The sequence below is a fragment of the Zingiber officinale genome, chromosome 11A (assembly GCF_018446385.1).
Source record: "Zingiber officinale cultivar Zhangliang chromosome 11A, Zo_v1.1, whole genome shotgun sequence".
Lineage (NCBI taxonomy): Eukaryota > Viridiplantae > Streptophyta > Magnoliopsida > Zingiberales > Zingiberaceae > Zingiber > Zingiber officinale.
The window spans coordinates 43,519,128-43,591,216 of NC_056006.1; the positions used below are offsets into that span (position 1 = coordinate 43,519,128).

A 72,089-nucleotide genomic window follows, 5' to 3' on the forward strand; every position below is an offset into this window, starting at 1 on the left:
TTTGACCTATCTACCAACCATTGGAAAATGTCTATAGTTAAACTCGATCCAATTGAGTTTAACTAGTTTTACTCAATTTAATTGAGTTTGTACTCACCCATGATTTGATAGGCGGGACCAAGATTGTCCCTCCGCACCCTACCAAGATAATATGCGTTGCTCTGCTTTGATAGATTCAACAACAACATGTTATCGAGGTAGTGATGGGTATCAAAATGTGGTAGACATTTCAAGTTGACGTGATTTAGATCTAATCTAATTGTTAATGTGTGTCATATACGTGATTTAGATCTAATCTAATCGTGGTGCATCATATACACGATTTAGATCTAATATAATCGTTAAGGCACTAATTAATTACTCTACTCTATCATGCATCACATACACACACACAAGTAATTAATTAAATTGTGATTAGTCATGACCCTACTACGATCTTCTCAAGCCAATGAGAAGATCGGATGGTCAACCTAGGGTCAACAGCTTCTCCAAGCTCCTCCCTTTGACCGCCATGTGTTGCTCGCACCCTCCTCGTAACCCCTCCTCGAGTGGACCTTCCACCGCTCCAATTTTGTACATTACAAATTTGAAACTCGAGTTACATTCGAGTCTAAAACTATTTTACAACTGGAATATTAAAATAGAGAAAGGCACGACGCGCAGGTCGCATAGCAAATACAACACACACATCACACAAAATGGCGCGCAGACCATAATATGAATTACAACACATTTTGTCCAATCTTATTGGGTATTTGGGTCATGACCATCATAATATCATACATAATTATAAATTATATATTTTATATAAATTTCTATGATTTTACTGCTAATTTTACAATTTTATGAGTAACAATTTCCCGGTGATCCCGTTTAGCGATTTTTAGGCGCGATCGCGGGACAATGCCCCTTGCGGGGTTAGGGGCAGCATCCCTTATCATGAAATTAGTCTCACAAGTGTCCCACGACGATCTTACAGCACCCTAAGCCGTTGTGCCCAAATATTTTTGGCGAGAACTTGCCGTTTCAGAAAATTTTTCTCGGTAGTCGAAGCCTATAAGTATCCTAGTACTCGTTGCTTCGCTTCTACGGGAAAAATACTCATAAAAATCATAAAAATCATAAAATCACAGAAACTTACAGAACATTAATATTTCATAAAAATTAAAATAAAAACAAGTACATGTTCGCACGTGGCTCTGATACCACTGTTGGGACTTTCGAGCCGCAAAAATCGCTTCTTGCGTTGCGGAAACCCCGAAGTCCCATGCCACCGGATCCGTGCGAAGATAAAAATTTCATAATTTCGTGTACAAGTTTCTCTAATCCTATATCTGTTGATACAGTCTGACCTGGCTGTTGTTTTGATGTTGACACTGATTTAAGTTTGTATCAGATATTAATTAAACTCACACTGATTGATGATCAAGGTTGATCATGAGGAGAGGAAAAGTCCAAGTACGGATACTTGGCACGCAAAGTCGGAGAGGGCTCGGCAGCTCGTTCTCCGGACTAGGTCAGAGAGGGCTCGGTAGCTCGTTCTCTAGACCGGACGAAGTCGGAGAGGGCTCGACAGCTCATTCTCCGGACTAGGTCAGAGAGGGCTCGGTAGCTCGTTCTCTGGACCGGACGAAGTCGGAGAGGGCTCGGCAGCTCGTTCTCCGGACTAGGTCAGAGAGGGCTCGGTAGCTCGTTCTCTGGACCGGACGAAGTCGGAGAAGGCTCGGCAGCTCGTTCTTCGGACTAGGTCAGAGAGGGCTTGGTAGCTCGTTCTCTGGACCGACGAAGTTGGAGAGGGCTCGGCAGCTCGTTCTCCGGACTAGGTCAGAGAGGGCTTGGTAGCTCGTTCTCTGGACCATGAAGACGTTAGGGTTTAGGGCTGGGAGGCTCTAAAACTAACACAAGACATTGGATCGGTCTGTTGACCGATCCAGTGATACTCTGGTTGTCTGGATCGGTCGGCAGACCGATCCAGTGATACATGAGTCACCTGATCGGTCTCGTGACCGATCAGTGACCACACAGAAAGTCTCTGTGGGTTATCTGATCGGTCTGGGGACCGATCAGTAACCACACAGAAGCATTCTGTGGGTTATCTGATCGGTCTACAGACCGATCAGAAAGAAGCGATCAGAAAGACGCTGGGACTCAAAGCGATAGGGGGATCGGTCTGTGGACCGATCCACCCATAGGCTGATCGGTCCACAGACCGATCAGACTCTTCCCAGACCGATCAGGATGAGTCCTGATCGGTCCAGAGAGCTATGGATCGGTCTGTTGACCGATCCACAACTTGTCGTTTGTTTCTGCTGCTTCTCTGATTTTTCTGATTCACTTCTGATTCACCTGATCAAATCATCTGCTGTGAGATTTTTAAGTTACAGGTTGCAGGTATCGTGCCATTGGTTAATTTCAAATGAAGCTCCATCAGAAGAATAAGAACAAGTGCCCTTTATGCTGTATTTCACTGCAAGTGATGCAATTCGGGCTTCAACGTTTACTGCCGCGATCAGTTGGACTCTTGCTCATTGGTTCAAGCTCAGAGACACCAGTGAAGACCATGGATGGTATTGGTGTGAGTTTAGAGAACCAGATGAGAAGCAAGAGTGATTGGCGATGCCTGAGTTGGTTGCAGCGATTCGACACAGGTGATAGTGATTCGGGACAGTGAGAAAGCAGAATAAGAAGAAGGAAGAAGAGAGGTTTGCTAAGGTTCTGGAAAAACTCTCTGTCGATCAAGAGGCTGTGTGTGTTGTTGAGCTCTTGGCTGATTCCTTCTGTCTTTGCATTTTTGCTTCGTGGCTGTAAGTTCATCTGTTCAATCCTTTAGCCACACTCTGTAAGTCATTGTGCTTTACTTTCAAATCTATTCTGTGATCTGTGTGGAGAGGTTACTCCACCGAGAAGGAGAAACATTTAGCCGGAATTTGTCCGGGGTGTGATCTACCGAACGATCAAGGGATCGTCCACCTTATGGACACGCCGAGGAGTAGGGACAAGTTATCCCCGAACCTCATACATACTTGTGTAAGCTGTGGGTTGTGCTTCTTTCCTTGCATCAGTTTTATTTTTGTTTATTTCCGTTGTGCTAACAAGCTTTTGTGAGGAATTGATTGAGTTTTTAGTGGAGGCTATTCACACCCCCCCTCTCTAGCCATCCGAAGATCCTAACAAGTGGTATCAGAGCCAGGCGCTCTTCATCTGGATTAACACCCTAAAGAGCAAGAAGATGGCTATGAAGGAAGGTTTTAGTACCAATCGCCCACCCTACTTCGATGGAGCGGATTTCCAATATTGGAAGAGTCGTATGGAGTATTATCTCAAGACCGACATCTCCATGTGGTTCTCGGTCAAGGAAGGTTTCACACCTCCGAAGGATGAAGAAGGTAAGGAACTAGAGTCATCGAGGTGGTCCGCCAAGCAAACTCGTAAAGGACAAGCCGATGCCAAGGCGGTGGTCACACTACAATGTGGAATAGCCAAAGATTAGCTTGTCAAGGTAGGTCCATTCGTGAGTGCAAAGGATTTGTGGAACAAGCTCATCGAGCACCAAGAAGGAACTCGAGACTCTCGGATCGCCAAGAGAGACTTGTTCCTAAACCAACTCTAAAATCTCACCATGAAGGAGAACGAAACGGTAAGTGAACTACACGGAAGGTTCAAGGAGATCATCAATGGTCTTCATTCTGTGGATGAACGCGTAGAAAATCGTGATCTCGTAAGGTACGCTCTCAAAGCTTTTCCAAGGAATGCCTTGTGGTCATCTATGGTAGATGCCTACAAGGTCTCCAAGGACCTCTCAATTGTTAAGTTAGATGAATTCTTTTGTGAAATGGAACTTCATGAGCTTGCTAACAAGGGTCAAAAAGAGAAAGGTATTGCTTTAGTTGCAGGAGAAAAGAGCAAGGATGGAAGGAGGAAGAAAGAAAAGAAGAAGGAGAAGGAAATTCCTACATCCTCATCCTCCTCCGAGTCCGATGATGAAGGAGGATCATCATCAAGCGAGATGGCCAACTTCGTGAGAAGAATCATGAGAAGGAGCCGGAGATACAAAGGGAAGGGTAATTCTATTGATCAAAATATTGATAAGACTAACGTTACTTGTTATGAGTGTAGCAAGAAAGGACACTATCGGAGCGAGTGTCCGAAACTCAAGAAGAAGGAAGAAAGGGCCAAGAAGAAGAAAGCTCTCAAAGCTTCTTGGGATGAATCCTCCTCAAGCTCATCGGAGGAAGAGAAGGAGAAAAGCACTCGTCAGTTAGCACTCATGGCAAGGGAGGAATCGGACTCCGGAAGTGATACATCAGTCGCGGCTTCATCATCTTCGGATGATGAAGAGGTAACCTCTCCACATTTAGAAAAATGTTATAAGACTATTGCTCATTTATCTACACTGCTTAAGAAATCAAAAACTGAAATCAAATTATTAAAAGAAGAAGTAGACACTTGAAGACTCTTAGGGAAGATAAGGTTGATGACCTTCATCAAGAGCTTCTTGAGGATGAAAATAATGCCCTAAAGAGTGAAGTTGAGAAACTCAAGAAAATGCTTGAGAAATTCTCAACTAGCTCTAAGACCTTATATATGATTCTAAATGCCCAAAGGGCGGTCTACAACAAGGCTGGATTAGGATACCAACCTAAGGAGTCTAGTTTCGTTTCCTTAGTGTCTAGAACCCAATTTCATAGATCACATGCTTCTAGAGTTCATGAGACTAGGAAGGGTGTGACCAAGGCATGAGTTCCTAGGTCTTTCATTGTAGATGCATTAGGTCCCAAGATTTGGGTACCTAAAACATCTATCTTTCGTGTCTTGTAGGCATTTGTCAAGGGGGAGCATCTATCAACTTGGTTTATTGATAGTGGATGCTCCAAGCACATGACCGGGGACAAGTCACTCTTTACCACCCTTCAAAACAAAAATAGAGGTAATGTGTCTTTTGGTAATAATGGTAGCCTTAAGGTTATAGGAGTTGGAGATATTCAAATATCCGAATGTCTCCAAATCAAAAATGTCCTTCTAGTTAAGGGGATGACTTTTAATCTCCTAAGTGTCAGTCAATTGTGTGATACGGGTTACACAATTGAGTTTCATTCAAGTCAATGTCTGGTCAAACACATTGACACACTTGACACGGTACTAGTAGGCACAAGGGTAGATAACATTTACCAAGTATCCTTTAAAAGTGCTACTAATGCCTCTGCTAAGTGTTTCATGTCAAAAGAAGAAGAATCATGGTTGTGGCATAGAAGATTGGCCCACGTAAACATGAAGAATATTCGAAAGCTGGCCAACAAAGGATTAGTGCGAGACTTACCAAGCATCAAGTATCAAAAGACAAAACTATGTGATGCATGTCAAAAGGGTAAGCAAACAAAAGCGGCTCATAAAGGTAAAAGCACTGTAAGTACATCTACTGCTTTAGATTTATTGCATATGGATTTGTTTGATTGCAGTAATGTTATTTCATTGAATGGGAGTAGATACTGTTTAGTGATCATTGATGATTTCACTAGATATACATGGACTTTCTTTTTGAAAAATAAGGATCAAACCATAGATGTTTTCGTTTCTTTTTGTAGAAGAACTGAAAATGAAAAATCAACAACGATTAAAACAATTAGAAGTGATCATGGTGGAGAATTTCAAAACCATAGATTTTTAGAGTTTTGCCAAGAAAAAGGATATAGGCATGAGTTCTCTACTCCAAGGACCCCACAACAAAATGGGGTTGTGGAGACAAAAAATCGAGTCTTGCAAGAGGCTGCACGAAGCATGCTCAATGAGTACTCATTACCGAGCTACTTATGGGCTGAAGCGGTAAATACCGCTTGCTATGTGCAAAACCGAGTCTTGATACATAGGTTTTTAGGAAAGACCCCCCATGAACTTTGGTTTGGGAAGCCCCCTACAATTAAACATCTTAGGGTGTTTGGTTGTAAGGTGTTTATCTTGAACACCAAGGATCATCTTGGAAAGTTCACAGCTAAGGCTGACGAAGGGATACTAGTTGGGTACTCTCTCACCAGCAAAGTCTATCGAGTCTACAACAGTAGGACTAAATTGATTGAAGAGTCCTCGGATGTAGCATTTGAAGAAATCCCTAAATCGAATGATCAATCAAAGGATGTAGGAGAAATTCAATTTGAACTTAGAAATCTAAGTTTAAATGATCAAAACATAGAAAGAGTCGAAGTTGACTCCGATGACGATGAGCAAAGGCAAGAGAGGACTCAGTCTGATCCTTTACCTGATACTGAGCCCTTGCCTGTGTCTAGTGAGACCATTCATGAGGCACCGCCAACACCAAGGCAATTTAGGATAGCCTCTAGTCATCCCCAAGACCAGATTGTGGGAGACATTCAACAAGGGGTTAGGACTAGGTCATTCTTTAGAAATGAGTCTAATGAGGTCGCCTTGATCTCTGAAATCGAGCCAAAATTAGTTGATGAGGCATTGCACTATCCTGATTGGATCATAGCTATGCAAGATGAGTTAGGTCAATTTGAAAGGAGCCAAGTGCGGGACTTAGTTCCTAAACCTAAGAAGACCACCATTATTGGAGCCAAATGGGTCTTCAAAAATAAGTTAAACCTAAAGGGAGAAGTAGTAAGAAACAAGGCAAGACTTGTAGCCAAGGGCTACAATCAAGTCGAAGGCCTCGATTATGATGAGACTTATGCTCCCGTGGCTCGATTAGAATCCATCCGCTTAATGCTAGCTTTTTGCTGCACATAGAGGCTTCAAGCTCTATCAAATGGACGTCAAATCAGCCTTCTTAAATGGTTTCATTAAAGAAGAGGTCTATGTTGAACAACCACCGGGGTTTGTGAATACCGAAGCTCCAAACCACGTGTACAAGCTCAAGAAAGCTCTTTATGGGCTTAAACAAGCACCTCGAGCTTGGTACGAAAGGTTGTCAACTTACCTATTAGAAAAGGGTTTTGTGAGAGGTCAAATAGACCCAACACTATTTCTGCCTAGAGATGGTGAAAACATATTTGTAGCCCAGATGTATGTCGATGACATAATTTGTGGCTCAAATAACAAGGGTTATTTGAATGAATTTATCACTCACATGGAAAGTGAGTTTGAAATGAGTCTGGTGGGAGAATTGACATTCTTCCTTGGACTTGAAATCAAACAAACTCGAGATGGCATTTATGTCCATCAAACAAAATACACTCAAGAGATGCTCAAGAAATTCAAGATGAGTGACTCTAAGGAAGTATCCACTCCAATGGCGACAAACACTCGCCTTGACAATGATGAGAGTGGAAAACCAGTTGATCTAACGTAATATAGAAGCATGATTGGTAGTCTTCTATATCTCACAGCTAGTAGGCCGGACATACTTTTTGCTGTGGGCATGTGTGCTATAGATATCAAGTTTGTGCCAAGGAATCTCATTTAATTGCAGTTAAGAGAATTCTGAGATACCTTAAAGGCACAATTCGAGTAGGTCTATGGTACCCTCGCACGGAGTCTTTTGACTTGATAGGTTATACCGACTCCGATTACGCTGGGTGCAAATTGGATCGGAAAAGCACTAGTGGGGGTTGCCAATTTTTAGGTTCATCGTTAGTTAGTTGGTCAAGTCGGAAGCAACATTGTGTTGCTCTCTCCACGACCGAGGCTGAATACATTGCCATGGGAGAGAGTGTATCACAATTGTTGTGGATGATCCACACTCTAGAAGATTATGGACTTTCGTATAAGGGAGTGCAAGTGTTGTGTGACAACATCAGCACAATAAACCTAACAAAAAACCCAGTCCATCATTCAAGGACCAAACATATTGAAGTGCGTCACCACTTCATTAGAGATCATGTAGCTAGGGGAGACATTGCACTCACCTATGTTGAGTCAAAGTCAAACCTAGCCGATATTTTCACCAAACCTCTTCCGAAAAATGAATTTAGTCATTTGAGGAGAGAATTGGGAATGTGTTTGGCTCAATAGGCCATTAGGACTTCATCATGATCAATAAGGACAATTAAAACAACAAGAGAAATAGGGAAATTAATTTGGGCAACTTGGGAACATCTCACACAAACTATAAGGTTTAACAAATGATTTTTGGTTGCTAGAAATGGGGTGAGATGCTAGGATCAGCCGAATTATTCAAAATGTATCATGCATCCCTTGAATAATTAGGTTGAAGAGACAAAAATTGAGTATGGGGAAGACCATTACATAATTCATGTGTATTTGGTTCCTAGATCTTACTCATATATTCCAACCAAGGAAACTTGGTTGGACCTTTACCTAGAAATTATGAAACTTTGGTTGATGGACTGTTTGATACACATGAACGATGCTTTTCATGATTTTGATTGATACTAGGACAAGTCCTTGAAAGAATGATAGCAAGTTGGTTATATTTTGACAAACTTGAAACTGAACATAACAAAGGTCAAAATTTCAGTTTTCAGGCCTTAAGTTGTTTGTTGTCTAAATGTCTACAACTTTAGGGCTATAAACAAGTTCAGACCATAATTTTTAGGTAATCGTTATGCTTGTAGATCCTCCAGGTTCTAGGTTCTGAACTTGGAAGTTTTCCTAGAGAAACTTCCACGAACTATCGAACATCTCTATGAATTTCAGTTACTGAAATTACTAATTTCAGTTACTGAAATTACTGGAGAAATCTAAGTATCAGACACTGATCGGTCTACGGACCGATCAGGTCAGCCTGGCACGCTACTGATCACTTTCTGATCGGTCTACAGACCGATCAAGGAGTTCCCTGATCGGTCCGGAGACCGATCAAATCAATCCGTTACGCAAGGCCACTGATCATTCTCTGATCGGTCTACCGACTGATCAGGAAGTTCTCTGATCAGTCCAGGGACCGATCAGCGAGTACTGATCGTCTCCTGATCGGTCTACAGACTGATCAGGATGTTCCTGGATCGGTCCATGGACCGATCAGGAGGCTCCTGATACCTCCTGATCGGACAGCCGTCCGATCATTTCATCAACTGTACACCCATCAGAAAACCCTTAAAACTTCCCGATCCTTTCTTTTCCCTCTTCACGCGGAAGCCCTAGCCGACTCTTCCCTACACTTCACCTCTTCTCTTCTCTTTGCACACCGGAACCCTAGCGAAAGCTCTAGCCAAAACTTCAATGGCACCAAGGTAACTCCTTACTTCTCTAGAACTTGGCATTTCAGTCTCATTTCTCACCATATCTGTGGTTTTTGTTTCGGGTGGCTCCGGTGCTCACTTACTTGCCCCATTATATCATTTTGTTAACTCTTTAGAAAGAAACCAGTGGGTGAGGGGACCTCTAAGTCACCTGAGAAGTCGAAGTCTAAGGCTCCTTCCCGACCTCAACCATCTGTTTCTGGGAGATTCCCGAATCACAATTTTGAGGAAGCCTTTAGACAAAGGACCTTTAAATTACTCCCTTGTAGGTCTGTAGATCGTAGATTCATGGACGAATTTTGTCCAACTGTGTCTGAAATCATTGCCTACTACAAACTTGACTCACTTGTCTACTTAGAACGGGATATCAACTATGACTTGGTCTCTGAGTTTTATAACAACCTTCATCAGACTAATGATGCAGGTTATAAAACAAGAGTTGCTAAGCGGACTCTTGATTTCGGTTTCTCATCCTTCTTTGACTACCTCAGTTGTCGGAGGTGTTCCGGTAATGTCTTTTCGATATTTCCTGATCTACCAGATCCTTTACCTCCACCCTTTGATATCTCATCTGATGATATTTATGAGTACTTCTTCAGATATCCTAGACCAGGTGGCCTTGATGAGCTAGATGTAGACTTTCCTACTTTTGCAGCCTTGAGATTATCTCCTCAAGACTACATTCTTTTTAAAATTGTCACAAACTGCCTTCGACCTATCACATCTAAACCATTGTCTGAGATCCGACCATATCATTACCTGATGCTCTATGGATTGCGTCGGCGTCTCAACTTTGACATCATATCTAGCATCTACTCTTCGATCATCTCCTATAATGAGCCGAGCGGCTACACTGTTTATATGCCTTATGGGCATATAATTACAGATTAGCTCGAGACCCTTCAGATTGATGTCTCTAAGGGTAGAATAGTCAAGATGGTCAGACAGGATTGCAGACTTGGGAAGCGGGCATTTTCCAAGTCTGGAATCATAGGACAAAATGGGGATGTTTGGTGGAAGGATGGGAGGGCTCTAGGTGAGTTACCACGGGGACCTCCACGACAGGTTGCAGCTGCTCCTCCTGCTGCTGACGATGGAGAGGCCGATCCTGATCTGCGCTGGCAGATCGCCGAGCTGGAGAGTCGCTTTGATCGACACGATGAGCTGCTGGTTGCTGAGCTTCACGGGCTGCGCGTCCGGATTGACCAGCGCTACGATGATTTACGCAGTCAGCAGCTAGTAACACATCAGGTGATTATGGATTGGATGGCCAGATACCCACCTCCGCAGGATTTCCCGGGCTATCCATCCTCGAGCAGCGGCATGCCACCTCAGGGACCCATTCCTCCCGTTGATGATCCTGATGCTCCTCATGATGAGGAGGCTGATTGATATACATTGTTCTATGATGACATTTTGACTGTCTATGTTTTGGATGTTGGTTGTTGGTTATGTATGTCTGTCCTGGATACTTACTGATTTCTTCTATTTATGCTGTTTATTTTATTTCTTTATGTTTCACTCCTTATTGGTTTTTAATATGCTGTTCATATGCCATATCTTGTATGTCTCTTATTTCTTTATCACTGTCTTATAATACATTTAGAGGGTGTTCTAGGTGAATTAAGAAAAAGACAGTTTGGGTTAAGGGGGAGTCCTTACCGTTCTCTTACCTAATTCGCACCTTTTCGGTGTTTGACAAAGGGGGAGAGAATAACTAAGTTTAGAGATAAATGAAAGTTTGGCTTTAGGGGGAGGACCTTGATTCCCCTATCCTTACATGGTGTTATATCTGTCTTAGGGGGAGGATCTTGATTCCCCTAAAATTAGGGAAATATGAAAATATGAACATTTCTGATCTAAACTTAAATCGTGTTGTCAAACAACAAAAAGGGGGAGATTGTTGATACAGTCTGACCTGGCTGTTGTTTTGATGTTGACACTGATTTAAGTTTGTATCAGATATTAATTAAACTCAGACTGATTGATAATCAAGGTTGATCATGAGGAGAGGAAAAGTCCAAGTACGGATACTTGGCACGCAAAGTTGGAGAGGGCTCGGCAGCTCGTTCTCCGGACTAGGTCAGAGAGGGCTCAGTAGCTCGTTCTCTGGACCGGATGAAGTCGGAGAGGGCTCGGCAGCTCGTTCTCCGGACTAGGTCAGTGAGTGCTCGGTAGCTCGTTCTCTGGACCGGACGAAGTCGGAGAGGGCTCGGCAGCTCGTTCTCCGGACTAGGTCAGAGAGGGCTCGGTAGCTCGTTCTCGGACCAATCCGAGTCGGCAGCTCGTTCTCCGGACTAGGTCAGAGAGGGCTCGGTAGCTCATTCTCTGGATCGGACGAAGTCGGAGAGGGCTCGGCAACTCGTTCTCCGGACTAGGTCAGAGAGGGCTTGGTAGCTCATTTTCTGGACCATGAAGACGTTAGGGTTTAGGGCTGGGAGGCTCTAAAACTAACACAAGACATTGGATCGGTCTGTTGACCGATCCAGTGATACTCTGGTTGTCTGGATCGGTCGGCAGACCGATCCAGTGATACATGAGTCACCTGATCGGTCTCGTTACCGATCAGTGACCACACAGAAAGTCTCTGTGGGTTATCTGATCGGTCTGGGGACCGATCAGTAACCACACAGAAACATTCTGTGGGTTATCTGATCGGTCTACAGACCGATCAGAAAGAAGCGATCAGAAACGCTGGGACTTAAAGCGAGAGGAGGGATCGGTCTGTGGACCGATCCACCCATAGGCTGATCGGTCCACATACCGATCAGACTCTTCCCGAACCGATCAGGACGAGTCCTGATCGGTCCAGAGAGCTATGGATCGGTCTGTTGACCGATCCACAACTTGTCGTTTGTTTCTGCTGCTTCTCTGATTTTTCTGATTCACTTCTGATTCACCTGATCAAATCATCTGCTGTGAGATTTTTAAGTTATAGGTTGCAGGTATCGTGCCATTGGTTAATTTCAAATGAAGCTCCATCAGAAGAATAAGAACAAGTGCCCTTTATGTTGTATTTCACTGCAAGTGATGCAATTCGGGCTTCAACGTTCACTGGCCGCGATCAGTTGGACTCTTGCTCATTGGTTCGAGCTCAGAGACACCAGTGAAGACCATGGATGGTATTGGTGTGAGTTCAGAGAACCAGATGAGAAGCAAGAGTGATTGGCGACGCCTGAGTTGGTTGCAGCGATTCGACACAGGTGACAGTGATTCGGGACAGTGAGAAAACAGAATAAGAAGAAGGAAGAAGAGAGGTTTGCTAAGGTTCTGGAAAAACTCTCTGTCGATCAAGAGGCTGTGTGTTTTGTTGAGCTCTTGGCTGATTCCTTCTGTCTTTGCATTTTTGCTTCGTGGCTGTAAGTTCATCTGTTCAATCCTTTAGCCACACTCTGTAAGTCATTGTGCTTTACTTTCAAATCTATTCTGTGATCTGTGTGGAGAGGTTACTCCACCGAGAAGGAGAAACATTTAGCTGGAATTTGTCCGGGGTGTGATCTACCGAACGATCAAGGGATCGTCCACCTTACGGATACGCCGAGGAGTAGGGGCGAGTTATCCCCGAACCTCGTACATACTTGTGTAAGCTGTGGGTTGTGCTTCTTTCCTTGCATCAGTTTTATTTTTGTTTATTTCCGCTGTGCTAACAAGCTTTTGTGAGGAATTGATTGAGTTTTTAGTGGAGGCTATTCACACCCCCCCTCTCTAGCCATCCGAAGATCCTAACAATATCTACCTTAGATCTACATGGAAGAAAGATATACCTTTGTAGCGAAGCCCTTCGCTTATCTCGCTCGTCGAAGAAGATGTTGGATCTCAAGGGTATCAAGTGAACACCCCTTTATGTGTATCCACATGAACGATTAGGTGGAGAAAAACCTCTTAAGTGTGCTAGCACTCAAGGAGGTTTCGGCCAAGGTGGAGGAGAGGGAGAGAAGAAGAAAGCAAGGAGGGAGAAGATGCCTTGAATGAGTTTACACAATTGTAACTCATGGAATTTAAGTGGCCGACCACCTTAGAAAGAGGTTATATACCTCCATGGGATATCAAGAGTCACAACTCTTGATCTCCCTCATGAGGTGGCACACACATGTGCTAACCTTGATGATGTGGAACATCATCATTGGCCCACTCTATGATAACTCACAAATGAGGTGGCATTGGTCAAGTCAAACTTGACCTTTCATCTTCCCTTCTCAAGTCAAGTCAAACTTGACCTCTTCTCTCCCATGGTTGATCAAATCTAACCATTTGATTCAAGTCAATTTTAATTTAATGAATATCTATCCATTAAATTAAATTGATTCAATGAGTCATAATCTAAATTAGACCCATTAGACACATGAATCAAATTGAGTCCAACTCAATTAGTCTAATTTGGATTACTCTTAATCCAATTTGGTTCATCACATGAACATAATCCTCTTGGTTCATCATATGAACCTAATCTCCATCTAATTGTCCTTTGTGTGTGACCCTATAGGTTCTTGTAACGTTGGCAATGTTTCTAAATCTTATTTAGAAACATAAACAATGAGCGGCATCTAGCAATACAACATTGCTACCCAAGTTACAAGAATGTTGAGATCCAACATCACCTTGTGACTACTAATTGTGACTCTTCACAATATATGACAAGTATCCTTCTATCCTTGGCATCTAGGTTGATCAATTTGAGACATAGACAGTGTCATCCTCTGATCAATCTAAATCTTGAACTCCAAGTAGACTCACTATAATCAAATGAGTTCAATATCTCATATTGACTCATTTGACAATGGTCATGCACTTAGTGGTCTCACTCTATCAAGAATAACGATGTCACTCCCGTTATATAGGAGGGATAGATCCCATCTACATCACTCACATCCCTTTGCATAATTTGTTACATACCCAGTAATCGCCTTTATAGTCCACCCAGTTACGGGTGACGTTTGACGAAGCCAAAGTAAGCAACTCCTTATGTAGGGAACCATGGTGACTTCAGGTCCAAGAACTAATAGTCATACTAATAGCCACATGAGAAAGTATATGACACTCATATAACGATCCATGATACTTTCTCATGGAGAGTCATTCAGTATACATTCTCCAATGCATACCCATGCGTCAACTTGATATCTCTATATCCATGACTTGTGAAATCAAGTCATCGAGTTGACCTACATGCTAGTCTCATCGCATTAACATTGTCTCTGAATGTTAATACTTGACTAGGAATGATTAAGAGTAGTGTTCTCTATATCATCTCACTATCGATTCAACCAATCGATTGATATATATAAGAACCTTCTACTCAAGGACGCTATTATACTTAGTTATTTGGTACCAATACAAGTAAGTATAATAACCAAAACAAAATTTCTTTATATATATAGGAATATAATACAATAACTCCATACAACAATCATCATATGATTGGCTCTAGGGCTCTAACTAACAGAGAACCCCATCTATAACATAAATACCAAAAGGTTCAAATCAAATGAAATGAACCAAACATATCTCTGACACTGTCGCTTAGGTCATATAAATGATAAACGCTTATCCCAACTCTATAAAGATGGTTTGCTGGACTCATTTGATTTCAAATCATATGAGACGTGCGAATCATGCCTACTGGGCAAGATGACCCAGACTCCCTTTAGTGGACATAGCGAAAGAGCGACTGAATTGTTAGGACTTATACATAGTGATGTATGTGGCCCTTTCAATGTCGCTGCCAGAGGTGGTTATAGGTACTTCATTACATTTACTGATGACTTCAGTAGATATGGTTATGTGTATCTGATTACACATAAGTTAAAATCCTTTGAAAAGTTCAAAGAATTCAAGAATGAAGTACAAACTCAGCTTAGCAAGAGTATTAAGATACTTCGATCAGATCGACGTGGAGAATCTAGGTTAGAAAACATGTAGATCTAGAGTAAATTTAGGTTAGAAAACATGTACACGAAAATTTTATCTTCGCACGGATCCGGTGGCATGAGACTTCGGGGTTTCCGCAACGCAAAAGCGATTTTTGCGGCTCGAAAGTCCCAACAAATGGAGCTACTGGACTGGCCGAAGATAGAAAAGATTAAGTGTGCCTCCTTCTGCCTCACAGGTGATGTAAGAATGTGGTGGGAACGGGTAAAGGAAAAACGGAAAGCAGATCAAATGACCTAGTCTGACTTCGAGATGGAGTTCTTTGAAGAGTTCTTCCATATGTGAGTCACGAACAAACATTACGATGAGTTCATGAAATTCCTACAAGGAAGTTTATCAGTAGATGAAGTCGTGAAGAAATTCAATAGGTTGCCTCGCCTATGTCCAGAGTTCGTCAGCACAGAAAGAGAAAGGGTAAGATTAATGCTCAAGATGCTGAGGCCAGAGATAGCTCTAAATGTAGCTGACGGAATTAATAGACCTCAGACTGCCGAAGAGCTGATTAGTAGTGCTCTGATCACGGAGCACTACCTGAACAGTATTAAGCAGCAAAAGCCAATACTGATGGAGAATAAAAGTCAAGGAAGTTCTGGCACTTAGAAGCCCTAGAGTCATGGGTCAACTTGGAAGGGGAGCTCCAAGAGGAAGTAGTGGAGTAATAAGAAGGGAGGATCTGTAAGCAAGCAGCCTAAGTATTCTACATGTTCCACGTGTGGAAAGATGCATCCTGGAATCTATCACAAGGGAACTAGTGGATGTTATACATGTGGTCAAGAGGGGCATATGGCCAAGAATTGCCCGACCAAGATCAACCTATCTCCCGCACAACCTGTGCAATATAGAGGCAAGCAGGCACAGCTACACCAGTTGCAGGCTACGTTGGAGGGTCCTCATATTAGCCAAGGCAGACTGGAGGCTCCACCAAATTCTACAAATGCTCGAGTCTTCTCCCTTACCATAGAGGAGGTAGCAAACGCCTCCACCATTGTCACAGGTCAGATAGACATTTTTAAACAATATGCAACTGTGCTATTTGATATTGGGGCAACCCATTCATTTGTCTCCATAGCATTTGCTGAAAGAATAGGTATACCTCCGGAGGTCCTAAGCGAACAATTCTTGACAACACTACCCTCAGGAGAGATAATGGCATCTACACACTGGCTACGAGCTATGCAGTCAAAATTTCAGACAGAGAACTATATAGCAATCTGATAATGCTGAACATGTCTGATTATAATGTTATTTTTGGGATGGACTTTTTGAGCAAGTATGGTGCTTCCATCGAGTGTCGTAAGCGAAGAGTCCTATTTCAACTCGAGGCAGAGTCTAAGTTTGAGTTCATCGGAGAATCAAAGAAGAGAACCCAGAAACTTTTACTGGCCCTGAAAGTTCAGAAACTGTTAGCCGATGGATGTGTTGAGTTTCTCGCGCATGTGGTTAATATCCAACAGGAAAGATCCCAAAAGCTAGAGGAAGTCAGAGACGTATGTGATTACCCGGAAGTGTTTTCGGATGAATTACAGGCTTAGCTCCGGATAGGGAACTTGACTTTGAGATTGAACTCATCCCTGGTATGCATCCAATCTCCAAAGCACCCTACTGCATAGCTCTGGTAGAATTGAAAGAGCTTCAGGGACAGTTACAGGAGCTACTTGACAAGGGCTTCATTCGCCCTAGTCACTCACCATGGGGAGCTCCAGTGTTGTTCGTAAAGAAGAAGGACGGGTCCATGCGAATGTGTGTGGATGACCAAGCGCTAAATAAAGTAATAATCAAGAACCAGTATCCCTTGCCGAGAAGTGATGATTTATTTGATTAGTTAAAGGGACCCACAGTCTTTTCCAAGATAGACTTGTGGTCCGGATATCATCAAGTGAAAGTGAAGGCTGATGATGTACTGAAGACTGCATTCCGAATGAGGTATGGCCACTACGAGTTCGTAGTCATGCCTTTTGCAGTGACGAATGCTCCTGCTATGTTTATGGAGCTGATGAACAAAGTGTTCAAGGAGTATTTGGATAAGTTTTTGATCATCTTCATAGACGATATTCTTATATACTCCAGAACTCAGGAAGAACATGTTGAACATCTGAAGACAGTATTACAGATTCTTCAACAGAGACAGTTGTACGCGAAGTTCTCCAAGTGCAAGTTTTGGCTCGATCAAGTGTCCTTTCTGGGTCACATTATTTCCAAAGATGGCGTTTTGGTAGACCCGACAAAAATAGAAGCTGTGAGTAACTGGAATAGATCCAAGAATGCCAGTGAAATCAGGAGTTTGTTGGATCGAGAAGCGCTAGAGGGGGAGTGAATAGCGCTCGTGGCTATTTCGTTCGATTATCGGAAAACTATCGGAGTTAAAACGTGCAGCGGAATAAGCGGAAATAAAATAAAGAGGCAACACAAAGAGACAGGTCGATTTTACTTCGTTCGGAGCCTAAGTCGACAACTACTCGAAGGCCCGCGATCCTTGATCGCTTCCGGTGGGCAACAACTATAAGCTCGTTAAAAGATTACAATTATGAGTACAAATAAAAGCTATCAAAAATTATACCGACAACAAGAAATGCTAATTCTGAAGCTTCGGGTCGTCGGGCACTTGTAGTAGCACTTCGGAACGTCTTTTGGAGCAGCATGTAGATGAAAGATCACTTAGAATTCGTTGTATTTTGAAGCTGCACCTCAACCCTCCTTTTATATGCGGTTCCGGGCGCCTGGATCCCTTCCGGGCGCCTGGAGTGTGACGTGGCCAACCAACCAGGATGCTCCACGTGGCGAAGCCGCGCAGGGGATAGAATTTGGTCCCGGGCGCCCGGACAGCCTTTTTCCAGCAGGTTCCTCACCTGCAAGCAAAGGTTAGTCCGAGCAAAATACCCTGCAAGACAATGTTAGAATCTAATAAAACACAATAAGTAATAATTGACAGTCTTTGGACTGTCCGAGTCTAACTTTGGATTTCCCCCCGGAAGCCCTAGGTCGACCCGACGCCTACTGTTCCCTCTTCGGGGAACGCGTCCTCACCTACTCCACTCAGGAGATTTACCTGTTGCCAGTCGATCCTCCAGATCGACTGGACTTTTGCTCAGCACTCGATGCTTCCGGACTTTCTGCTGGACATCCGCTTCCTCGGCTAGTCCAGTCTTTCACCTGGTTCGCGACACCAGGACATTTTACCTAGGGTTACCACTCACTAGGACTTTTTCCTGAAGCCATCGACCTGCCAAGACTTTACGCATAGGGTTACCACCCCCTATGACCTAGGGTTACCGCCCCCTAGGGTTTTCCCTTTGCCTAACCGCAGCTAGGACTTTCCTGAAATCCTCATGTAGACTTGTTAGACTAAAAAACATCTTAACTTTGAATTATTTGCCGTTATCAAAACACGAGTTCGATCGTCGGATGCTTCCCGCACCAACAATCTCCCCCTTTTTGATTATGGCAACACAAATTCGAAGTTAAGTAAACAAGCGAATAGATAGTCATTTTAAACACAGGCAAAATTTGCTAAACCCAACTTTTGAAAGTCTAGTAATATTGGAGTTTTGAAAACTGTTTTGCCTAGAAGTTATATATAAAAAAAATGGGACTAAAAGGCTAATTTATTAGATTAAGGTATAGTCAATCAAGCCTGAAGTGAAACCATCCATTAGACTAAAAAGTCGAAAAAGAGTCATAATAGAGCTGCTACAAGCTGTACTAGAGTCATAATAAAGCAACAGTGGGAGCTACTGAGATGATGAGGGAGGTGGTCCGGAACCCAGTGACCGGAGTAGTGTCAGGATCTCAGTGTGACGAGCCCGATCGTCCTCTCGTAGATCTCGGCGCAAGTCGGAGAGCTCCTGTCGTACGTCTCGTCGTAAGTCGGAGACCTCCTGTCGAACCTCTCGTCGAAGATCGGAGACCTCTCGTCGCATGGACTGATGAAACTCGGAGTTCTAGTGCTGGAGACTCGACATAGCCCTCTCTAGTCCGGAAACTTGATCAGCTAGAGTGCGGGGAGCTGGATGTGGTGCTCGAGGTGGTGGTGGGGCAGGAGCAGCCTCCTCAGGAAATAGTGCCAACATGAACTCATCATGCTCTGCCTCCTCTGCCTGCTGGTGCTGTGCCCCCCTACGCCAGGACATGGTACCCTCATCGTCTATATGGATATTTGCTAGGGAAAAGTTCCTAGCTCCTATGATGTCAAACTCGGTCATGTAGCGGATGTCACCTCTGGTGACATCAATGTGTAATGAGGACATGTAAGCTGTCAGAATATGACAATAAGGCATATGTACTCGTCTGCTGGTCACGTATCCAGCTGCATAAATAATAGTGGAAAAGATGTGAAGACTGATGTCTATGTCTAACCTCTGACACAGAGCATAGAGCAGGAAGGAGTGAAATGGACGCATCACCGCAATGTCATGAGTGGTTAGCGGTAGAATACAAAGTACTAGAACCCTATAAAGGGCGTAGTCCTGAATTCTAAGGTTAAGTGACCTAAACTGGGTCTCAGTGGGATCACGCTGGTCCTCAAAGAAGAACGAATAGATCGTATCGAGGGTAATATGTGAGTAGGGATCTCCAAAAGGTAGCTCCCTAGGAGGATAGCATAAAAAGGTGCATGGTGACTCTCGTAATCCTAGAAACTCACGAATGGTTGTGGGAGATAATGTGATATCCGTGCCAGCTGCCCTAGTGGTATAGGAGTAGTCGTCTACTTTCACTAGGTTGTTGTAAAATTCGGCACATAAACTTATGTTTACTGCGCTGGTACACTCAACTAGGTTTCGCAGCCTATAGTGGTTTATAGTCTCGGAGACTGGAATGCAAGAGCGTAAAAAGAACGATCTGTCTATACATTTGGTTCTAATGGCCATGTAATTTGTTGACATAAACTTAATCCTAAGTTCGTCGGTGGGAAACCTAGGGTCAATGCTAGGGGTAGAGGGCCCAGCACCAGATTTAGTACGCTTCCTAAATTTGAAACTAACATTATACTAAGGAAGAAGAAAAGACAGAAAAAAAATTATAAAAATGAATTTTAGGAGGGGATAGAAATTTCACCGAGGAGCCATTGTTAGAAATTTTAGAACTGACGACCTCGGTTGAGTCACGAATCCGTATCAACCACGAAAAAAAAATTTTAATTTTGAAAGTCTTCGCAGGGAAGCTAAGAAGAAGCTTAAGGAAGACTTGGGTGCAAGGGTAGGGGGCGCCTCCTGCCCCCTATATATAAGGGAGTCCGGGCGCCCGGACGTGTTCCGGGCGCCCGGGATCGCTGCGGGCGCCCGGGGTCTGAATACCGGGGGCTCCTGCCCCCGGTTTTTTACCTTGGTATATATATAATTATTATTTTTATTATTAATGTTTTAATTTTAATTTTTTAATTTAATTTCGAATTTTAAATTTTGAAATAATTTTGAAAAAATTTTGAAATTTAAGTTTAAAATAATTTTGAAATAATTTTGAAATAATCTTTAAGTTTAAAAATTTTGAAATTTAAGTTTGAAATAATTTTGAAATTTAAGTTAAAATAATTTTGAAATTAAAGTTTAAAATAATTTTGAAATTTAAGTTTAAAATAATTTTGAAATTTAAGTTTAAAATAATTTTGAACTTTAAGTTTGAAATAATTTTGAAATTTAAGTTTTAAATAATTTTGAAATTTAAGTTTTAAAATAATTTTGAAATTTAAGTTTGAAATAATTTTGAAATTTATATTTTAAAATAATTTTGAAATTTAAGTTTAAAATAATTTTGAAATTTAAGTTTGAAATAATTTTGAACTTTAAGTTTGAAATAATTTTGAAATTTAAGTTTAAAATGATTTTTAAAATAATTTTGAAAGTTTTGTCAAATAATTTTGAGATGAAGTTTTAAAAGATTTTTTAAAGTGATTTTTGAAAAGAATTTTTTAAAAGATTTTGAAATGATTTTGAAAATGAAGTTTTAAAAGATATTTTTTTAAAAAAAAAATATTTTTCAAATTGATTAATTGATTATAGAATTATAGTTATGAGTTTAATTTGAATTTTAAATTCCTTAGTCATCTCACCCGATCTAAGTTTTCAATCAGGTAATCTTATAATTTTTGTGAGATGAATTGAGGTTCAATTTAAGGGTTTGGTTTAACTTTGTGTTAGATTTAGATTTAATTTTGGGTTCAACAAGTAAGCATTCTTTGGATAAACTTCTGGACTATGGTGAGTCACAAGGAACTCATTAAAGTAACCATGCCTTCGAGGTTTTCCAAATAGTCCTACCCACTGAACTTAATACTAAACCTTGGTCTAACTAGTTAGGATCCATTTAATGGTAGCTTCGGTCAGTTCCACTTGGCCAAATGCACCAGGTCGAAGTCATATCTTCCTAGACATGCGATGCCCAAGTTTCCCTAACGTACTATCATCAAAAAACTTCACCAGTACTGTGATTCAAGTTAAACTTATCTCGTTTTAATCTAACCTTAACTACCCTGCCGGGTAATCTATTCTTGTTTTACCCATTCCGGGTAAATTAGGTTCAGTTACCCTGTCGGGTAGTTCAGTTGGAGGTGCCAGCTAGTTTGGACCCTCCATCTATTTATAATTTTGAAATTTTGAATTTGATTTTTAAGTTTTAAATTTTTAATTTAATTTCGAATTTTAAATTACGATCGTTTTCATTTTAGCTTTCCCTGGATCATGGCCTCGATATGGTCTGTCGAGGTAGTATATTTGATCCTTCGGAACCCAGTATTGGCCAAGTCCAATTTGATTTATCAATTTGGACTTGGGGACCCATGCTTGGACTGATTTGCTACTTTGTTTATTTATTAAGGATAAATAAGATTTATATTTCTTTTTACTTTTATATCCTAGCCCAGTTCTATTGTAGACGGCTCTTTGTGTCCCAAGAATTAGATCCAAATTCTTGGAGCCCAGAGAGAACTTTTCTAAAGTAATTTTTAAATCATTTAACTGATTTTTCAGATTTGAATTTTCTTTCTCAAGTTGTTGTACTTGAGTTGAATCTTCAGTTAAAGATTTTGAGTTAGTTACTCCTTTAAGAATGGTTACTTCTTTTAAAAGTGACTTAATTTTCAAATTTGACTTGGCTAATTTGCGAAGTAAATAATTGACTAAATTATTAAGCCTAGGAATACTTACAGCGGAGTCTGGCCCTTCGGAAACGGATGCGGATCCGTGGCTTTGCTCGGAGTCGGCTTCTGACTCGCTCTCGGATTCGCTGATCTGGTCCCGGGCCATCAATGCGAGTAAACTCGTTTGGTCGAGTTCGTCGTCTTCGTCCTCCGAAGAAGATTCGTCCCAGGTTGCCTTTAGGACTTTCCTTCTTCTTTGCTTCTTGGCTTCCTTTTGATTGGGGCAGTTGGCTTTTATATGCCCCTTTTGGTTGCACCCGTAGCAAGTGACTTCGAACTTTGTCTTTGAGTTCTGTTGAGCCTCCTTGGATTGAACTGCCTTCTTCAGATCTTTCTTGTTAAAGCCCTTCTTCTTCTTGTAGAGTTTCTTTACAAGATTCACAAATTCGCTGGCCAGTTCATCTTCTGAATCGGGTTCGTCTTCTGATTCCGATTCAACTTTTCGCCGTCCTCTTGATTCCCGTATTCGATTCGTTCCTGCAACCAAAGCAATCCCTTTCTCGGATGGCTGTGCATTAGTTTGTTCATGGAGTTCGAATTCACTAAATAATTCGTCTAATTTCAAGGAGGACAAATCCTTAGAGACTTTATAGGCATCTACCATTGATGCCCATAGTGTACTCCTAGGGAATGAGTTAAGGGCATACCTTATTATATCTCTGTTTTCTACCTTCTGCCCGATTCCATGTAGAGAATTCAGGATATCTTGAATTCGGGCGTGCAAAGAGCTTGCCGTCTCACCTTCCTGCATTTTCAAATTGTATAGTTTATTTAGTAACAAATCACGCTTACTTACCTTGGTTTCCGAGGTGCCCTCGTGTAGTTCGATCAGCTTCTCCCATAGTTCCTTTGCGGAGGAAAATGGACCGACTCTGTTGAGCTCTTCTTTGGTAAGACCACACTGGATTGTGCAGGTGGCTTTGGCGTCGGCTTCCACCTTTTTGATAAATGCTGGCTCCCAGTTCTCACAGGATGTATGCTTACCGTCTGTACCAGTTGGTAGTTGCAGTCCTGTTTTGACGATCATCCAGGTGTCGAACTAGATCTTTAGATAAATTTCCATTCGCCCCTTCCAATATCCGAAGTCTTCTCCGGAAAATAATGGGGGACGAACGGTTCTAAATCCTTCTTGTTGGGCCATTTAGATCTAAAAAACAGAAACAACAAGATCTATTCCAAGATTAAGTCTTGGATTAGTAGTGCGGGAGGAAAAAAAATAACAGGCTTAAGTGGTATTGACCAGCTTTGAGCAGAAAATCGATTCGTAAAAAGAAATTAGAATATAGCTATGAGGCTAAATTCTAATCGACTCCGAACAAAACCACGAAAAAATTGTCTCGAATAGTGGTTGCACTGATTCAAGATGACCCCGCTCTGATACCAATTGTTGGATCGAGAAGCGCTAGAGGGGGGGTGAATAGCGCTCGTGGCTATTTCGTTCGATTATCGAAAAACTATCGGAGTTAAAACGTGCAGCGGAATAAGCGGAAATAAAATAAAGAGCCAACACAAAGAGACAGGTCGATTTTACTTCGTTCGGAGCCTAAGTCGACTCCTACTCGAAGGCCCGCGATCCTTGATCGCTTCCGGTGGGCAACAACTATGAGCTCGTTAAAAGATTACAATTATGAGTACAAATAAAAGCTATCAAAAATTATACCGACAGCAAGAAATGCTAATTCTGAAGCTTCGCGTCGTCGGGCACTTGTAGTAGCACTTCGGAACGTCTTTTGGAGCAGCGTGTAGATGAAAGATCACTTAGAATTCATTGTATTTTGAAGCTGCACCTCAACCCTCCTTTTATATGCGGTTCCGGGCGCCTGGATCCCTTCCGGGCACCTGGAGTGTGACGTGGCCAACCAACCAGGATGCTCCACGTGGCGAAGTCGCGCAGGGGATAGAATTTGGTCCCGGGCGCCCGGACAGCCTTTTTCTAGCAGGTTCCTCACCTGTAAGCAAAGGTTAGTCCGAGAAAAATACCCTGCAAGACAATGTTAGAATCTGATAAAACACAATAAGTAATAATTGACAGTCTTTGGACTGTCCGAGTCTGACTTTGGATTTCCCCCCGGAAGCCCTAGGTCGACCCGACGCCTACTGTTCCCTCTTCGGGGAACGCGTCCTCACCTACTCCACTCAGGAGATTTACCTGTTGCCAGTCGATCCTCCAGATCGACTGGACTTTTGCTCAGCACTCGATGCTTCCGGACTTTCTGCTGGACATCCGCTTCCTCGGCTAGTCCAGTCTTTCACCTGGTTCATGACACCAGGACTTTTTACCTAGGGTTACCACTCTCTAGGACTTTTGCCTGAAGCCATCGACCTGCCAAGACTTTACGCATAGGGTTACCACCCCCTATGACCTAGGGTTACCGCCCCCTAGGGTTTTCCCTTTGCCTAATCGCAGCTAGGACTTTCCTGAAATCCTCAAGTAGACTTGTTAGACTAAAAAACATCTTAACTTTAAATTCTTTGCCGTTATCAAAACACGAGTTCAATCGTCGGATGCTTCCCGCACCAACAGAGTTTCCTTGGGCTAGCAGGCTACTATACGAAATTTGTAGAGAACTTCCCAAGGATTGCCTCTCCGTTGACAGTACTTACCAGAAAGAATAAAAAATTTGAGTGTACTGAGGATTGTGAGAAAAGTTTCATTGAACTAAAAAGGAGACTAACTAGTGCTCCAATCCTAACTCTTCCAGAAAATAGTGAGAGCTTTGATGTTTACAGCGACGATTCTAAATTGGGACTCAGAGTTGTGTTGATGCAGAATGGTAGAGTTATTGACTATGCCTCGAGACAACTCAAAGATTATGAAAAGAACCATCCTACTCGTGACCTTGAGTTAGCAGCAGTAGTCTTCGCTCTCAAAGTCTGGAGGCATTATTTATACGGAGCTCAGTGCAAGATTTACACAGATCACCAGAGTCTGAAGTATTTCTTCACTCAGAAAGAGCTCAACATGAGATAGCGGAGATGGCTTGAGGTAGTCAAAGACTACGACTGTGAAATCCTCTACCACCCAGGGAAGGCAAACAAGGTGGCAGATGCGCTAAGTAGAAAATCTTATGCAACCTTATTGTCCTTGTTTTCTATGTCCCAACCCCTACAGAAGGAAGTAGTAAACTTTGGGCTAGAAATTATTACCGGACAGCTCTCCACCTTGACATTAGTGTCAACCCTGATTGAAGATATATAGAAAGGGCAGGATGAAGATTCTAATATTCAGAAGATCAAGCAGGGAATACAGGAAGGAGAAAATGTAGAGTTCCAAGTATCAGACCGAGGGATACTATATTATGGTAATCGTCTCTGTGTCCCTAATCAAGAAGAACTGCGAAGGAAAATTCTAGAAGAAGCCCATAGAACACCCTACGCGATGCATCCTGGTTCACCAAGATGTACCAAGATATAAAGGGACGCTTCTGGTGGTCTGGAATGAAAAGAGATGTTACGAGATATGTCTACCTGTCTAACGTGTCATCGGGTTAAAGCAGAACATCAGAGACCAGGCAGAGTTCTACAGCCTATCCAGATTCCGAAGTAGAAGTGGGAAGATATATCTATGAACTTTATAGTAGGACTACCCAGAACCACAAATAGTTGTGATACTATCTGGGTAATAGTGGACAGATTAACTAAGTCTGCTCATTTCCTAGCTATCAGAATATCCTACTCTATTGAGCAGTTAGCACATTTGTATGTGAAAGAGGTTATCATATTGCATGGAGTTCCCAAAACCATAATTTCTGATAGAGATGGTTGTTTTACTTCACACTTCTGGGAGTGTGTTCAGAGAGCTCTTAGCACTAAGCTGCGGTTTAGCACTGCATTTCATCCTCAAAATGACGGGCAAACAGAACGAGTGAACCAAGTTTTGGAGGATATGCTACGGGCTTGTGCCTTAGATTTCAAAGGAAGCTGGTGTCGATACCTATGCCTAGCAGAGTTCGCATACAATAATAGCTATCAAGCTACTATCGGAATGGCACCTTACGAGGCTTCATATGGGAGGAGATATAGATCTCCTGTCTATTGGTATGAAGGTGGTGAAAAGAAAGAAATGGGATTCCAGATGGACCTTATCGAGGACACCACCAAAGCTATTCAGAACATTCACTAGAGAATAGAAATTGCTCAGAGCCGGCAGAAGAGCTATGCGGATGTGCGCCGAAGACCGCTGGAATTTAAGGTTGGGGACTCAGTGTTCCTCAAAGTAGCTCCTATGAAAGGAGTGATGTGGTTTGAAAAGAAAGAAAAGTTGAGTCCACGTTATATGGGGCCATACCGGATCACAAGAAGGGTTGGCAAGGTAGCCTATGAGTTGGAACTACCGCAGGAAATGTCAGTCATTCATAATGTCTTTCATGTCTCAATGCTGAAGAAGTATGTTCCCGATGCAAACCAAATGATTGAACCAAAGACGGTACAAGTTCGAGAGGATCTTAGTTATGAAAGTCGACATATTCAGATAATAGATCGAGAAGTTAAGAAGCCGAGGAACAAAGAGATACCGTAAGTCAAAGTGATGTAGCAAAGTCAACAGTATGAAGAGGCAACATGGGAACGCGAGGACGATATGAGACAGAAGTATCCACAATTGTTCTAAGTTCGATGACAAACTTTTTATAAGGTATAGGGAATTGTAACATCCCTAAATTTTCCTCTATTTAAATAGAGCAAAAGAAGTAGAAGAAGAGAAAAGAAATAAAAAATAAAAAAATATTATCATAAATGGCCCGGGCTAGGATTAAACCCTAGACCTCTTACTTGAGTTTGGTTTAAGTAGTCATTAGGGTGGTGGTAAAGCATCACATGAGTAGTATGAAACAATTCATTATATGTATATTCGGAGTGAAGAGATGCTTCAACTTCCTCTTAGTATAAAAGGGAAAAGAAGGGATGAAAACCTAATTTTCATCTTCCCTTCTCCTACACCTAGCCGAAATCCTTTCTTCTCCTTACAAGTTTTCGGCCAAGAACCTTAGGGTTCCATCCTTTGAAGTTTTTCAAGAGGAGAATCTAAGAGGAGGATTTTTCTTCCGAGGATTGGTACGCGGGTGAAGAGAAATCCGGGGGGCCAAGGCATACAAGGGAGGCATATTCTCCCCAAAGCCCTAGTGAAATAATTGTAAGAAATGGCGAAAGGATGTAAGTATCTCTCACTTGCAGTATAATTTTCTTCGATGTTACATATATTGATACGTTTTAAGCATGTAAAGGAAGATGCATGTTATAAGATGTATATTGCATGTTAAGAAAAGATAGATGCTATGATATATAAGATGCCCTCCAAGTTTGGGATTAAGAGCAATGTTAGAGTATCTTGATTTACTTCCCATAAAGTTTTGGGACTAAGAAGCATAATCAAGTGCCCTTAAGTGCTTCCCTATAAAGGTGAGGGATTAAGCGCACATAAGGTGCTTGTTTAAATGACAAGTAAGTGCAAGTATAAGAAAGCAGTATTTAAAAGAAAGTATTTTACTTTTAATTGGCATGTACTGGACACAAGGTCCATGGGTGTGCTCCTAGATCGCCCCTAGGCCCCTAGATTGCCTAGTCGTACCCTAATAGGTTCAGGATTAGCTACCTCGGATCTTATTAATGATGCGCGCAAAGTAGTACAATGTCGGGCCCAAAGCAAGTTGATTATTATTTTCACTAGTATGTAATGTAAAGTTTTCAAAATTCATTGGTTGCTTAAGTGAAAGCATCCCTAATTCAAAGATTTAGTTATAAGGTGCAACCTTGATGAACTCTATAGTATGGTAAGACTTCTGTTTCGTTATATGTTTTTTTTCCATTACCTGTTTACATTACTAGCATAGTTTTTAAGTGGTGTTTTACATGATCAACTATTTAAAAATGCATGTCATGTACAGATGTTCAGATTATGTGTTTTAGCATGAGGATTGTCAAATGCATGTTTGGTGTTTTCTTTCAAGCAGTTTTGAAAAGCATGTTTCCCCTTTTAATGCATTGTTTTGTGAGTAGATGGTACTTACTAAGCATTCGCTTACAGATTTGCATTCCTTATACTGCAGATAAAGGTAAAGGAAAGCTTGAGTAAGAGGGGGCAGCAGGGGCAGTGCTTGGTGGGATTGTGTGTGTGACGGAACCGTGGAAGAAGATCTCGGAATGTGTTAAGACTTGGTGTTAATGTGTTTCCTACTGTTTGGTTATGCATGAAACTTATGTAAAATTTACAGGTTAGTAGTAATTAGTGTGACAAAGACTCTTCCTCAAGTAAAGGGGTAGAATGGTAGTCCAAAGATGAGTATAAAGGGGAGAAGAACCTCTTTTGTAAGGCTGGCTGTGACCCCCATACGGCCCGTGACACGGTCGTGTGGATTCATACGGCCACGCCCCTCCCCCTATCGGCCATGGTGACACGACCGTGTAGATTTACACGGCCGCACACCTCTTGCTCTCGGCCAAGGTGACACGGTCGTGTGGTTTCACACGGTAGTGTACCTCTTCCTGTCGGCCAGAGTGACACAATCGTATGGATTCACACGACTGTGCACCCTTTTTGTCTCGCCCCAGGTGACACGGCCGTGTGAAGACACACGACCATGCACCTCTCCTTCTCTGGCAAGAATACACACCCGTGTGGATTCACACGGTCGTGCCCTGCTCCAGCAGGGAGGGCCTTACACGGTCGTGTGGCACACACGGCCGTGCCCAGATTCTGGTCTGGTAAGGTTACACGACCGGTCCTCACCACACGGTCACGACTAGCTCCTTCTCGGGTAAAACTACACGGGCGGTCAGGGCCATAAGGCCCAGGTCCTCTAGTAGTACTAGACTTCATCTCAAGCTCCACATTGCTCCAAAACACGACTCAACAGTCGAAACAAGTTCAGAGTAGATTTCTGGACCGAGTTGTGTGCAGATAACAATGTTTTAGTAGGTATAAAAAGTAGTAACGTCCGTGGCTTTGGTCAGGGTTAAGAAGTGCGGTCGTTACAATACTAATCTTGTAACTCTTTTCACGAACTATTAGTGGATTGTCCAACGAAAGCACTCGATGAGTGCGGACCTTGGAGTAGGGAGTCGATGAAGGCTCCGAACCAAGTAAAAACTTGGTGTGTTACCATTGTTCTTATTTTTCTGTTTCCACTGCTTACTCGATTAAGTTTCAACGTTCACTATTCACCCCCCACCACATAGCGTTCTTTATGATCTAACAGTTTCTACAGTGCCCAATTGGTTAGAAGGCGGAAAAAAATCCTCCTATTTTAATTATTTGATGATCAATCATAAATTAATCCCATGATATACATTCTTTTATATAATATAAAGATAGATGAGTATAATCACTTTTACCAGTAATTGTATAATCACTTTTACTACCATTGTGAAATCTACTGTACAATAAACAAAGTTCTTTTAATGATTAAAAAAAATTGCAACCTTTTAAATTTTGTTTTACTACCATTGTGACATATAGTGTACAATAAACAAAGTTCTTTTAATGATTAAAAAAAATTGCATCCTTTTAAATTTTGGCCATATTTTTTTCTACACTTGCAGTAAAAAAACAAACAAAAGAATATGCAGTTTCAACCGAAGTTTATCCTATAATAAGAATAAGGAGTCCAATGCATATTACATCTCGATAAATTGCTCCAATTGTTTCTGCATCTTATCACCAGCCATTATCTCAAGGACTTGGCTAACATTTTGCAGTTAGAGTGGAGATATAGCAAGAAATGAGAGACTCCTACATTCACAGGCTTCACCATAAAGCACAACAACCCTCGAGGGTTTATAAGAATAAGTTAGAATAGTTGATAAGGAATAACTTACAAAGACAGATACATTTACTTTAGAAGATGATGAACATCAAATGATAACAAAATTAAATATAATGAAGCTGCAGCAGGATAACTTGGGTCACACACAGTTCACCAACTCACTGAAAAGAAACTCGAAGGCACATGGAGTGGCAGCAGACTAATACACAATTTCCAGCTTGACATCACACTCACTACTAGACTGGCAAAGGTAGTAGTAGCAACTAGCAAAGCAAACAGTTTGGAAAGGGAAGCAAAGTTTGGCCTAGCAATTATTGTCACTGTTATTGCTGTTGCTGCTAGTGTTGTTGGTGTTATTGTGCTGGTGGTGGTTGCTGCTACCTCCATGATTCATCTTTCTTTTCCTACTGCTTCCATGGTGGTGCCTCTTGAGCTGTGAAAGCTCCATCTGTGTCTTCATCAGGAACTCCATCCGCTGCAGCTCCATCTCCCTCGTGAACTCCATCCGCTGCTTCTCGATTTCCATCGACTGCCGTAGCTTGGAGCTCTCCACTTTCTCGTACACCTCTGCGAACCGCAGGATGACTCGCGTCAGTTCCTTTAGCTCCTCTGTCCTCCCTCCCTCTTCCTCCCTAACCTCCTCCGCTTCCTGGTGGTGCTCGTGCTGTCTCTTTCCGTTGGACGCCCTTGGCGGCGGGAACCCCTCGGAGGAATCGGCGGATGAGACCGACACGGACGCCGGCGACGACTTCCTTGCTTTTTTAACGGTCGGATAGCCGCTTCTCTGCCGCTTCGGGATCGGCTGCGGGCGGCGGGACGAGGAGCGGGTGCCGGCGGGGATAATTTCGCTAGGAGCCGTGGGTTTGTGGCTGGGGCCGAGAAGGAGGTCGAGGCGGTGGAAGAAGGGCCATGAGGAGAAGCTGCCGCCGGAAGCGGAGATCTTGGACTTCTCGGCCTTGTACTTCTTCTTGAGGGTATCGATCCGGTTCTTGCACTGGACATCGGTCTTTGGGGCCTTGGTGTAGCCGTCGCGGCTGGTGACGGCGTCGGCTACCTCCTGCCAGTGCTTCTGCTTGAGGTTTCCCCGGCTGAGCTCCAGATAGCGTTCCCCCCAAGCGTCGATCAAGGTGGAGGTGGCGCCCTCGCTCCAACAGTCGTCCCGGCCACCTCCTCCACCAGCAGGGGAGGAGCGAGTCTGCTGGATGGGGACGGCGAGGGCGAGGGCGAGGGGTAGGGCGTGATGCTCCGGAGCTGGGGCAGCGACGGTGACGGGCTCGGCGGTTCGGCCGTTGGCCTGGTGGGGCGAGGATGAAGGAGCCACGACGGAGATGGGAACGGCGTCCGGTGACGACTCAGGCGATGCAGATCCGGAGACGGATTGTGGCGGAGAGCGCGACGGCGACTGGGCGTCCTCGTCGTCTTCCATGGGGGAGGGTGCGTGGAGATCCACAATCAGCCGGCAGTTAAGGAGAAGAGGCCGGAGACGAGGTCAGCAGTGGATCCGTAAAGAGAAAACGGCAGCGGCGGCAGCCGAGAAGGCGAAGAGAGAAAAAACAAAAGGCGAGGGCAGATGGGTTCGTCCGCCGACCGGCGTTCCGATATGATATATTTATATATATCGTTGCCGTGAAACTTTTTCCGTTATGAAGAGGTGATAGATTGTAACGGTACCGGTTTAGAAGGGTTGGTTGACGCGGGCAGCGCATCGCAGGTGTGACCGTGTGAGATTGACCAAAGGAGCGTAGATCCGGAAGCGGGAATCGCTCACGTGCGAACTGTGATATGACTCGGGCTGAAACGGCAGGGTTGATCACAAAATCCAGGTTTCCTCGGCTGGATTTAGTGTTTTTTTTTTTTACTTTTCTATTTACAAAATAAAGATTATATTAGGACTCTGAAAATGAAAAACTTATGACATTTTATTAAACCGCACAAATAACTTTCATAAATATTTAAATTATATCCATACTTCTAGATTTATTAAATTTTGTCTTTGTTTTTAAAAATATTCTCGTTTGAACTATTTACTCCATACTATCTATACCACCAAGTTTCACTTATATTACTGAGATAAAAATTACATAAATTCAAAAAATATTTCATTTCACATGCCTTGGAGAAAATACCCAATTTTTAATATACCGTACTTATCATATTAAAATATACTAAAATTTAATATATCAAAAATTTCTATACGGTATTATATCATATTAAAATTTTCGATATCAATATTTATATAAGATTTAGTATTTTTATATAGTATATACGATACTGATGCCGAAGTTTAAGCTAAATAGTATGAAATTTATATCGTACCCAAATTTTGATATGAAGTTTATAACGTTCAAGATCCTCTAAGCTGAACTACCTTTAGGTAAATAGTTAAATCGCTAGATTAATTTAATTAGGTGGATTACTCATTTAAAAAGAAAGTTAACTAATTCAGAAAAAAAATATATTAATAATAAATACTAAAAGTTAAGGAATTAAAAATATATCAAAATGGTTGAGCCTTATCTACTTGGTAACTAAAACTAAAGTATATATATATATATATACAGAAATGATATGCTGCGGACAAAGCCGAGCGGACCGCTGCGGACGTGCCTTCCTGATCGGTCTGGTGACCGATCAGGGAACCGATCATTTTCTGATCGGTCTACAGACCGATCAGGAGGTTCCCTGATCGGTCTGGTGATCGATCAGGGGGCGTCGGATACCTTCTGATCGGCAACCGTCCGATCATTTCTTCATGAAGGGGGGAGGAGACAACAAAGGCAAGAAACGGCAGCCGCTGTGGTCGTTCTTGCCAAAGCATAGCAAGAGAACAAAAGCATGAAGTTGTTGGGAGAAGGGAGTTCCGACCAAACGCTCCTCACTCGTGCACCTTTTCTCCTTACGCTGAGGATCGAGATTTGAGCGTTTTAAAAGCAAAGACACTTCTTAAACTCTTATTTTGTTCTCTTTGATTTGCACCATACAAATTATACTATTCTTGCATATAACATGATGCATATGAAAGCCAGTAGCTTAAGAACGTACCTATGTCATCTTCTCGAATTGTGTTTTCTTCTTTTATAACCCACCCAAGCTCTTCCAGTTTTTAGCAGGGGTCTGTTAGAAAGGATTGTTTTTTTTTTATCGACCCTAAAATTTTATGAATTTTCTTCTTATGATATATCCTGCACAGGTTAAAAGAAAAGGGCATAGTATTAGTTGCTCCATGGAAGTAATATTATAAAGGTTTACATTGTTATGCATGTTAAATCAATAGCTTAGGTACTTATTCATTTTTATGAATTTTTACATGATCTAACCGAGTCTACCAGATTCTTGAAGCGCTCATGAAAAAAAAGACTAATTTAAATGATTATGGAATTTATGAAATTAGGATGATCTATTTTAAGACTAAGTTATTTAAATCAGATCATACCAAGTTAGAAGGTAAGTGGCAAATTCTCTCTTTTAGTATGACATCTCTTTTCATGTTGGTTGCATGTGAAAAAAATATATAAAAAAAATAAGGCTTTTGATGATGATGATCTAATGGGAATGCTGTGTGGGAAAAGGCCTTGGAGGGCCAGAGGGAGCTCGTTTACGGGATAAGGCCTTAGAGAGAATCCGTTTACAGGAAAAAACCTTAGAGGGAGCCCAATATCGGATTCCCAAATTAGGCCCTGGCTCAGAGAGTTGCTGACGCCCCACCGCTAGGTACCATGGTTCCACAACGGAGATTGGTCGCTCGACCAAATAATGATAGCTAGCCACATCTAATGAACATATCTCACTTTAAAGGGATTTTTTCTTTCAATATAGGATGATGAAATATGCTATGCAATGATATGATGAATAGGGACGAGCTCTCAAAATCCTTCCCTTAAATTCTTTTTTAAACTATCAACATTTCTAAATATCTTTTCCTACTCTACCCTCTGCAAAGTTCATTTCTCTCATAATACATGCTATCTTATTGTTTCATATACACTTACCTCATTTAATACATTGAGTAGGTATTATATATTTGCATGAACAGTCGCTACCCTTATTTTATATACCTATCGCTAAATGTGTTGTTTTCTTTAACAAAGCAGGTAATGGAATTATTGCATAGATAGCTATTGTCTTCTACAAATATCTCTCATCTATCTTTTAAATTTAGGATTGTTAACATATTCATGTTGTATACGTAATATTGGTTATTACGGGTTAGGGAGTGCTGAGCCTTAGTCTCACTCAGTTTGTGTGGGTGCAGGTAATAATAGTCATGAGGTGGAATGCTCGGACGCTTGACTGGATCGGGCCACTGCAGTATACACCAGAGGACCTTGTTATTTACCGCGTTAGGATAAAACATTATATCTTTTGTGATTTATGAGTAACTTGAGGAATTAATAATAATAATAATAATAATAAAAACTAATGCTTAAGTAATGTTGCTTAGCTCTAATACTCCTATGCTTTTCTTATTAGCTTCAATCACCTTTAGCTTTCCTTCCGGCAATTCATGATCTGGGCATCTTGTTGCACAAGAGTCAGAAGCTAAATATTTATACAAATCAAGTAAAACTTTTAAGTGATGCTGCTAGTAGGATGTGTTTATCGTGTCCAAGTTTGTTGGGGATGATTTCTCACTTAATCTGTTTATCAGTGCCGCATGTATTCCTTTGTATTGACTTAGGTTTGTCTTTAAAAAAAATTATGTGATATTTAATTAAGATAGAAACTAGGGTCGTTTCAGTTGGTATCAAAGCAAAGTTCTTGGAAGGGTGTTCCTACTGTTGGTCTCGGAAAGCTTAAGAAGTCAAGCATCAAGTCTGTGAGTTTTACTACTTTAAATTTTATGTGTAAAAAAAAATTTAATGCTTTCATGATATAAAAGAATTTGGAGGATAGATGTTATTAAATTTAAGTGCATGATGCTTACGTACTGCATGGGATGTTGGGTGCAGATATGGCTCCGAGACGTGCTGTTAACGGAGATAGGGATGAAGAGGGACGGGAGGAGGTGCGACTCCCTCCAGATGCTGCTACACGATTACTTGAAGGAATGGCTCAATTATTTGAGTAGTATGTCGGTAATGCTAATAGGGTAGGGCAGCGAGACATCTACGTGCAATTTAGGAGAATGGATCCTAAAGATTTCCCGAGTATTACTGATCCATTCATGGCGGAGGGATGGATTCGATCATTAGAGATAATCTTCCGGTATATGAATATGGCTGATGCTGATAGGGTTCATTGTGCCATATATCTATTGAAAGATGACGCTTCCTTATGGTGGGAGGGAGCCGAAAGAGGAGTTGATATGAAAACCTTAACTTGGGAAGATTTCAAGAGAATTTTCTATGATAAATATTTTACAGTCGACGTTCGGGGATGACTGAAGAGGGAGTTTATGAGTCTCCGTCAGGGGGATTTATCTGTTGCTGAGTTTGTTAAGAAGTTCGATAGGGGGTGCCACTTTGTACCCCTTATTGCCAACGACGCTGCTGAGAAACTCAGGCACTTCTTGAATGGTCTCAGGCCTACTATCCACTGAGATGTTCTCCTCACAAACCCAGCTGCGTATAATGATGCTATTAATGGAGCTTACAGGGCAGAGCAGTCTTTGAAAGACATAGCATGGGAGATGCATAGAAAGATGTCACAACCACAGCAGCAACAATAGTAGAATAAGAAGCCTTACACGGGGCCACAGAAAGGACAACAAAAGCCTTCGGGGCACACCAAGCAACAACTGGGAGTAGTCTCCCCAAAGATCTAGGTGAAGCCTCTATGCAAGGAGTGCAACCGCCAGCATCATGGCAAATGCATGTAGGGTACCTACAAGTGCTTCAACTGTGGAGAAGATGGACATAAAGTTGTGGATTGCCCAAAGAAGAAACAACCTATGATTGGTCAAGCTTTTGTGATGCATGCCAAGGAGGCGGAGCCAGATACTACGCTTATCACAGGTATACGGTCTATTTTAAACATTCTATTGCTATAATGCAGGAAATGTTAGGCATATAAGATAGGATTACTTCCAATTATATTGAACTTGGTGATTTAGGCTTGTATGATTAGAATCAGGCATGATCTAGGGTGCAGTTTTTTTTAGGGACCTATAATGGTAGGAATTTTCAAAAAAAAAAATGATAGGCTTGAATTGTTCTATGGCATTGTGGTCGCAGGTAGAATATTCATCGTAGGCATAGGTGATATGATCGAGTAACGCGATAGGGGGGGTGAATATCGCTTCTTTTTAAAACTAATCGTTTCTTTGAAATCAAAGTCGTGCACAGCGGAAAGTAAATAGAGACAGTTTGTTTACTTCGTTCGGAGCCTAGCTCAACTCCTACTCGAAGGCCCGCGGTCCTTGACCGCACCGATGGGCAAAGCACTAAAACCCTTCTCTCCGAACTCCTCGGAGAGAAGCAGATCGTACAAGTACAATAGAATATGATAGTAACAAACCTACTATCTTATTAGCAATTAAGTATAAAACAAAAAACAAGTATACCGACAAATGAATCGAAGATGTAGCGTAGGTCGGTTCTTCCAAATGACGTAGCTTTACACTGAAGATGAGTCGCTTGTAGAGTAGTAACTTGTGATCAGAAAGTTATATCGCCTCTGTCTTCGAGCCTGGTTTTATAGGAGTACTGAGGGTTCGGTCGACCAATCCCTTGTTCGGTCGACCGAACCAGCTACGATCACATCCAGCTGGCAATCTGATGCTGGCTCGTAATTGTGCTTTAACTGGCCTTCAATGGTTCGGTCGACCGAATCTTTTTATCGGTCGACCGAACAAGGTTTTTCCTTGTTCGCTGAAATCTGCCAAGATCACCCTTTAATGCTGATTAAATGTTGATTGGATCGGTCGACCGATCCTCTTGTTCGGTCGACCGATCAGCCCTTCTTTCCTTTGCTTGCTGATTCGGTGCTGATGAACTGGCTTGCTGAGTCACTATGGTTCGGTCGACCGATCTTCTGGTTCGGTCGACCGATCAAGCTTTTGATCGGACTGAACTCTGCTTTGCCTGATCTGAACTGATCTCTGGTCTGAGTCAAGCTGGTTCGGTCGACCAAACCTCCTGTTCGGTTGACCGATCAGGCCGAATCTGCAAAACAGAGTTTAAACAATATTCCTGCAAAAAAGTGTTAGTACAGTAATATAATGCATGAGTAATATAGACAGTAGAGCTGTCTTGATCTCAACTTGAAAACCTTCCCGGTTTCTTCAGTTGGATCAGCGACCTAAGGTTGTTCCCTCTGGGAACCCGACCTCACTGTCGCTCCTCCAGTTTGCTTACCTCAACCTACCTGCCAAACTTTGATCCTCCAGATCCAGTTTGGACTTTTCACTCAGCCTTGATCGGCTCCCCAGGACTTTTCTCTTGATCTTCAGTCCTCCAGACTTCTCGATCATACCGCCAAGCATTGGGTCCCCTTGACCTGCTTGGACTTGCACCTAGGTTCCACGATCTGCTAAGACTTTTCTGCCTAGCCTCCAGCTAGGACTTTCTCGGTTGAGTAAACATCCTTCACACTCAGTCAACTTGTTAGATCATAACAAGACTTAACTTGAACCTTTGACAACATCAAAACTCAGGTTTGATTCTGGTGCAGTTTGCACCAACAATAGGTACCTATGCATTGCTGGATTCTGGGGTACACACTCATTTATATCTGTGACTTTCTTAAAGTGACTAGGAATTTTACTAGAAGACATGGATGTGGGATTCAGAGTCATAGTTCCCTCGAGCGAACAAATGTTATCTATGAAGATGGTAAAGGATATTGAGCTTAGACTACAGAGGAAGGTGGTTTGGTCAGATTTTATTGTGTTGCCAATGCCTGAATTCGACATTATTCTAGGGATAGACTGGCTATCATGGAATCGAGCATCGATTGATTTTCGACAGAGGACAATATCTATCAGACTGTCTAGCGGGGAAATGTTTACTTTTGAGGCAGTTCAAAACAAGCAGTCTATTATTTCTTGTACAAGTGCAAGGAAGCTTTTGCGTAGAGGTTGCCAAGGATTTTTGGCTAGTATTATTTTAGTACTTGACGACAACCATCAAAAGATCGAGGATGTTGAGGTTGTTAGAAACTTCCCTAGCGTATTCCTTGAGTACATTTCAGGAATTCCACTCGAGGTGAAGTTTTCTATTGAGTTGATGTCGGGGACAGTGCCAATCTCTAAGGCACCATATCGACTAGCACCTGTAGAAATGAAAGAGCTAAAAGATCATATTCAAGAGCTATTGGATAAAGGATTTATTCATCCGAGTTTTTCTCCATGGGGCGCGCCAGTATTATTTGTGAAGAAAAAAGATGGGAGCATGAGGCTCTGTATCGATTATCGGGAACTGAACAGAGTCACAATAAAGAACAAGTATCCCTTGCCTAGAATTGAAGATTTATTCGATTTGCTGCAAGGAGCTTCAGTAATCTCGAAGATAGACCTTCATTCAGGATACCATCAGTTGAAAGTAAAGGAAGCATATGTCTATAAGACGGCCTTCAAACCTCAGTATGGACACTACGAATTTATGGTAATGTCATTCGGGATGACAAATGCCCCAGCGATCTTCATGGATCTCATGAATCGCGTATTTCAGCCATATCTTGATCATTTCATCATTGTGTTCATAGATGATATTCTGATATACTCGAAGGATATAGAGGAGCATCGTCAACAATTGAAGATAGCCTTACAGATATTGCAGGATCAGAAGTTGTTTGCCAAATTCAGCAAGTGCGAGTTTTGGCTAGAGAAAGTGGCATTCTTAGGACATATTATCTCTAGAGACATAGTTGAAGTTGATCCTTCTAAGGTCGAGGTAGTCAGAGAATGGTCGGAGCCTAAAAGTGCAATCGAGATACGCAGTTTCTTAGGCTTAGTTGGCTACTATCGCAAATTCATCAAGGGGTTCTCTGCCATTGCGGTACCCTTGATAGCTCTCACAAAGAAGAATGCCAAATTTGTATGGGGATTAGATTGTCAAGACAGTTTCGAGAAGTTGAAGCAAGCCCTCACTACAACACCAGCTTTATCTATGCCATCCGATAAAGGAGAGTATGTGTTGTACACAGATGCATCGAGGATAGGTTTTTTTGCGCAGTTCTTATGCAACATGATCGAGTGATCGCGTATGCGTCTAGACAACTAAAGGCACATGAAAAGAATTATCCGACTCATGACCTTGAGCTTGCCGCAGTCGTTTTTGCTCTAAAAATATGGAGACATTACTTGTACGGGAAGAAATGCAAAATTTTCACTACCCATAAAAGTCTCAAATACTTCTTCATCCCAAAAAGAGCTAATATATGAGGCAACGAAGATGGCTAGAACTGGTGAAGGATTATGATTGTGATATTAGCTATCATCCCGGGAAAGCTAATATAGTTGCTAATGCGTTGAGCCGAAAAATGGAAGTCATAGCCCAACAGTCAGTGCAGAAACCCCTTCAGACAGAAATTCAGAGGTTCAATCTGGAGGTGTATGCAAGAGGCAGGGCTCCTAATCTATCCTCTCTGATAGTGCAATCTACTTTGAGAGACAAAATTTGAATCGGGCAGGCTACTGATGAGCAGTTACAAAAATAGAAACAAAGAGATGAGACTAAGGGCCGAATGTTATATACAGACGAGGACGACATTATTAAATATCGAGGTCGACTTTGGGTTCCTAGTGTAGATTCTCCAAGAGTTGAAATCATGACAGAAGCTCACATACCCCTTATTCTATCCACCCGGGGAGTACAAAGATGTACAAGGACTTGCAATTACTTTACTGGTGGCTGGGTATGAAATGAGACATCCTACGTTTTGTATCTGAATGTTTAAATTGTCAGCAAGTCAACACAAAATATCAGAGACTAGCGGGGATGCTTAGGCCACTTCCTATTCCTGAGTGGAAATGGAAAAACATTGCAATGGATTTTGTTGTAGGCTTACCGAGGACAGTAAAGGGTTTTAATACAATTTGGGTGATAGTAGATCGTCTTACCAAGTCAGTACATTTTCTACCAGTGAAGACAACTTTCTCCATGACTCAGTATGCAAAGCTATATATATGAGAAATAGTTAGATTGCATTGGATTCTAGTTTCTATTGTGTTTGACAAAGACACAAGATTTACACCCTCATTTTGGAAGAGTCTACATTCTGCTATGGGGACTAAACTAATGTTTAGCATGACATTTCATCCCCAAACAGATGGGCAGTCGGAGAGGGTGATACAGATTTTGGAGGATTTACTCCGAGCATATGTGATCAACTTCCTAGGAAGTTGGGAGTCAAAGCTACCTCTAGTGGAGTTCACCTATAACAACAGTTATCAATCATCTATAGGAATGACCCCTTACGAGGCACTTTATGGAAGGAAATGTAGATCGCTCATCCATTGGAATGAATTTGGAGAGAGATCCGAATTGGGACCAGAAATCGTGAAGCATACAACGGATTTAGTAGTCAAAATTCGAGACAGGATGAAGACTGCTTAGAGCCGGCAGAAGAGTTACGCTGACAAGAGAAGAAGGGATCTTGAGTTTGTCGCCGGCGACCATGTGTTCATGAAAATAGCACCTATGAAGGGTGTTATGAGATGACAAGAAAGGTAAGCTCAGTCCGAGATTCATAGGACCATTTGAGATCCTAGAAAGAGTGGGGGAATTGGCTTATCGAGTGGCTTTGCCACCTAAACTTGCAGGGGTGCACAACGTGTTCCACATCTCGATGCTTCGCAAGTACATGTCGAATCCGTCACATGTACTGAACTTTGAATCACTGCAGCTTACACCAAATTTGTCCTATGAGGAGAGGCCCACTCAGATAATGGGTAGGCAAGAGAGAAGGTTGCGGAGCAAGGTAATAAAGATGGTCAAGGTTAGGTGGAAGGATCACTCAGAGGAAGAAGCTACGTGGGAGACTGAGGCTACCATGAGGAGTCACTATCCAGAGTTATTCGGTGAGTTTTAATTTCGAGGGTGAAATTTTATATAAGGGAGGTAGGAATTATAACGCTCAAGATCCCCTAACGTGAACTACCTTTAGGCAAATAGTTAAACCGCTAGATTAATTTAATTAGGTGGGTTATTCATTTTTTAAAAAAGGGAAAGAAGTTAACTATTTTAGAAAAAAAAATATTAATAATAAATACTAAAAGTTAAAGAATTGAAAATATATCAGAATGGTTGAGCCTTATCTACTTGGTAATTAAAACTAAAGCCAATATATATATATAAACGCATTAGGGTAAAAGAAAAAAAAAGGAGAGGAAAGGGGGGAGGAGACAACAAAGGCAAGAAACGACAGTCGCTGTGGTCGTTCTTCCCAAAGCATAGCAAGAGAACAAAAGCGTGAAGTTTTTGGGAGAATGGAATTCTGACCAAAGGCTCCTCGCTTGTGCACCTTGTCTCCTTACACCGAGGATCGAGATTTGAGCATTTTAAAAGCAAAGGTACTTCTTAAATCCTTATTTTGTTCTCTTTGATTTGCACCATACAAATTATACTATGCTTGTATATAACATGATTCAAATGAAAGCAAGTAGCTTAAGTACGTACCTATGTCATCTTCTCGAATTTTGTTTTCTTCTTTTATAACCCACCCAAGCTCTTCCAGTTTTTAGCAGGGGGTCTGTTAGAAAGGATTATTTTTTTTTATCGACCCTGAAATTTTATGAATTTTCTTCTTATGATATATCATGCATAGGTTAAAAGAAAAGGGCATGGTATTAGTTGCTCCATGGAAGTAATATTATACAAGTTTACATTGTTACGCTTGTTAAATCAGTAGCTTAGGTGCTTACTCATTTTTATGAATTTTTACATGATCTAACCGAGTCTACCAGATTCTTGAAGCGCTCATGAAAAAAAAGACTAATTTAAATGATTATGGAATTTATGAAATTAGGATGATCTATTTTAAGACTAAGTTATTTAAATCAGATCATAACAAGTTAGAAGGTAATAGGTGGCAAATTCTCTCTTTTAGTATGACATCTCCTTTCATGTTGGTTGCATGTGGAAAAAAATATATAAAAAAATAAGGCTTATGATGATGATGATCTAATGGGAATGTTGTGAGGGAAAAGGCCCTGGAGGGAGCCTGTTTACATGAAAAGGCCCTGGAGGGAGCTCATTTATGGGAAAAATACCCAGAGGGAGCCCAATATCGGATTCCCATATTAGGCCCCGCACTACAACAAAATTGTTAAAGGACAACACTACAAAGACAACGATTTTAGAAGGAACTATTGTTAATTTGGTAAAAGACAATGGTTTTTGACAAAACCGTTGTCTTTGAGCGCCCAAAAAAAAAAAGACAATAGTTTTATAAAAACTGTTATCATTGAGCGATTTTTTGTAAAATCAACAACACCTTTTACAACAGTTTTCTAAAACTATTGTCTTTAAGCACATTTTTAGGGGTCAAAGACAACAGTTTATTAAACTCTTGTCTTTGACTTTATTCTTTCGCTGTTGTAGCAGTGGTTTACTTCCCTCTCTCCGAAAATTTTTTGGCGCTATGTTTTTCCCCCTTAGCCTACCTGAACCCTAAACCTCTCTCCTTAAATACGCATTTTCTTCATATCCCCTTCTCCACATGGCGCTGAAGCCACACCATGATCCCTTCGGGGACCTCATCAAGTCGTGGGACTCGTTAGAAGGAACGGATTTTTAGCAGGCCATGCGAAGAAAGATGAGTAAAAGTGCTGCTTTTTACCGTCACATACATCTATGTGGATAGGGAGGGAGGTAGAGGAGGATCGAAGAGGCTACAAATTGTAGAAGTAGTTGCTGCTACTTTTCGCTGTCCTGATCAATCATTCTCCTCTCTCTCTCTCTCGACCTCTGCGGCCGCCCTCTATTTTCCAAGCCCTAGATTGGTGAGTTGAGAATATGAATTCGCATAAATTGAGTTTATATACTTCTTCACTTGGACAAGAGCTTGTTAAAAAGTTCAATCTCTTATATTGATTGATTGATTGAAATAGCTCGCGGTGGGTTAATTGTGAGATCGATCGATGGGGCGAGGGAAGATTGAGATCAAGCTCATCGAGAACACGACGAACCGGCAGGTTACCTTCTGCAAGCGCCGAAACGGCCTCCTCAAGAAGGCTTACGAGTTGTCTGTCTTGTGCGAGGCTGAGGTCGCACTCATCGTCTTCTCCAGCCGCGGACGCCTCTATAAGTACACCACCAATAAGTGAAAGTGAAACCCTAGTCTGTCTCTTCCCTCCACATTTTCTTTTCTTCTTCTTCTTCTTCTTCTTCTTCTTCTTCTTCTTCTTCTTCTTCTTCTTTTGTAATCTTATTGGTTTTCCTCTTTATGCAACTTACAAAGGAATAGGTACTCCATAAGCCGAAGGTGTTTGCCATTTTTTCTCACTGAGAGGAAGACTAAATTAGAAATTGTTTCAACGTTTTTTTCAAAGGAAGATTGGAACCTATCCTCTTAGATCTCAATGCCATTTTTGGCTTTGGCTTTGACTTTGGTTTTAGGAGCTGTGATCTGAATTGGTTATGAGTAGATAGATTTTACAAATGGAAGGCCTTGTTTAGATGTTTAGATGTTTAGATCTATTATTTGTGAGCTTACATTTCTTACATGGTGGTCCTCTTCTTTCTCCTAAAGTTTTTGTTGTAGTGATGCTTGCCCTTGACTATGCCCTCCCTTGACTATGCCTTCCCTGAAGATTGCTTGGTCACTGCACTTATCTGCAATCTTTTGTTACTAGCTATATAAATGTCATTTCTGTTGCATTCTTCATGTTATGATCAGGCTGTCAAAGACTTGAATGATTACTCCACGTATGTGAATCAATGATACAACCATCATATTCAGGAACAATCTATCTGAGCGGTCAATGAAACTGAGAACTCTCAGGAGGCCTTACGGATTCCTGACATTATTTTGCGACAGCATGCAGAAAAATAGTATGTGAATTTCCTTCTAGTCATTTATTGTTGAAATTATGGATTACATAATTGTGGGTTTATTTGTTGCATTCTGATAGTTACAAAAATACATTTTTAGGGAATGTCTTTTTGTGAGACAATTATTTTTTCAAAACAATCCTAAAAACTTTATTGACCTTGGTGGTGGAGTCATGGGATACAGAGGTTTTCCTTCTAATTTGAGGACTTCACACGGAGGCCTTTCTTTGAGTATTGGTAAGAAATTACAATGTCTCTACACTTCTGCTATTTGCTTTTGCTTGCATTGTCATTTAATCACTTTATTGTTTTAAAAATATTATTATCTTTCTTATTTGTTGAACATAGATGTCTCTACTACTATAACTATGTATCCTGGACTAGTGGCTGGTTTTCTACTTGCAAATCAAAATGTCAAGGATGCATACCAACTGAACTGGAACAAGGTGATTAAGAATTTGTTCTTTATTTTTATTTTCTAGGTTATTGAATGCCTATATATAATATACCTATTGAGGTAACTTGTTTTAGCTTGCTTGTTTCATTCTTCATATTGTGTCTACTAAGATTATATTTTCACTGTTTGTTGTTGCTAGGCTAGAAGAGCTATGAAAATTCGAGAGTGAAGACAACTTATACAAATCAAGAATTTAAAATCATTGGGATAAGTGGCAAGCCTTGCAAAGATGAAACCTAACTAGTTGAGGGGATAATGACCTTGTTTTGGATATTTTTATATATCTTCTAATATATGTTTATATTTTGCAAGTTCTATTGACAAAGTTTCCTAGCGTGCCACCAACATTCCAAGTAATATCAAATATTGTCCAGGATTTGATAATTACAAGTAATATTCACTCAACAATCTTTATTTCTTTATTTATTTTTTTATAATTAATTAAATGCATTAGTTGAACTATGGTGGACTTTTGAAATTGGCTTATCTATGTTGATCATGTTTCTTCATTCATTTGGTAGTTTGATATCAACCAGATGACACGATCTGGCGGATTTAGCTTAGGAGGAACTTTTCAATCTAGCCTTCAGCAATAACAACTGCATACTACCACAACCCATAGTGGTGAGCTGCCTTTTGCCACTGGAAACACTCAAGACCTACCTTCACATGGCTTTGATTTCTTTCCTTCTCATGGTAATTATCATTCACAGGTACCCTGCCCTGGCTGCAATTCTTTAGATAGTTTAACCTTTATTAATGCTTTGGATTAAATGGTTTTGCCCTTAACTTTATACAGATTCAAAACAGTGGAGACCCTAGTATTGGGTTGAGACCGTTGAACTCTCCTACACCAGCCTCTGGTACGAGTATGTATGAGCAACTGATTCAGCAATATCAACAACCACAAAGTCTTTCTCAACTTCGACTACAGCAGATGTCTAATGTTTGCCAGTCATATAGAGATCAAAATGTAAAGTCCACTCGGGTAACAATTACCGCCTGGTCCATTTGGCATGCTTAGATTATTGAGTGTTATTAATACGAATGATCCAGATCTAACATCTCTTTCATTGGGAATTGATTTAACAACAGTAGGACTGAGCTTGAGCTCGACAAATAGTCTTTATAAAACATTTGGTTCTCCATGGTCTGATGAGCCTACCAAGGGGGAGCTTGAGTACTGCAGTCCAACATGTTATTATGCTAAAACACCACCACCTCTATATGTAAGCTTTTATGTTATGGTTTTATTTGCCGATATGAATGAGGTATTTGAAGAGTATATGATTTATCAAATCTATTATTGTGGTTGTAGCAACTACATTTCTCCAAATTTCAGCTATCAACCCTGTTTTACGTCTTCTACAAGTATTATATTCTTTCCTTTTATTTTTGGTGTTTTGCTCACATACTTTGCTTCACAAAAATCCAGAATGTTGGAAAAGGTTGACATGGAAGAATCAGCAAGTGAGAAAGAGGAGTCCAATGAAATTCTACAAGTTGAAGATTTTGATGGGCCTTGAGTTAACAATAATTACTTGCAATCCTACATGGCATGAACCACCATCACAAGTTTCTAGTCTTTTGACAATTGTTCATTAGTTGTAAATGAAGTTTATTTGTTTATTTGTATTGGGATAAATTTTATTTGAATATTAGACATGTTTCTTCTTTTGTGATTGTAATATAATTCTTGTATAAGTAACATTTTGAATGACATTGATATGGAAAATATTCTTTCTTTTATGATTATGATTCTTTATTATATATTTATATTGAAATATGATATATTGGTATTAAATGATAATAATTTAAAAGACAATGATTTAAAATCGTTGTTGTTGTCTATCACCCTTAAAGACAACGGTTAAAAACTGTTGTCGTAGCCCAAAAACGGTTGTAAACTAGCAGTGTTAAACAACAACGGTTTTAAACCGTTGTCTTTTCATTCAAAGACAATGGTTTAAAACCGTTGCAAAACTGTTGTCTTTTCATTCAAAGATAACGGTTTAAAATCGTTGTCGTAGCCCCCACTTTTAACAACACTGCCAATTACAATGGTTTTAAAGGGCCTACGACAATGATTTTTAACCGTTATCTTTTAATATTTTTGTTGTAGTGCCGGCTCAGAGAGTTGCTGACGCCCCACTGCTAGGTACCATGGTTCCACAGTGGAGATTAGTCGCTCGACCAAATAATGATAGCTAGCCACTTCTATTGAATACATCTCACTTTAAAGGGATTTTTTTTCTTTCGATATAGGATGATGATATATGCTATGCAATGATATGGTGAATAGGGAGGAGCTCTCGAAATCCTTCCCTTAAAATCTTTTTTAAACTATCAACATTTCTAAATATCTTTTCCTACTCTATGCTCTGCAAAGTTCATTTATCTCATAATACATGCTATCTTATTGTTTCATATACACTTACCTCATTTAATATATTGAGTAGTTATTATATATTTGCATGAACAGCTGCTACCCTTAATTTACATACCTATCGCTAAATGTGCTGTTTTCTTTAACAAAGTAGGTAATGGATTTATTGCATAGATAACTATTGTCTTCTACCGATATCTCTCATCTATCTCTTAAATTTAGGATCGTTAACCTATTCATTATATATATGTAATATTGGTTATTACGGGTTAGGGAGTGCTGAGCCTTAGTCTCACTCAGTTTGTGTGGGTGCAGGTAATAATAGTCATGAGGTAGAAGGTTCAGCCGCTTGACTGGATTGGACCACTGCAGTACACACCCGAGGACTTGTTGCTTACCGCGTTAGGAAAAACATTATATCTTTTGCGATTTATGAGTAACTTGAGGAATTAATAATAATAATAATAATAAAAACTAATGCTTAAGTAATGTTGCTGATCTCTAATACTCCTATGTTTTTCTTATTAGCTTCAATCACCTTTAGCTCTCCTTCCGGCAATTCATGATCTGGGTATCTTGTTGCACAAGAGTCAGAAGCTAAATATTTATACAAATCAAGTAAAACTTTTAAGTGATGCTGCTAGTAGGATGCGTTTATCGTGTACAAGTTTGTTGGGGATGATTTCTTACTCAATCTGTTTGTCAGTGTCGCATGTATTCTTTTGTATTGACTTAGGCTTGTCTTTAAAAAAAATAATTTATGTTCTATTTAATTAAGGTAGAAACTAGGGTTGTTTCAAATTTTCTTATATCAATTTTTTTTGGTATGATATATGGTATACGATTTTAATATCGATATATTATACCGAACCACCCCTAACTGTTAAATAGAACTGTTTTGGTACGATATACTGGTATCAAAAATTTCAGTATAAAAAGAAAATTATATTGATATTGTATTGAAATTTTGGTATACTAATTTTTAATATGGTATAAATTATACGCCGTTTACCCTCAAATTTCAGTATAGATATGGTGTGTCAAATACTGAATTATTAAATTGCATATTGATGCCATACCAAAACTTTTCGGTATGGTATAATTGTTAGAAATGTGAATGAAAAAGAGATGAATATAATTGTTAGAAATATGAATGAAAAGGAGATGAATATAATTGTTAAAAATGTGAATGAAAAAGATATGGAAAGGAAGAAGGAATTTTATTGTGAATAAGACTTTAGTCCTATATTGAAAATTTCAATACAAGTTTGTTAGTTTATATTGTATCACAAGCATTATAGTTGTAAACAAATGCATGGGGAAATATCTCTCACATGTTGGCCCACAGGTGGTGAAAATCTAAGGTCCAAATTTGCCCTAAACCATATTGACTTATGTGCGATCAAATGTCGGAAGAAGGAACAACTAATGTTTTGCCACTTGAATACATTTTTGCTACCTCCTTAACTACATAACTGATGCATTAACTGATGTTAATGGCGTATTCGTACGACTAACATTTTGATTTGGATAGTAATGGCAGTAAATGACCTTTAATCAATCATTTAACATAGGCAAAGGGGAAGCACTCATATATAAAGAGGCTAGATCTTGAGCAAAAGGAGATAAGCCAAAGTAATAGCAAAAACACTGTCCACTTGTGTTCCCTCTCAAACCTTTTTTTCCTCTATCATGTAACTTTTGCTCGACATATTTCCTGGGTTAGCACTTGGGTAAAAATTCAGTTCACCACGACCACCAGTACTTGGTGGTGGCAATCACGGTTTGCCATTATATCATGAAAATAGACAACCCATGACAATCTTGAAGAACCGATAGAGGTGGGGCAAATATATTTTAAGAAAATTGCATCATACATAGGCCTTGACATCTTCCTTTCGGAGCACTCACCCGAACTCAACACACGGAGTGCTCGGCCAAATCGACTCAAGCTTGATGACTCCACAACACGGTCACTTGGTAACTTAGCTTCACTTGGGAGAACTCGGCCGACTTAGACTACGTGGCTCAACTTCCACTCGGTGGCTCGACTACCTCTCGGTGGCTCGACTTCCACTTGAAGGACTTAGACTTGGCTTCAGCTTGGGAGCACTTGGCTGACTCGACTAACTCGACACTCGGCTGACTCAGACTCAAGTACTCAAGCACTTGGTACTAGTCTACTCATACTTGACCACCCAGACTCGGCCATACAAGGTAGTCCAGTGTTCTAGGTATCTCAATCATCCCAAACAACTCTTCATTCTCTACTTGGTAGTCTGAGATTATCAGTTTAGGTCATTTTCATAGATAAGACTGATTTTGAATCTGTAATTTTAAATTCAGATTACCCCTGTAATCTCTACAAAAAGATTGTCCTACAATAATATCGTATTAAAATTTTTGATATATTAGATTTTTTATATAATTCAGTATATTTTGAAATGGTATGTATTATATATCAAAATTTTTGATATTTTTTCTACCCCTATCATTACCTACATTGTCACCCTAAACTCCTACTCCAACAACAACAACAAAAAAATGTTTCTTGCAATCTTATAGCATGAAAGACATTTCAAGCTCACAAACTTGATCAATCGTCGTAATATTTGCATATCTTAGAAAAGAAATTTACTAGTCAAAACCTTTTTCCCTAATTGGGATCTCCTCTACAATATCATATGTTGGTTTTCTTGATATTTTGTGAATATATATGTGTCGTTTCTTTATTTTAAGATTATCATGATCCATCTTTTTCCTTGTGCATTTTTTCAGTAGACATGGAACACTCAACTTCCCTCTTGCTAATGTGTTATTGTTGGAGTTAGGAAGGTGAGAAGATGGCCCTTCCCCTTCCTTTTCCAATCCAATCACCTTCCTCCATAAATGAAGGAAGGGGAAGAGACCTTCTACACCTATATAAGGTCATCCAAGCAATCTAAAGGGATGAGGAGCACAAGAGAAAAAGGAAGAGGGGGCTTGTTGTGTGCAAGGTTCGAGAAAGGGTTCGTCTCATATCGAAAAGGTCTCTGTGCAAGGTTCCTCCGTGTGAACAAGATTGTAAATGGGCAAAGAAGAACATGAAAGATTGGTTTGTCCAATCTCGTAAGAGGGATTTGGTTTGTGAACCATGCAGATCTTTCCAATTCTGTGATTGTTCTTCCGTCAGCAAGTCTGTCGGAGCCGATTGCAGATCGCTGTAAGTGTTTACTATTTTTCATACTTTAGAACTGTCAATAATGGTATCAGAGCAAGTGTAGTTCTAAATGAATTAAAAAAACAAAAACAAAACAAAATTCCATAAAACTACCTCTACGTTGACAAATCATTCTATGAAATTGTTATGATTCTTGACTCTATTCGGTGCCAAGAAAAATTGTCGACAAAGGTTGCCATCTCGGAACAAGATCGTAACTGTGTCACGATTCTCTACCATTGTTGGGTGATGGAAGGTTGAGGTCCCGAGCCATAGAGGAGAGGAATGGGGGCATGACCAACAAAGTTGTGCATCACTCCAAATCGTCAGGAAATTATGACTGCTTGTTGTGGTTTCCTCCCGTGGCTGGCGACCGCATCACCACAGAAAAGAACCGTTCCTGTCGGCTGATCACGCCATTGGAGGTGGTCATGGCAATGGCTTGCCCTGTTCATTATGTTTGCTAGGTGAAATCGTGACTAAGTCGTGTTCGGCGACTGTTGCCGGGCCCTGAACGGAGTTTGTCTCCATCTTGTTTTTTTGTAGCCAAGCGAGATCATGACTATGTTGCAATCTACCACTATTGCTAACCCTAAAAGTAGCGGCTGTGATTAGGCCTCGAAGGAACACTCATGGAGTTTGTCTCCAATTTGTGGTTGGCTACATGCCCATGGCTGCCGGTGACGGGCCGTCATGGCTAGTGACCATATCTGTCGTGGTTGAGGTGGCATGCGACATGAGGATCATGGCGAAGAAAGTTGGCGGAGCAGGGGTTGGCAGCGAAGGAGAAACTACAGACTAGGGTTCACGGGTAGAAACTGAAACACTTTTTTTTAATTGATGCATGCTTTGAAGAATGACATGGACAACATGATTAAAAAAATACACTTCATGTTTTCGTAATTAAATTTGATGCATGCGTTGATTTTATATAATGCAATGAATGATGAAATAATATAATCTCATGTGTTATTTAATGCTTCAAATATTGGATTTGGTTCACTTGAACTGGGTTCAAGTTTAAATGGGCTTGGTTTAAAGTTAGATTGGAATCAAACCCAAGTTGGTCTAGTTAAATCAGTCTGATTTAAACCATTGGTTGGCTTAATCAGATCAATTTAATTCAAATGGGTTCAAGCTAATTGGGCTTGGACCAAATATGATCAAATGACTAGATTAGTTCTATTGTGTCAGATTTGATCAAATTGCCTAATAGGTCAGATTTGATCAATAGATTTGTTCTAAAGGGTTAGACTTAATCTAATAGATATTGGTTTGATCAAATGGACCTGAGTTTGATTAATAAGTCTGATATTGACTTAAATGGGCTTAGATTAACATAACATAGGTAAGAAATCCCAGTCCAGTTAGATTAGTTCTAATGAAGACATTGGATAGAGCTCAGGACCTGGATTTCCAATCAACCGATCAAATGGATCAGTCAATTTAGACTCCTGAAAATGGATCAAGAAGATTTATTTTTCTTGATTAATAATGTTGGTTCTATGCCTATATAAATTAAATTAAGCCAGTTTTGTACTGGTTAGTTGGTTTTGTACTAACTTATTTAATTTCAATTTAAAGATTGCATAGATGATTACTAGTCCTGTAAATTTAAATAAGACGAGTTTTCAATCCGAAATAATTACAAGATCTGGGCATTGACTCGTTCACTGCCGGAGAATCCTAAGGTGGTAGCACACCAGATATGGATGCTCTCCGAAGGGAGAACCTTATATTCACAGTTGTATATAGAGCTACTTCACCATGAGTTCCTAGAGGAAGATCCTGAGGAATTTGAGAAGGATCCAGAGGAGGATCCTGAAGAATCTAAAGAGGATTCTGAAGAAGTTTCAATGATAGATTAAATTGAAAATCTTGAAGTTGGAGTATCTGAGATTGCCTCAAATGCGTCCAGGTTGAAGGGGATTATGTTGGCCACTGCACTAGTGTCTGTTCTAGTGGGAGTGGTGTCAGCCTATCTAGTTTGTAAGAGTTCTATTATTATTACTGTTATTATATATGAACAGTATTAATCCATTTAGTTCATGTCTGTTTGTTATATGTCAACAATATGTGGCATGTTTATATGAATGATACGTTCATTCATATGTTGATTACTCTACATGATACATGAAAAATGATTAGTTCATTTTATTAAATGATTAGTTCATTTAATTAAAGAAATCATGATAGAACGATGGTTAGTTCATTTGTTGGGATGTATGTAATAATATTGATCAATGTTGATTTGATTGGACCATACAAATGATGAGTGGAAACGTAGTTATCACTGGATTTTGTAAACCAACTCAAATTAATATTGAGTCAATCATAAATTGCATACATATGAATTACACTGAATACTAAATAATATGTTTATTTATGTTAGATCATGACAAATAAGAACATCATAGCTAAACTTAATAATACAGAGAAATTATATGAGGATAACTACAAATCTGGCAACTCAAGATACAATATATTCTTGAGGAAAAAGAAATTTTTGAGGCTATAAAATAGATTATGGAAGAACCTGTAGATCCCACTACACAGAATAGATGAGATCTTGATGCCTATAAGGCATGGAAGAAGAAGGACGCCACTACTAAGGGAATATTGGTTAGTTCAATGGTTGATGACCTAGTTTTTGAGTATGAGTTGTACCTTATGGCTCATGCAGTCTAGGTAGCCCTTAAGAAGAAATATAGTGGAGTAAGTTTGAGCAAGCTTCAACAACTAATGATTAAGTTTAATAGCTACAAGAAGCGTCTAAATCTTACAATGGTTCAACACCTCAGGGAGATGTCAAACATGATTTGGGAGCTTAAACTGGTGGTCATGAGTTGACCAATGAACAATAGGTTCAAGAATTTATTTGTTCCCTTCCAGATTCTTGAGAGACCATAAAACATACCCTAACTCATAGTGAGAGTATTAAGACTTTCATTGACATCTCATGCCATGTAGAATTGGGGGCGGAGAGATTTGAATCCACAAGGATTTCTAGACTAGCCTATGTGGCTATTAGTTCTGTTGGATCATCTGGATCCAAGAAAAAAGAAATGGTTCAAGAAGGGGAAGGGAAAGAAGAAAGAAGTTGCTGCTGTGGGATAAGACCCAATCAAAAAGGAAGGAAAGAAGACCAGATTGAAACAATGCGAGTGTATCTTCTTTTCTTGAGAATTTTGTTGCTAGTTCAATGTTATTGGTTTATTCTTATCCTTTGTGGATTATAGATTCAGGAGCAACCAACCATGTAGCTTAGGAGTGAGTTACATTTGTAGAGTACCGATGGGTACCAACTGGCAACAAATGGATCTATGTAGGAAACAATGCAAGAGTTGAAGTCAAAGGAGTCGACACTTGCAAACTCAACCTCCGTGGTGGTAGTGTTTTGTTTCTACACGATGTCCTATATGCTTCTGAAATTCGATGGAATCTTGTTTCTGTTATATGTCTTCTTGATTTAGGGTATTGTATTAATTTTTATAGCCGGAGTGTTGAACTTAAGATTGACTCAGTGTTAATCGGATATGATTTTTTATCAAATGATTTTATGGTTCTTGATGTAGAACCAGATATCAATTGTGCTATTGAGGGTTTTTTTTCAAACATTACTCTAACTAGTGATGCAGATATAATTAATGAGGTTTGGCATGCTAGATTAGGACACATAGGACAAGAATGTATGAATTGGTTAGCTAAAAAGGGTTTATTGGGCACTCGGGCTAAGATTCACTTGTCTATATGTGAGTATTATCTTGATGGAAAAGCAACTTGGAAATCATTTGGTAAGGCTATAAGCACTAAATCATCATTGCAATTAATTTATTCGGATATCTATGGTCCAATGAATGTGAAGGCTAGATCATCATCATTACATTTATTGATGAGTTCTCTCATTTTGGTCATGTGTATTTGATTTCTCATAAGCCTGAAGCATTAGATTGCTTCATTCATTAAATGAATGAAGTTGAGAATCAAATGGAATGTAAAGTTAAAACTTTACGCACTGACCGTGGAGGGAAATATTTGTCTGATATGTTCAAGACAATATGTAATGATAGAAGGATTATAAGACATCTAACAATCTCAGGAACTCTACAACAAAATGAGGTTGTTGAAAAAAGAAATAGAACTCTTCTAGATATGGTTAGGTCTATGATGGTGCAGAGTAACTTGCTGAGATGCATTATTAGTTGCAGCCTATATACTTAATAAATTACCTTCAAAGTCAGTTCCATCTACCCCATATGAACGTTGGACAAACAGAAAATCAGATTTAAGTAATCTGAGACCTTGGGGGTCAGTTGCTTATGTTCATGATAGTTCTCACAAGTATAGAAACTGAGACCTAGGGGTAAGAAATGTATCTTTATTAGATATCATGAGATCTCCAAAGGTTATTTTTTTATAGGTGAGCAACTAGATGGGTCCATCTCCGAAATAGATTCGAGAGATGTAATTTTTCTCGAAATAGAGTTTCCAACTAGAGGTGATGTTGATAAAAGTGTTCCTCTTTGAGGGGATGAGATATTATCAACAAGAGAGATGCCAAAAGAGATGCTTAAGTCTAGTCAACCCAGTGGGAGTGATTTGCCAAGTCATAAGTTGACTTCTCAACAACCCAACTTACGAAGAAATAGTTTGATATTGAGAATAAGACATTAATAACACTCTCAGTTGACACAATGAACCTCAAACGGTAGAGGAAGCATTAAGATGCTCCGTTAGAGAATAAAAGGGGGGTAAGTTGCAATGGATGAGGAAATGGATTCAATAAGAAAGAATCAAGTTTGGGATTTAGTCGATCTTCCGGGCCGATGGTCTATTGGGAATAAGTTGATTCTCAAAACCAAGAGGAAGGCGAATGGATTGATTAATCGATACAAAGTTTGACTAGTTGCAAAAAGATATACCCAAATGGAGGGTATTATTTTTGAAGAGAAGCTAAGTACATCTTAGGAGTGAAGATCATGTAAGATCGATCACAAAGACTTTTGAGTTTGTCTCAAGAGGCTTATATCACTAAGATCCTATAACACTTAATTGCAATATTGTATCCCAAGACTCCTGAAGAAATAGCCGAAATGAAAAAAAAATCATATGTCAGTGCTATTGGTAGTTTGATGTGTACTATGTTATGTACTTATCCTGATATAAGTTATGATGTTGGCTTAGTTAGTCGTTTCTAGTTAAACCCAAGGTTGAGACACTGGAAAGTGGTAAAGAGGATATTAAAATACCTCAGAAGGACAACATATTATGTATCTATTTTCAAGGATCTAAGATGAGCCTGAGTGGCTACACAGATGCAGATTGGACAGGAGACCTTAATGACAGAAAATCCACATCTGGCCATACCTTCTTGCTAAATGGTGGTGCCATCTCATGGAATAGTAAGAAGCAGGTTTATGTAGCTGTGTTGACAATGGAAGCTGTGTGGCTTGACTTGTGTAGCCTTGTCAACAATAGAAGCTATATGGCTAGGCTTGTGTAACTTTGTCGATAATGGAAGCTGTGTGACTTGTGCATCAGTTGTACAACAATCTGTCTCGTTGAAAAGGTTCTTGAAGCATTTGAAGATTGCTAAGGGGAACGGGAGTCCTATTACAGTGTATTGTAACGGTTAAGCTAAGGATCCCAAATATCACAACAAAGACAAGTATATAGAATTAAACATAATTTTGTAAGGGATATTATGGACAAGAAAATGATAATTCTTGAGTATATCCCTACATGCACTATGCTTACAGATCTTTTTACTAAGCCATTGACTAAAGAGTCATTTTAAAAAATGGGAAGTCTTTGTGACTTCGTAAAATATAACACGTTGTAAAATGTCATGATATATTCAGTATATCAATTGTTACATTTTGGATTAAAGTCTCGATTAGCATGTTGGCAGATTGAGATTGGTCCACTCACATGAACAATCATTTCTATTTGTTAAGTATAAATAGAGGTAAGACCATTACTTATGATATAGCTTATGTAGTTATGAATAGAGACATACATATAAGTTAAGGTTGCCTTGATAATTATATCAAGATGAGATCATTTATGTAATGATCGGAGTAAATGTACCCACCATTTACTGAATCTATTTAAGGACAGATTGTAATTCATATGTTGAATTCAGGATTAGATATTAGGTATGTCTAGATCAAAATTCGTACGATGTTGAAATTTGAGAAAAACATGCACTCTTTTTAGTAAAGAGAATAACATCGTAGCATGTGATTCATACCACATGTGTTATGACGACAAGAAGGGTAGTAGGAGAATGGATCCCTACTTCTCTACTATGTGAGACCCTTGAGATTATAAGTTAATCTCAATTTTACCCTCAGTGACTATTTAGCTGTCTACTTGAAGTTATAATCAGTTTCTGCTACTTTAGAATGTTTCCTATTGACTATGGATGATTCAATCTATGGAGCATAACTAGGAAAGTGACTGATTAAAATGAATAGATTCTAGCAAAAAAGGAAGATTAAATAGATTTGCATCTTTTGATGTTATTCACTGGTCGACCCATATCTGTTATGTATAAAATTGATTTTGAATATTGAATAGGGAATATGGAATATGCTTTTGACATAATAGTCATTATGAGAGATTAGACGTGTTTATATTGATGTAAATGAAGATTATTTAATCTAGGTAAATAGCAAGACATGGATATCTCCTAGATAATGGTTGTGTTCCACTAGGAGATTGGATATTTCCTGGATAACTGATATGTTCCACCAGGAGAGAGGCTATGTACCATAATAAGAGTGTCTCTAATTCATTTGGAAGAGCAGCCAAGTAAAGTGTAACAACTTTATTAGCATTAATCGGTCAGAGAGAAGCTATGTAAGGTGTAACAATCTTCTTAAGTAATAATTACTCAATGTGCTCGCTGTCTCACGAACTATTTTCCCTAAAGTATGAATTGGATGTTCTAATTTGGTCTTTGTGACTAATTAGCGTTTTACTCTGGTCGTTGTGACTTAATTACAAAATAGTCTATGTGACTTATATGATCTTTGTGACTAGATGACCTTTATGGATTGACTTGGATGAGTGAGAGATGTTGGAGTTACGAAGGTGAGAAGGTGCCCCTTCCCCTTCCTCTTCTAATCCAATCACCTTCCTCCATAAATGAAGGAAGGGGAAGAGACCTTCTACACCTATATAAGGTCGTCCAAACAATCTAAAGGGATGAGGAGCACAAGAGAAAAAGGAAGAGAGGGCTTGCTGTGTGCAACGTTCGAGAAAGGGTTCATCTCATATCGAAAAGGTCTCTGTGCAAGGTTCGCCCGTGTGAACAAGATTGTAAATGGGCAAAGAAGAACATGCAAGATTGATTTGTCCAATCTCGCAAGAGGGATTTGGTTTGTGAACCATGAAGAACTTTCCGATTCTATGATCGTTCTTCCGTCAGCAAGTTGTGCCGACACCGATTGCAGATCTGCCGGAGATCATTGTAAGTGTTTACTGTTTTTCATGCTTTAGAACTATCAACAGTTATTTTCGCATTTCCTATAAAACTATTGAAACAAAAATTATTGATGCCCAACAGCGAAGATAGGGCTGCAACCATGTCATGCCTATTAGGAGGAAAAAGAGTTATTGTAAAATACCGAAAAAATGGGGAATAATGATAAGGGAATTTTCCAGAATTTTTAGAAATTTTTGGGGAATTTTTCAGAGCTCGTACAGACGAGTTAACGGGGATAAAACTGGGGCCGGGAAGAGCCTGTTTAGGCTACCCATTTAAGCGAGGAAATGTTTAATTTCTTAATCCCTTTTATAATTTCTTTTCTTTATTTTTCTTTCTTCTTTTGCTCGCCGAAACCTGCGCGCCCGAGCCTTCCTTCCCCGATGTATGCTTCGTGTGCCCGTGCCCTAACCGCACATGGAACTTCTTCTCCCTCTCTTCATTTCCTCTGCCGATAACCGCCTCTGAGTGACCCGGTCGGTCCACTGCCGTCAGCCGAGGGCCACATGAGTCTCCTTTCAGATCGCCGGCGCGCTCTCCTCCGAGTGCCCTAGCGTCGACACTTTTGTTCTCCTTTTCGAAGCACCGGCACGCGAGCTTTATTCCAGCGGTGCCCTAGCACCTGATCCGCCGCCATTCTCCCTGCTCGAGCTGTGATTGTGGCTACGAGGCCGAGCGCCGGTGACTAAGTGTCGCCCTCTTCCCACACAGAGCAGTGCCGACGTTGGCTGTCGCTTAACTACTCTTGGTCGTGGACACCAAGTACTCACAGGGAGCAGAGCCGATCACCTACTCACCACTGGTTATGCTGATGTTCTTGCCCCGTGGACCATTGTTCCTCTGATTCATTGCCACCACCTCTTCCACCGATCACAACCACAGTTCCTGGCGTACGTTGTCAGGTTAGGGATTATCTTCAACCTCTATGTAGGTAATTTTTCATTGATATGGACTCCAAGTGCGTGCTACTTGATAAGTCCACCATGTGCTCGAAGTTATGTCTGTGAGCAATGAGGTGTTAATTAACTCCGTCGTCTTTGGTTATGCAGGGGTTGGAGACATGAATGTGGTCGTTCGGTGTTCGAAGAAATGTGTCGGACATCCGACAATCAATCACCTCTGTTCTAGCAATGAGGTAGAGGTAAGAGTAGTTCAATAAAGAAGTTATGACTTCATGATTAGTGTAATTGATTTAGGTATGGATTATTATTTTAATGAGTTGATTAGGGATTAGGAAAACTAATCCTAATTAACCGTTGGATTTAACCTAGACAGATTGAGGTTTGTGGATTAGGGTTTTGCCCTAATTTAGTGTAAGAAATTTTATTTAGCTATTTATAGGAATGTAGCTAAATAAAATATATTATGTTGGTGATACAGGACTGCGATTCGAGATGGGCGTCTCAACATTGGATTGGTTCGATTCGATCTATATTGGAGGCGGGTACCTCTTGACTTATCTTTTATGATATTGTCAATTGGATATGCATAGTATTTTATATCTACAAGCAATGATCATGTTTGTCTTTGGTATGTCACGGTTTGATACCCATAGCATGTTCTGTTTTGTCGCTTGTTATGTATCCATGTTTATACCTCGAGATTATTGCCATGAGTACCTTAATTCCTAGAGTAAGTGACATACCATGCTTTACTGAGTTTAAGACTAGATTTTGGATTTTTATTACCTGGCATGTGTACCTATATTTTTATATCATATCTGGTCTGTGTACCTAGACCCTTTTACTTTGATTCATGTATATTGCTGGTACATATTTTATGGAGGTGGATATGTTCAGGACCTAGGTTGTTATACCATAGAGGACCTGTATACCCTAGATCTGTGGATTTGACTTGCTGGTACTAGGGTACGCATTTTATATATATATGGATTGATACAGGATATTGCCATGCTTAGTGTCATGTACCATTCGCATGATTGCATGCTGTGCGATTGTCGGCTCCATTATTGTTGAGCACATCGCTAGTTACATGTATCTGCACACACGACCACTCATGGGTTAGTGGTATATTCAGGCAGGGTGTGTTGCAGTAGGTGCTCTGTCAAGGGTTCCGTTGGTCCACTCATGGGTTACTGTGACGCAGCATTGTAGCAGGACAGAGATCCCTCCCCGTCATCGTGTATCGGGAGATGAGAGCATTGAGCTCTCCCATTATGATTTGGGGTAGGAGGATAGGTGTACTCCGACAGCATCCCATTCACTCGGTCACTCATCAGGAGCAGTGACGTCAGAGTGCACGGTTGTCACAACCCTATCCACTCGGTCTCACCATCATGTGTGAGACGACTGACTGGAGAGTAAGGGTGACCAGGACATGTCATTGGCATCATATGCATTTATTGCATTTATTTGCTTGTGTTTGCTGCACTTATATGCTGCATTTTGGTGGATACATTTGTTTGACATGCATACAGGAGGCATATTGTGTATCTGGTTTGACGCCCCTTTTGTACTGGATAGGAGTTCTCGGTGAGTACAGCTTCCTCAGTTACCTTTCAGTTTTGCATATTTCCTATATATGATTAGGAAGCTGTATTCCATGTTTATTGCTGTTAGTTATATCTTACTAGACATGTCTATTGGTATTCGCTGAGTTGTTGAACTCACCCCCGTGGACACTATCTTTTTCAGGTACCAGGTTGGTTATGATGTCACTTGGAATATCCTATCTGCTGGTCCCCATGTCACCTCAGAAGATCTGTCTTCGCTGTTGTCCATTTCTACTTTGGTATTTGTGTATCTTGCTTGTGTTTCAGTTTTGTTTCCGGAGTGGTGTTTTGTGGTGTGGTGTAAGCCTAGCCGGCTAGCATGTCATGTATTTTGATTTTCTATCATTTTTCTGCTGTGTTTTGGATTTTTGTTCCAGCCGAGTGGGCTAATGATATAAACTGCGTGGATGACTTTGTGTTATATTTTTATTACTGTTATTGTTCCGGCCGTGTTAGCCGAGGTATATGTGGCCCTGGGGGCTTTGTATAAATGTTTCAGATTGTCACCCGTACAGGGGAGGTGCTGCCTAAATTTCTTCGTCAGGGACTTCCTCGGGGCATGACAATTTAGTGGTATCAGAGCCAGGTATACGATACTTGCTATGTGTTCTGGATTTTCGAGATTTATCTGATACCAATTTATTTGGTATTAGAGTACGGTACGAGTTTTATATCTCGTGTTTTGGATTTCGTGTTTTAGTCTTCTTGATGTGACTTTTCAGGTTTTGGGACCTGGCAGCGACAGGACATATCAAGCTATAGGAGGTATGTTGGTATGTGTTATCCTATCTTTTTGGTTAGTATATGCACTGTTAACTATTATAGTTTATGACATGTATTAGTATTCTTTATTAGTACCTGTCTAGTTGTTGTAGCATATATTATATGTCATGGGTTAGCCACTGATCTTGATTGACTTTAATAGAGATCAAGGATTACAGTCTCTAGTGATTTTCCATATCATATCACCCGTAGTTTTAGCTTCTGTTACTACTAGTTGGTTAGAAGATCGAGGCGCATACTAGCCTCTGTTATTTTTAGCTATGTAGTGGATAGTATCTACATATTCATGTTGACTTAGCCAGTAGTATACCATTTTATCTTAGTTAATTTCATTAGTAGATAATTGATCAACTCTTGTTAGATCGGTCAGTAGAAGTTTGATTTACCATAGTTGCTTGAATAGGATTAATGTAATCTTGATCAGTTGGTAGATGACCGATTTAATTTTGTTGGTTTAATCAGTAGAGGACCATCATAATCTATTTTATAGAGATGCTGATCTTTGAGTTATTCGTGCTGAGTGGATATCTTGAGCACATAGAGTACATGGCTTGTACTGAAGTGGGGAAAGACTGAATTTGCCATATACCGTTGTCAGTTTGGTCAATCTATAGAGGATTGATGTATCCTATTCCATGGTTACATTAATTTTGACTATATGTACCTAGTTGGATAACTTAGAAGGTGACCCTGCCATTTCAGAATGCAAGGTGGATTGGATTAAATATGCTGATTCTGCATATCTATGTGGTGTGTACATATGATTATTATGGGTTGTAAGAGTGTTATGATGGACGGTTTAATTGCATGTAGTGGGTGTATACTTTTCCAGTTATAATTGTTGTGGGTTTCTGATAGATTATACTCGTGTGGTCTGATTGGTTTATTGGAGGTATTTTGTCGATTAAATCTATGTTGTGAAATGTGTACATGTGTTTGAGTGTCATATTGGAAGTATCTTGTCGACTACATCGGTGTTGTGATATATACATATGTGTTTGGTGTGGTATCTGAGATATCTTGTTGATTATGTGTGATTTGTGAGTGCACCTGGGTTTAGTATGCCTTATTGGAAGTATATGTTGATTATACTCTTGGCATATGTGTATATATGTCATGTGAGTGTTGTTTGAGGGGTATTGTTGATTTTACCTACGATGATATATGCACACGGGTTCAGTATGCATTGTTGGAGGTATCACGATGATTTATACCTATGTTGTGAGTATGTTTGGTGTGTACTAATTGGAGGATTATGTCGATCATACATGTGTTGTATGTGCATGTGTGCCAGGTGTATGGTGGGTAGCATCATGATGATTCTACCTATGTTGAATGTAGAATGCTGAGTGTCTACATTATGTTATTGGTTGTATTACCCTGTCAACTAATTCTCCTATTAGTGGGTGACCAACCCACTAGGATGATGATAGAGTTGACTATGAATTTGATTTGCTTACTAGGTTGTTTATATCTTTGGCTGCCCATAGTGATATGTGGTTGAGTGATCTCGTGCAGTCTCTAGCTGGATAGTTAGGTGCTTTGGATACTTATGTATTGTTTGTGGTGGAGCGTTGCTCCCACACATGTAATGGATTGTTTGTGGTGGAGCGTTGCTCCCACATATTGCAGATTGCTTATAGCGGAGCATTGCTCCTATATTTATTGTAGATACATATTTCGGATTATTTGTAGTGGAGTGTTACTCCTACATATTGAGGATTTCTTGTGGTAGAGCGTTGCTCCCACATATGTGGTATTTTCTATGATGGAGCGTTGCTCTCACACTGGGAGATCTATTCTTAGATGATTTATATCGTTGGTGATCAGATTCCTGATTTGTTGTCGAGGATCTTATGGTTAGGAATGCCTGTCATACAGACATTATGTGTCTTGGTGTTACCATTAGGGCTTGCGGAGCCTTAGATGTTTTCATGGACTCGATGATTTGGGTATCCCTAGGATATTGAATCAGAATTCGTTATCGTTATTGACGACGTGGTGTTTTATTCCTGATCTGAGGTGTATCACGTACACCATCTTCGCATAGTTCTAGAGATGTTTTGACGGAAACGTCTATATGTGAAGATCAGTAGTGCGTATTTTGGTTATCTTCTGTGAGATGTTTGAGAAACAGTCACCAGTAGGAGTATACCATGGTTCCACAGGAGATAGAGGTTGTTACCATTGGGAGTAGACGAAGTCTATAGAGGAGGCTCGCAACTTTCCTTTGTTTGGCTCGATATTTCCGGAAATACGTTGAGGGTTTCTCACGGATTGCTATGCTGCTTACACGCCTGACCAGGAAAGGCATGAAGTTCACTTGGTCTGAGGATTGCGAGACCAGCTTCCAGGAGCTGAAGCGGAGACTAGTGTCCGCTCCGATTTTGGTTTTACCTTCTGAAGAGGACGGATTCGTGCTCTATACCGACGCATCTCTACAGGGTTTGGGCGCAGTTTTGCTACAGCAAGGCAGGGTAGTCTCCTACTTCTCGGAAGATGAAGGAGCATGAGGAGAACTACCCAGTACATGACTTGTCGTTGACCTCCATTATTTTTGCCTTGAAGATTTGGCGGCATTAGCTGTACGGCATTACATTTGAGATTCTCACTGACCATAAGAGTCTTAAATATCTGTTCACTTAGAAGGGAGTTTAATCTCCGACAGAGTAGATGAATGGAATTCCTGAAGGATTACGATTGTACCATTAGCTATCACCCGGGGGAAGCTGATATGGTTGCCGATGCACCCAGCAGGAAATCCAGAGGGACTTTGACTTGCCACTGAGTTTCAGTTACAGATTTGGTTCAGGGTTTCTTCGAGTTAGACCTTGAGGAGCAGGGACAGACAGAGCAGGGTATTCTGGTTACCATGGTTGCTCAGTCGTTGATCAGGACGAGGATCCGAGAGGCCCAGGCTGGTGATCAGCATTTGTAGTTCATTGGTAGTCAAATAGCTTCCGGGCAGCAGACCGAGTTCACACGAGACGAGGAGGGTATTATATACTTCTGAGGCAGATTATGTGTACCTCAGTCTCATCCGGTCTTACCGGAGCTACTTCAGGAGGCTCATCGCTCTCGATTTACAATCCATCTAGGCGGAACCTGCATGTGTCGAGATTTGAGGCGTTCCTACTGGTGGAACGGTATGAAGAAAGACATTGCGGAATTTGTAGCAAGATGTCTTTTCTATCAGCAGGTGAAGTTTGAGCATCAGAGACTGCCGGTTTACTTCAGCGGATTCCTATTCCCGAGTGGAAATGGGAACATATTACCATGGACTTTGTGATGGGTTTGCCGAGGACACGACGAGGCCATGACGCGATTTGGGTAATCATTGATCGATTAACCAAATCCGCGCACTCGTTAGCGATCCGGAAGATTGATTTCCTGGATCGATTGGTAGATCTGTTTTGCCGGGAGATCATCAAATCACGTGGTGTCCCATTGACTATTATTTCGGATAGAGACCCCTGGTTCACGTCTCGTTTCTGGCAGAGTCTGCAGCAGGCCTTGGGCACCCCGCTCCGATTCAGTACAGCTTTCCATCCGCAGATAGATGGACAGTCAGAGTGGACCATTCAAACTCTAGAGGATTTGCTGAGATTGTGCGTATTGGATTTCAAAGGCGGTTGGGAGGACCATCTGCCATTGGTAGAGTTTGGCTACAACAATAGCTTTCTTTCGGCTATCCAGATGGGGAATTTTTAGAAATTTTTGGGGAATTTTTCGGAGCTCGTATGGACAAGTTAACGGGGATAAAAACGGGGCTGGGAAGAGCCTGTTTAGGCTACCCATTTAAGCGAGGAAATGTTTAATTTCTTAATCCCTTTTATAATTTCTTTTCTTTATTTTTCTTTCTTCTTTTCCTCGCCGAAACCTGCGTGCCCGAGCCTTCCTTCCCCGCTGTATGCTTCGTGTGCCCGTGCCCTAACTGCACATGGAACTTCTTCTCCCTCTCTTCATTTCCTCTGCCGACAGCTGCCCTCGCGGAGTGATCTCGACGCCGCCGTCTTGTGCCGAGCAGTTGTGTCGCCGGCCAATTTCTCCTTATCCCTAGCACCGTCACCGGCTACTCCTCCGAGGAGTGCCCTAGCGCCGGCCCTTTTGTTCTCCTTTTCGGAGCACCGACACACGAGCTTCATTCCAACAGTGCCCTAGCACCTGATCCGCTGCCATTCTCCCTGCTCGAGCCATGATTGTGGCTACGAGGCCGAGCGCCGGTGCCTAAGTGTCACTCTCTTCCCACACAGAGTAGTGCCGACGTTGGCTATCGCTTACCTACTCTTGGTCGTGGACACCGAGTACTCACAGGGAGCAAAGCCGATCACCTACTCACCACTGGTTATGCTGATGTTCTTGCCCCATGGACCATTGTTCCTCTGATTCATTGCCACCACCTCTTCCACCGATCACAACCATAGTTCCTGGCGTACGTTGTTAGGTTAGGGATTATCTTCAACCTCTATGTAGGTAATTTTTCATTGATATGGACTCCAAGTGCGTGCTACTTGATAAGTCCACCATGTGCTCGAAGTTATGTCTGTGAGCAATGAGGTGTTAATTAACTCCTTCGTCTCTGGTTATGTAGGGGTTGGAGACTTGAATGTGGTCGTTCGGTGTTCGAAGAAATGTATCGGACATCCGACAGTCAATCACCTCTGTTCTAGCAATGAGGTTGAGGTAAGAGTAGTTCAATAAAAAAGTTATGACTTCATGATTAGTGTAGTTGATTTAGGTATGGATTATTATTTTAATGAGTTGATTAGGGATTAGGAAAACAAATCCTAATTAATCGTTGGATTTAACTTAGACAGATTGAGGTTTGTAGATTAGGGTTTTGCCCTAATCTAGTGTAAGAGATTTTATTTAGCTATTTATAGGAATGTAGCTAAATAAAATATATTATGTTGGTGATACAGGACTGTGATTCGAGATGGGCGTCTCGACATCGGATTGGTTCGATTCGATCTATATTGGAGGCAGGTACCTCTTGACTTATCTTTTATGATATTGTCAATTGGATATGCATAGTATTTTATAGCTACAAGCAATGATCATGTTTGTCTTTGGTATGTCACGGTTTGATACCCATAGCATGTTCTGTTTTGTCGCTTGTTATGTATCTATGTTTATACCTCGAGATTATTGCCATGAGTACCTTAATTCCTAGAGTAAGTGACATACCATGCTTTACTGAGTTTAAGACTAGATTCTGGATCTTTATTATTTGGCATGTGTACCTATATTTTTATATCATATATGGTCTGTGTACCTAGACCCTTTTACTTTGATTCATGTATATTGTTGGTACATATTTTATGGAGGTGGATATGTTCAGGACCTAGGTTGTTATACCATAGAGGACCTGTATACCCTAGATCTGTGGATTTGACTTACTGGTACTAGGGTACGCATTTTATATATATATGGATTGATACAGGATATTGCCATGCTTAGTGTCATGCACCATTCGCATGATTGCATGCTGTGCGATTGTATGCTCCATTATTGTTGAGCACATCGCTAGTTACATGTATCTGCACACACGACCACTCATGGGTTAGTGGTATATTTAGGCAGGGTGTGTTGCAGTAGGTGCTTTGTCAAGGGCTCCGTTGGTCCACTCATGGGTTAGTGTGACGCAGCATTGTAGCAGGATAGAGATCCCTCCCCGTCATCGTGTATTAGGAGATGAGAGCATTGAGCTCCCCCATTTATGATTTGGGGTAGGAGGATAGGTGTACTCCGACAGCATCCCGTCCACTCGGTCACTCATCAGGAGCAGTGACGTCAGAGTGCACGGTTGTCACAGCCCTACCCACTCGGTCTCACCATCATGTGTGAGACGGCTAACTGGAGAGTAGGGGTGACCAGGACATGCCATTGGCATAATATGCATTTATTGCATTTATTTGCTTGTGTTTGCTGCATATGTTGCATTTTGGTGTATGCATTTGTTTGACATGCATACAGGAGGCATATTGTGTATCTGGTTTGACGACCCTTTTGTACTGGATAAGAGTTCCCGGTGAGTACAGCTTCCTCAGTTACCTTTCAGTTTTGCATATTTCCTATATATGATTAGGAAGCTATATTCCATGTTTATTGGTGTTAGATATATCTTACTAGACATGTCTATTGGTATTCACTGATATGTTGACCTCACCCCCATGGACACTATCTTTTTCAGGTACCAGGTTGGTTATAATGTCGCTTAGAGTATCCTGTCTGCTGGTCCCCATGTCACCTCAGAAGATCTATCTTCGCTGTTGTCCATTTGTACTTTGGTATTTGTGTATCTAGCTTGTGTTTCAGTTTTGTTTCCGGAGTGGTGTTTTGTGGTGTGGTGTAAGCCTAGCCGGCTAGCATGTCATGTATTTTGGTTTTCTATCATTTTTTGCTGTGTTTTGGATTTTTGTTCCAGCCGAGTAGGCTGATGATATAAACTGCGTGGATGACTTTGTGTTATATTTTTATTACTGTTATTGTTCCGGCCGTGTTGGTCGAGGTATATGTGGCCCTGAGGGCTTTGTATAAATGTTTCAGATTGTCACCCGTACAGGGGAGGTGCTGCCGAAATTTCTTCGGACAGGGACTTCCTCGGGGCGTGACAGTTATTCGACTCAGGCTCTTTTCTTAAAGACGCATAAATTTTCTTTTAAAAAAACCTATATATTATATAGTAGGGTAAATGAGTTTAATATAATCTCTTGTACTCTAATTGTTCTCACAAACTAATTGAAGAATCCTTTTTCTTTTATTTCCCTTTTCAATTTTTAAAAAGCAAATGAAAGATCTACTAGTAGAATCATTTTTCAATAGTTGAAAATTTTGATTTTTTTTATCTTCCTCTTGTTTTTCTTATTATTAGTTTAGAGTGTTTTTCTTTCAAAAGTAGGAACTATAAATATCCTAGGTTAGTTTTGATGTTGATCAACCGAGTGTGCATTGTTAGTTAGAGCCCTAGAGCCAATCATTTGATGATTGTATGGACTCATGCATATCATATTCTTGTATATATATTTAGGCATTTGGTTTTTGGTTATTATGCTTATTTGTATTAGTGCCAGATAAAATAAGTATAGTAACGTCCTAGAGTAGAAGGTTCATACCTATATCAATCGATTAGTTGAATCGATAGTGAGATGATATAGGGAACACTATTCTAAATCATTCCTAGTCGAGTATTAACATTCAGGGACAATGTTAATGCAATAAGACTAGCATGTAGGTCAGCTCGATGACTTGATCTCACAAGTCATGGATATAGAGATATCAAGCTGACACATGGGTATACATTGGAGAATGTATACTGAATGACCCACTATGAGAAAGTATCATGGATCGTTATATGAGTGTCATATACTTTTTCATGTGGCTATTAGTATGACTATTAGTCCTTAGACCTGAAGTCACCATGGATCCCTACATAAGGAGTTATGTACTTTGGTTTCGTCAAACGTCACCCGTAACAGGGTGGACTATAAAGGCGATTACTGGGTATGTAACAAATTATGCAGAGGGATGTGAGTGATGTAGATGGGATCTATCCCTCCCATATGACGGGAGCGACATCAATATTCTTGATAGAGTTAGACCACGAAGTGCATGGCCATGCCCAAATGAGTCAACATTAGATGTTGAGCTCATTTGATCGAGTGAGTCTACTTGGAGTTCAAGATTTAGATTGATTAGAGGATGACACGGTCTATGCCTCATATTTATCAATCTAGATGTCTAGGATAGAAGGACAATGTCACATATTTTGTGAGGAGTCACAATTGGTAGTCACAAGGTGATGTCGGATCTCGACATTCTTGTAACTTGGGTAGTAATGATGTGTTGCTAGATACCGCTCATTACTTATGCTCCTAAATGGGTTTAGGGCATTGCCAACGTTACAAGAACCTATAGGGTCACACACTAAGGACAATTAGATGGAGATTTGGTTCATATGATGAACCAAGAGGATTAGATTCATTTGATGAATTATATTGGATTAAGAGTAATCCAAATTGGGCTAATTGAGTTGGACTCAAGTTGATTCATGTATTCAATGAGTCTAATTTAGATTATGACTCATTAAATCAACTTAATTTAATGAATTAGATTCATTATATTAAATTGGCTTGAATCATATGGTTGGATTAGATCAACCATGAGAGAGATTTGATCAAGTTTGACTTGATTTGAGAGGAAGAGAAAAAGTCATGTTTGACTTGACTTTTTGCCACATCACTAGTGAGTTGGCAAAATGTGGACCAATAGGATTGCTCCACATCATCAATGTGTGCCACCTCATGGAGATTACAAGCCTCCATAGCATTTAATGTGGCCGACCCACATTAAATGAGGAGGTTACACTTGTTGCCATGTCATTTAGTGAGGTGGCAAGATGTGGACCAATAGTGTTGATCCACATCATCCTAGAGTGCCACCTCATGGGGGTTACAACTCTTAATGGTCTCCACATTAATTGGAATTAATGTGGGGGTTACACCTCTTAGAGTGGCCGACCACTTGATGGCTAAGGGGTTGTTTGAATTTCCTCTCATTGATTTTCATTCACTCTTCTTCTCCCTTGGGTGCTCTTTCTTCTCCCTCTCCCATTCCTTGGCCGAACACTCCATTGGTGCTAGCACACCTTGTGTTTTGGTCATCTCCTTCTAATTGTGTCCGTGTGGATACATATAGAGGTTGTCTACTTTGACAACTAGAGATCCGGCGACATCTTGGACAAGCGGGAACGCGAAGGGCTTCGCTACAAGGGTAATGATCTTAACTTTAGTGTAGATCTAAAGTTTTTACAAACTCGTACAAGAAAAAGTTTTTTTCGATAATTTTTTTTATGAATCTTTGCACGCGACGCGAAAAAGCGGTTTTCGCGGCCCGAAGAACCCAACTGTGGTATCAGAGCCACGTGTAAAGACTTGTACGAGTTCGTTTGTATTTTTATGAAAAATATACCTTCTGTGATTTTATGTAAAAATTGAGTTTTTAGAGTTTTTATGAGTAATTTTTCCGTAGAAGCGAAGCACAAGTGTCTCGGCACTTGTAGGCTTCGGCTACCGGAAAGTTTTCTTTTAAATGGCTTCGTTTTGCCCCAAATCCGTTTGGGACAACGGGGTCGGGTGCCATTAGATCTCAAAGGAGCAACTCACGATGGTTAGATCATGGGTAGGGGCATTACCCCTAACCCCGCAAGGAAATTTGCTCCGCGATTGCACCCGAAATCGCTAAAAACGAACCCGCCGGGAAGATTTTTCCGAAACGGCAATGTCTCGACCCAAATCGTTTTGGGACAGCGGGTTTGGGCGCTGTTGGATCACAAAGGAACTCTCGCGATGGTTAGATCGCGGGCAGGGGTGCTGCCCCTGTGCCCCGCAAGGGGATCCGCTCCGCGATTGCGCCCGAAACCGCTAAACGGGACCGCTGGGAAATTTTACTCATAAAAATTGTAAAAATTATTTTTAAAATTACAGAAAAATTATGAAAAATATATAATTTTGAATTATATATTAATTTGTGATAGTCATGGCCCAAAATACCCAATAATATTGGATTTGTGTTGTAATTCATAATACGGCCTGCGTGCCGTCATATGATTGTGTGTGCTGTATTTTTATTTTTCACGGCCTGCGCGTCGTGCCTTTCTCTTATTCTGGTTGTAAATTAGATTTAGACTCGAATGTAACTCGAGTTTCAAATTGTAATGTACAAATTGGAGCGGTGGAGGGTCCACACGAGACGGAGTTCCGAGGCGGGCACGAGCAACACAAGGTGGTCAAAGGAAGGAGCTTGGAGAAGCTGTTGACCCTAGGTTGACCATTCGATCTTCTCATTGGCTTGAGAAGATCGTAGTAGAGCCATGACTAAATCACAAATAGATTAATTAATTGCTTGTGTATGTGATGCATATTTAATAAGTAGTTAATTAATTAGTGTCTTACGATTAGATTAGATCTAAGTCGTGCACATGATGCACCCTTGCGATTAGATTAGATCTAAGTCGTGCACAAGATGCATCCTTTTTCGATTAGATTAGATCTCAATCGACTCAACTCTAATGCCTAACCGTGCCGTGATACCTATCACTATCTCGATCACATGTATTGTTGAATCTGCCAAAGCAGAGCAATACATATTATCTTGGTAGGGTACGGAGGGACAATTTTGGTCCCGCCTATCAACGCATGGGTGAATACAAACTCAATTAGATTGAGTATTCCTAGTTACTCGGTTGGATCGAGTCAACTATAGGCATTCTTCCAATGGTTGGAAAGGTAGGACAAAATCACGTTTATATTAATTCTCGGGCGTATTAGCCAAAGCTAACTCGAGTTTTAATATAAATGCGGATTTTATTCTATAAACAAGAGTTGCATAGAGATGTAATTGGTAATCGTTACCTACCGATCATACTAAGCCTTGGGCGTATTAGCCAAACCTAACTCAAGGGTTAGTATCATGTGGATCTTGTCCCACAAGAATTATAGAATTCAGTGGGAGCATCATTTAATTAAAGGCCTAATTAAATGATTTTAAAAGAATATGATATATCGAGTCGCAAAGACTGTTGGGTTCTTCGGGCCGCGAACACCGCTTTTTCGCGTCGCGGAAACCCCGAGTCACCCAAAGCCATGGATCTCGTGCAAAGATTCGTAAAAAAATAATCGAAAAAAACTTTTTCTTGTACGAGTTTGTAAAAACTTTAGATCTACACTAAAGTTAAGATCATTACCCTTGTAGCGGAGCCCTTCGCGTTCCCGCTTGTCCAAGATGTCGCCGGATCTCTAGTTGTCAAAGTAGACAACCTCTATATGTATCCACACGGACACAATTAGAAGGAGATGACCAAAACACAAGGTGTGCTAGCACCAATGGAGTGTTCGGCCAAGGAATGGGAGAGGGAGAAGAAAGAGCACCCAAGGGAGAAGAAGAGTGAATGAAAATCAATGAGAGGAAATTCAAACAACCCCTTAGCCATTAAGTGGCCGGCCACTCTAGGAGGTGTAACCCCCACATTAATTCCAATTAATGTGGAGACCATTAAGAGTTGTAACCCCCATGAGGTGGCACTCTAGGATGATGTGGATCAACACTATTGGTCCACATCTTGCCACCTCACTAAATGACATGGCAACAAGTGTAACCTCCTCATTTAATGTGGGTCGGCCACATTAAATGCTATGGAGGCTTGTAATCTCCATGAGGTGGCACACATTGATGATGTGGAGCAATCCTATTGGTCCACATCTTGCCAACTCACTAGTGATGTGGCAAAAAGTCAAGTCAAACATGACTTTTTCTCTTCCTCTCAAATCAAGTCAAACTTGATCAAATCTCTCTCATGG

General features: G+C 40.6%; 1 protein-coding gene across 1 annotated transcript; it reads right to left on the bottom strand.

Moving 5' to 3' along the window:
* Positions 1-29,979: 29,979 nt before the first annotated feature.
* Positions 29,980-31,711, bottom strand: LOC122032322 (trihelix transcription factor ASIL2-like). The gene has a single exon (XM_042591603.1). The coding sequence runs from the start codon at positions 31,393-31,395 to the stop codon at positions 30,274-30,276; it is 1,122 nt and encodes a 373-aa protein (XP_042447537.1). The 5' UTR covers positions 31,396-31,711; the 3' UTR covers positions 29,980-30,273.
* Between the last annotated feature and the right edge of the window lie 40,378 nt (positions 31,712-72,089).

Bases quoted from the DNA above. Each gene is read 5' to 3' on its own strand.
- LOC122032322 (XM_042591603.1), bottom strand. From the start codon at position 31,395: ATGGAAGACGACGAGGACGCCCAGTCGCCGTCGCGCTCTCCGCCACAA.